Source organism: Panthera onca, chromosome Y (genome assembly GCF_046562875.1).
Source record: "Panthera onca isolate mPanOnc1 chromosome Y, mPanOnc1 haplotype 2, whole genome shotgun sequence".
Lineage (NCBI taxonomy): Eukaryota > Metazoa > Chordata > Mammalia > Carnivora > Felidae > Panthera > Panthera onca.
The window spans coordinates 8,141,895-8,212,819 of NC_138358.1; the positions used below are offsets into that span (position 1 = coordinate 8,141,895).

A 70,925-nucleotide genomic window follows, 5' to 3' on the forward strand; every position below is an offset into this window, starting at 1 on the left:
ACGCCCAGGCCGCTTCACTGCCTTCAGGACCAATCATAGGGACGGTGGCGTGCGTGGCTTCGGCGGTCCCGCCCCTAGGTCACCCGGAAACTGGGGCGCGTCTGTTGCATAGGCAGGAAGGCTCTGGGCCCCGTGCAGTGCAACTCCTCCGGGGGACTTGCAGCCGGCCCTCTGTGCGCTCTGGGTGCCCTGTTTGGCTTCTGGCCATGCGAAAGCGACCTTTGCATTCCACGCTGCGCTGGGCACGCGGCTATCTACACACACGGGTAAAGGGGGACCTCCCCGCTTTGCCCATTTACACCGCCACCTTTGTTCATTGTGCCCCTAGTCCGACAAATCCACTCAGCGGATCACCTTGGCTGTCCGGGAGACGCATGTCAGCTGTGCGCCTGCTGTCTGTGCACCCCGGTTTTCCATCTGCTCAGCCTCCTTTGCATACTCTCTACGTCCATCCTTGCTCCCAGAAGACATGTATGTCATGACAGCAGTCTAGCAGTGCACCGGCTAGGGAAGGTCGGTGACCAGAGGTGTGTGACGTGGAGAGGACGCCACACTAGGGGAGGCTGCGTATCATGCGCGCCGCTCTTGCCGTTTGTCCCCGTTGCCTGGAAAGTGACACACTGGCAAGCACACACCCCCCCTCTCATGACGGGCTGCCCATTGCTCCCGTGTGTGGCAGTGCACAGGAAAGACCCGTGACCGTGGGCCCTGGGATTCCTGGAGCTTGTGTCTGTCCCACAGACAGCGGTCCCCTTCCTCCCACAATGCTTGGCCATCTTCTCACAGGGACCCTCCCCAGGCCTTCGTTGGCCGTATGTCTGTTCATCCTGGTCCCATTTCCTTTACCACTCACTTAGGCGGCAGGCTGCCATGAGCGTGGGCGCTGGCTCAAAACACTGTCCCCCTGTGCCACAGGCAGCATGATTTCAAGGGTCTCCGAGAGGTATCGGGGGGTTGGGGGATGCAGTGTTGGGACCCAAGTGAGGGACACACCCCAGGGTCTACATGAAGCCACATGACCACTTTGGGGAAGCAATAAGCTGCAGACGGTGTGCAGTGAGGGCGATGATGTGGTCTCCCTCCCTGTCAGGGCAGTGGTGATGTGGACTCCCTGCCGGTCTATGTCAGACAGCATAAGCTACACACACACACACACCACACAGAGCCACTGCAGGATTGGAGGCTCGAGATGCATTGCCTGGCCAGGCACCACACTCATGCATTGCCTTTTCCCTTTGGTGGAATGCAGTGTTCCCCTACCTCTTTATGGGACCAGGAGGCTGCCAGGCAGGCGGGGGATTCTAGGATTTCCAAATTCGTGTGCCGGGCCCTCTGGCCAACATGTTGCTTCCGTGACACAGAAGAGGTTCCTCCAGACTCGCTGGGCTATGTCAGGATACGAACGGGGTACAGCAATGCTCCAGGGTGGCTGTGATATATGAGGCAGCACACCACCGCTTCAGGTGACAGCAATGCATAGAAACGCAGGTGGATGGGGGGAGGCTGAACAGGTGGCAGGGGGCTGAGAGGGGGTGGCCAGTGTGACCGACAGAGAGGCAAACTCTTACCCAGAAAGGGAGAGGAACAGGTCCAGTGGTGAGCCCTCAAGCTGCCCTCAGCAGAGGACGTAGCGGGTGGGCAAGACAGGAAAGCAGGCCCAGACCCTGGTGCACCTGACCTATGCAACTCACTCCCTCCAGAGAAATGGGGCCTGTCAAACTCCCACGCATCGCCGGGAGACCCCGTGGCAGGAACGTGGGAACAAATCTGGGTCCCAGGTGCAGGGACTGTCTGGGACAAGCAGGCAATGCCTTTCAGTTTGAACAACACCTACCACAGTATTGGGGTCCAGGGGCCGGGCCCCAACTTCGCAAGGGACTCTAGACCAGCCAGGCCTGTCTCTGCAGGGTCATCCAGGAGGATGTTCACCGAGACACATGCCCTGGCTGGGACCACAAGGCCTTGCGATGATCCCCTAGGCCGCTCCAGGAGCAGGGCCAGACTTACTCATGCTCTCTGCTGCCTCCCTCCACTAACGCCCACTTCCTTGCAGGGAACTTTGGTCCTCCTCCACTGCGCCATGGGTGGCCCAACCCCAACTTGCCCCTGGCCAAGGCAACACAGGACGAGCGGACCCAGGCAAAGTCCGGGCTTTCCTCCCGTCATGAAAGGTGATCAGCTAGCTCCGTGTCGATCCCAGGCGCGAAGGGATTGCACTCGCTGCACTTGGGCACTGGAGCCCCCCCTTACTCACCAAGTCAGGAAAGCCCCCAGTCTCTTTCCTTCGCTTGCCAACGGCCTACACACACTCACTCGGGCACAAAGATGCACGGCCACGCGGCACGTGGACACAGACACGTGCACGCTGCCAGCACAAACGCTAGGTCTCAGGCAAAAGTACTCACAGGCGCCATCCACAATACATTCACAGACACACTCTAGTGGACCTGTGCACTCACTCATGCCCTCTGCCACATCCCACTCACGAGGCTAGCTCCTCCTCACGACTCACACTTGCTTTCCCCCCTCACACAGCACGTGCATTTGTCCTGGGGCCCAACCTGGCTGAAAACTAGGGCAGATTCAGGACCTCCATTGGGTCACGGAAGCTTGCATTGAGATGCCAAGGAAAGAGAGCCACAACTGATACCAACCTTCCAGTACCAATGGCACCGGAACATGGCATGTGGAGAAACACCAGCTACGACTAGGTTCCCTGCCTCCTCGGCTCCTGCCCTTTCTTCAGACCCTCTCAACACTGGGCAGTCCCTTGGGTTTCAGTACCTCCCAGCTGGCTGCAACCTACAGGGCAAGGGCCAAGGGACTGACCTTTCTCAGTTCACATGTATACCCAGCTTGTGTGGGCTGCCTGGAGGCAGTCACGGCTTAGGAGGTCTGGATGTGCTCTGACCCCTGGTACTTGTGCGTTCCTTTGTGTGGTCCCCTGCAGCCCTGTGCCATCAGCAGCCTACTACGTCCCTATGGACACGCACAGCTCACGGAAACCCAGATGCACTGATACTGTGCAAGGACAGCACAGAGACAGAGAAAGAGAGATGGAGGTGCGGGAGGGAGGAAGCGTTCCCTCAAGAAAATGATCACAGGGACTCAGAGACAGACAGAGGCCAGAGGGACATGGAAGGAGGCCGAAGAAGGAGAGTAAGTCACCACTAGAGACAGCCACAGAGGGGGAGTGTGTGTGTGTGCCCGTGCCCGTGCGTGTGCGTGTGAGTGCGTATGAACGAGTGAAATTGTCTGGGACTGAGACAGGGGTGTTGCCACGATTCCTGGACTCTCGAACGCCCTCTTCCAGCAGAATGGAGGCCCGGTATTGTCAGGAATCTCAGCGTTTTCCGGAACAGGACTCCCTTGCTTTGGGGCCCTAGCCCATCCTCAGGCTAGGGCCATAGGGCAGAAGGAGTGGGAACTTGAGGCATGAGGCTCCAGACTAGGCCCAGCAGGTGGAGTGTCAAGGCCCAAGGTTTTTAAATGCCTGCCGCCTCCTTCTGGAGCCCACCAGCATTTGGGAAGCACGCCCACGGCCCCGTGGCCCTTCGGACACTGAAGTGGCTGTGGCTGTGGCTGTGGCTGTGGCTGTGGCTGCGGTGGAGGTGGGGGAGAGGCAGAGGCAGAGGCAGTGAACTTTTTGACCATGGGTCCTTGGGGTGAAGGCGCTCCAGGCCAGACCCAGACAGTTGGCTGCTGTTCAGGAACAATCAGCTGGAGGGCAGTGGGCGTGGCTCCAGCATCTGAGCCCCTGCCTCCCCTCCCAGGTCTGGAGCAGGTTCTCTGCCTCCCCCTCCAGGGTGACCTCCCTGTTTGGTACATGCCCTTTTCCGCTTTGTCACCGACCGCAACTTTCCTGTGGGATGTCTCATATCGGAGAACTGGTGCTACAGATCTCACCTCTTGGGGGAGGAGCCCGGATGGCAGACAGCATGGAAGCTTCTTAAGTGTCTCGCGTGCATGAGATACAGCCCGACCAACACTAAACCATCCTACCCACCCAGGAAACTGACTGGAGGATTAGCACAGCAATCTGCATATCCTGAACCACCGAATTCAGCAGGTACGTGGCATGCAGAAGTGAACTTGGAGAGCGAGGAGGCATGGGAAGGGAGGTGCTTTTGTGCGCGGAGAGGCGAAGGAGACTGGGCAGGTGGAAATTTTACTAACTTTCTTTAATACTCTTCTACATTATTCTTTCCTTTTGTGTCTATATTCACAGATTCTATTTTACTCCCATCTTCTCCTTTTAGTCTACTTCAGTGTATTGATTTTTCAAATTCTCACAACATTTCCCTTTTTAATATTTTTTATTAGTATTTTCTAAATTTTTCTCCACTCCCACGTTTTTTTCTCTCCTGTGTCAAAACCACTTTCAACACCCACGTGAAACATGCCTAGAATCTAGCATCATTCATTCCATTATTCACATGTGTGTTTTTAAGTTTTTACTTTTAACATTTTATAATTTGAATATTTCATTGAATTTTCTACCTCATGAGTTCCTTTTCTCCATTCAAAATGACAAAGGGAAGGAATTCACCCAGAAAGAAAGAGCCTGAAGAAACGAGAGCCAGGGATTCAACCAACACAGACACAAGCAAGATGTCTGAAGCAGCATTTAGAAGCACGATTATGAGAATACTAGCTGCAGTCCAATGTAGATTAGAGTCCCTTTGTGCAGAGACAAAATGCAGTAAAAACTGGCCAGAATGAAATTAAAAATGATATAACTGAGCTGCAATGACGGATGGATGCAGCGGTGTCAAGGATGGATGAGACAGAACAGAGAATCAGCGATTCAGAGGACCAACTTAAGGAGACTATGGAAGCAGCAAAATCGAGGGAGATTAAGGAAAAGAGCACGATTGAAGAATTGGAGAAATCAGTGACTCATGCAGAACGAAAAACAACATCAGAATCATAGGGGTCCCGAAGAGGAAGAGAGAGAAAAAGGGGTAGAAAGGTTATGTGAGCAAATCATAGTGGGAAATGTTGCTAACCTGGGGAAAGACACACCATCAAAATCCGGGAAGCACCGAGGACCCCATCAGATTCAACAAAAACTGACCCTCAGCAAGGCATATCATATTCAAACTCACAAAGTACTCAGGCAAAGAGAATCATGAAGGCAGCAAGGGAAACAAGTCCCTAAACTACAAGAGAAGACAGATCAGGTTTGCAGCAGACCTATCCAGAGAAACTTGGCAGGCCTGAAAGGAGTGGTAGGATACGTTCAAAGTGCTGAATTAGAAACATCCACAGTGAAGAATTCTTTATCCAGCAAGGCTGTCATTCAAAATAGAAACAGAGGAAAAAGGTTCCCAGATACACAAAATTTAAAGGAGTTTGTGACCGCTAAATCACACCTGCACGCAATTTTAAGGGGGGACACTCAGAGGGAAATTGATATCTATCTATCTATCTATCTATCTATCTATCTATCTTTATAATTATATTTATATATACAAATAGATATAGAATTATATATATAGATGTATATAGACATATACATATCGATATAGATATTGATATATAGATACAGTTAATACAATACATACGCATACATATACATATACATACACATACACATACACATACACATACACATACACATACAGATGGAGATGGAGACGTAGATATAGATATAAAGATATATAGATATGTTTTCCTCCAACTCTTCAAACAAGATAATGGCCATAAAATCGTGTCTTTCAGTACTACTTTAAACGTCAGTGGACTGAATGCTCCAATCAAAAAACATAGGGGAACAGAATGGATGAGAAAACAAGTTCCATCGATATGCTGTTTACCAGAGACCCACTTTAGATGTGAAAACAACTTCAGAGTGAAAAGAAGGGGATGGAGAATCATCTGTCATGCTACCCGTCAACAAAACAAAGCCAAAGTAGCCATACTTCTATCAGACAATCTAGACTTTAATTTAAGACTGTGTCAAGTGATACACAAGGGCATGATGTCATAATTCAGGGGTCTATCCACCAAGAAGACCTAGCAAATGGATACATTTATGTGGCGTATTTGAGAGCAACCAAATATACAAACCAATTAAACGCAAACATAAGGAACCTCATTCTTAGTAATGCCATCATAGGAGGAGACTTCTATGCACTCACTCACTGCAACAGACAGATCATGTAAACGAAAAATCAACAAGCAAACGGGGGCTTTGAATGACACACTGGACAAGATGGGCTTCACAGATATGTTCAGAACATTTCATAATAAAGCAGCAGAATATACATTCTTCTCCGGTGCTCATGGAATATTCTCCTCTATAGATCATATGCTGGGGAAAACAGTCATCCCTAAGGAAGTTCAAAGAGATCGAGGTCACACCGTGCATATTTTCAGACCACAACACTAAGAGACTCGAAATCAACTACAAGAAACAATTTGGAAAGGTAACAAATACTGGGAGACTGAAGAACATCCTACTAAAGATTGAATGGGCTAAGCAAGGGTTGAAAGAGAATATAAAAAGTATACGGAAGTCAATGAAAATGTATATGGAAGTCAGTGATAACACCACAACCCAAAACCTCTGGGACGCACCAGGGTCGGTTATAAGAGGACCTATCTAGCAAGTCAGGTCTTCCTAAAGAAGAAAGAAAGATCTCAGAGACACAACCTCACCTTACGCCTTAAGAGGCTGTAAAAAGAACACCATACGAAACCCAAAACATTCAGGAGACAGAAAATAACAATGATTAACGGAAATTAATGCTACTGAAACCAAAAATCAAACAAAACAAAAACAAAAACAACCTCAAACAAACAAACAAACAAAGAAACAAACCAAAATAGGAGAACAGATCAATGAGCCCAGAAGCTGCTTCTTTGAAGGAATTAACAAAATTGATAAGCCAGTCATCAGTTTGATGAAAAAGAAAAAGGAAAGGGCCCAAATAAAGAAACGCAAGAATGAAAGAGGAGACATCACAACCAACACAGCAGAAAGGCAAACAATAAGAAGAGAATATGAGGAGCAATTATTTGCCAATACAATGGGCAATCTGGAAGAAATGGACAAATTCCTAGAAACATATACACTACCAAAGCTGAAAGAGGAAGAAAAGGAAAATTTGAACAGACCCATCACCAGTAAAGAAATCAAATTAGTAATCCAAAACCTGCCGAAGGAAGAAGACTGCAGGGCCAGATGGCTTTCCAGGGGAGTGCCAGCAAACATTTAAGGAAGAGTTAACACTTATTCTCTTGAAGCTGTTCTCACAATAGAAATGGAAGGAAAACTTCCAAGCTCTTTCTATGAAGCCAGCGTTACCTTGATTCCAAAACCGGAAAGAGACCCCACTGAAAAGGAGAACTATAGGCCAATTTCCCTGATGCACATGGATGCAAAACTCCTCAACAAGATATTAGACCCTCGGATCCAACAATACATGAAAATGTTATTCACCACGACCCAGTGGGATTTGTACCTGGGACGCAGGGCTGGTTCAACATCTGCAAAACAATCAACGGGATTCCTCACATCAATAAAAGAAAGGACGAGAACCACAGGATCCTCTCAATCGATGCAGACAGAGTGATGGACAAAATACAGCATCCTTTCCTGGTAAAACCCCTCAAGAAAGTAGGGATAGAAGGAGCACACATCGAGATCATAAAGCCATGTATGAACGACCCAACGTGAATATCATCTCAAGGAGCAAAAGCTCTCAGCTCAAGTCACGAACGAGACAGGAATGTCCACCGCCTCCACTGTTATTCAACACAGTACTGGAAGTCTTAGCCTCGGGCCTCTTCATCCTTCTGCTCCCCCTCTGCAGCTACTGCTCTTCCAGCCCTGGCTCTACCTTTCCTCCTCCTCCTCTTCTTCCCTCTGCTCACGTCCTCCTCAATTTCCTCCCCAGCTACTACTGCTCTTCGACTCGTGCTCCTCCTCTTGCTCGTCCTGGACTTCCTCCTCCTCCACTTCTTCCCTCGCCTGCACCCGATCATTCACTCGTCTTCCTCCTCCTGTAACTCCTCCCAATCCTCTTCCTCCAACTCCTCCTCATCCTCCTACTCCTCCTCGTCCTCTTCCTCCTCCAATGCTTCCTCTGGACATCCTTCTATTCTCCAGGCACATCTTTGTCCCTTAAGACTACCACAATCTCCTCTAAGGACGGGAGCAATAGATCTCGCACTGCCCCCAAGTCATCCGCAATGAGCACCGGACCCTGCGGATGGGCTCTCACAAGCCTTTGTGTCCCTGCAAAAGGAGCCTGGCAACCTCCCAGGCCTCCCGGGGAGACTCGGTAGTGGGAACCTGGGAGCAGCGACGGGATGCCCGGTGCAGCGACACCCAAGGGATGGTCATATCGTGCTCTGTCTTTTCAACAACACCTACGGCAGTATCGGACCTAGAGGCCGGGACCCAACGGGCCTCACACGCGACCCCTGACCAGCCAGCCTTGTGTCGGCAGCGCCATCCAGGAGGGAGCACACCGACACATATGCCAGGCCTGGGACCCCAAGGCTCTTCGATCACCCCCTAGGCGGATAAAGTCAGGCCTAGGTTACTGCATGGGACCTGATGCATCCGTACAGTCGTCCCCAGTTCCTTGTAGGACAGGTCGGACATCCTCCACTGGGCCATGGGGTCTCCATGCTGTCAGCTGGCAGCAGCCAACACATGACCAGCGGTACTGGGACACCGTCAAGCCTTTCCTCTCATGCTGGACGGTGGCCGCGTGTTTACCGAAAGCCCTGTATGGGGGCAACGGGCTGCGGGGAAGGCAGGTAGGTGGGTGGCCAGGCACAGACGAGACCACCCGCTGTGATCCCGCAGGGTCACTGGGACTTCACTTCCATCTGGCCCACACGCAAATTCTAGGGATGGGGCTTTGGGGGCAGGGCAGAAGCCTTGCAGCTTCAGCGTCAAGGAGCTGGGCACACACACCTGGGCACAGCCGGCAGCAGACTGGGACCAGTGTTCCTCCCTAGGCCCCTTTGACCCTCCACCACCTGAGAAGAATACTGGAGGGGCTGTACGGCTTTAGACTCCCCAAAGCACACACACAGTGGGCCATGTGCTGCCCACTGTGGTTTGGGGCAGGGCGGGGGGAGCCCGGTCAGAATCCTGACCACAATGTCCACAGCATCCTCTGTCGACATGCAACCGCTGAGACACTGAGAAAGGAACCCAGTTCCCCATTTACATGAGGCCAGGAGTCGACTAAGCCTGAGGCTAATCAGGGTCACCCGCACAGGGACTGAGAGGCGCATTCTGGCACCACTTACATGCAAGGGGAACACAGTTCTGGGACACACCTTGACATGTCCCCAGCCCAGCTGCAGCGACAGTGGTGATCTTGTGCTGCGGGGAGAGGTGTTGCTGGCAAGGAACTGTCCCCTCAGAGAGCAGCTGGCAGGCTGCTCACCTGCCCATCCACACATGGATCACCAACACCACCCTGCTATGGCACCCCTGGGGGACTCAAGTCACCTGAGGTCTAGGGTCCCAGCTCCTCCCTTTCCCTGGGCCTGGTGCACAGGAAGCAGAGAGGAGAGCCCCAAGGAAGAGCTGACTGGTGACAAAACATGGCTCGTCTGCCAAGAGCAGAGATTTTTGCTAGACGGCTCCCTCCAGGGAAATACCTACGCCCTCTGCACACCACGTAGCCTGACAGGTTGGGTTCCCTAGCTACCCTGTGCACAAAGCCTGGGCACACCATGTAGCCCCTACGTATTTGCTACTGTCGGCCCACCAGAGCCACTCACACACACACACACACACACACACACACACACACACACACTCACTCCCACATAGACACACACTAACACACACGCAAGCACACTCACTCACAAGTGGTCCACTGGCCACTGGACACAGGCTTTCCTCCCCTCGGCCCCCCTCTTGACCTTGCACCAATCTCCCTTTTGCATCCTGACTTGAGCCCCCTGGCACAGCAACGATTGCACCCATCCCAGCGATTACCATCAGGACTCAGGAGGGAAGGGACTGCACTCTTGTATTCTGGCACCTGACCGTCCCACATAAGCACCTCATTCACACAGACCGCTGTGTCTCTCCTTGTCTCTCCAGTGGCCTAACCACCCACTCCTGCACAGACAGAGACACACCGCTACGCAATCGCACAAACATATGCACGCTCACACTGCCGGCACCACCACGGATCTCAGGCCCAGTTTGCCACAGACGCCCACACACACTCGCACGAACTCACGCTGGATCTCTGCCCTCGTGCGTACTCTCTCCATGAATTCCCACTCATAAGCCTCGCTGCTGCCCACAACCCACACCTGCCCCTCCCCCTGACACATCTCCCATCCTGAGCCACTGTCTGAGGACAGGGCTCGGGGTCAAAGGAGCCCCGGGTGTGGGAGGCAGCAGCAAGGTATACTGGCATCGACTATGAGAAGCCTGCCTGCTCCTGAGTTGTCCGGGGACATGTGGTCTTCGCTCTGATCCTGACTGGAGGCTTTGCTGACTGGATTCTATCTCACCAAGGACACAGCACCCCTCTGGGATCAAGGGTCCTGGCTGAAACCCCCCGAGTCCTGGCCACACTGTACCAGGACCCAATGGACCAATTTGGTCCCACTGTGCAATCCCCTTCCCTGCCTTTCGGCTCTGGCCTATACAATAAATCTCCAAATAACAGGTCTGTCTCTTCCTCCTCCTCCTTCCAGGCTCTTCCTGCCCAAGAAGGCAGGCCTCTGTGCACATGGCAACACCGGCCCCACCCCAGTACTGCACCTCTCCCGCACACACAGAATCACCCGGGCAGCGGCAGGACAGTCACACTCAGGTCCCTTCCTCATCGTCCCTCCTCAGGTCCCCATACACACACACACACACACACACACACACACACCAAAAACAGAAGGGTTTTTAGCTTCCTGTATGTGTCCACATAAACATCGTGGAAACTCTTCAAGGCTGCCACACGTTATCTCTTCCTCAATTCTCTCCGGGGCACGTAGAAGACAGGAGACTCATCCACCCATCTCTTCCAGCACTGGTGGCGTCCTCCATTGTTTCTGCATGGGCAAAGATAGAAGCTCTGCACGATTCACGCCCACACAGATGCAGAGCACCTGACGCATGTGGGCACACGCAGACACATTTGCGTACACGCGCACACACGCGCCCCCACGCAACAGACACCAAGAATGATACGGGATATTTGCAAATACATCCCAGATGGTGTCACTCTTGTGCCTCGCCCTTTTGCGATCCCCCTTGCTTTCTCACCCAGGGATTCATTTCCAGCCCCCAATGGCCTTGGACCAGTTCTAAGAATGGCTGTCGGGTTGCGGGAGGACATGGCGTGGTGGGGCACATGGAAGGAAGTGCGAGATTCTCACCACAGTGGCGCCTGGGGACACGGCAGCTCCTGACCCAAAGACTGGCAGGCAAATCCAGACTGAAGGAGCAGGGGGAAGCCCGGGACAGGGCGGACATCCACGGGGAGCATTTGTGGTGAAGCACTGCTCCTCCCGAGTTGCTCTCCAAAGCCCCAGCCCACAGCACGACTGCATCTGGTTTGCAGGCTTCGACCCTCTGTGTGTTTGCAGCTGAGTCTCTGCAGGTCCCCTGTCATCCTCCCACCCTCTCCCCATGCTACCTGTGTCCCTGTGTCGGCGGACCTTCCATTTCCAAGCCAATGTGTGGCCCACGTTCCCTTGCCCATACAACACGCAGGTCAACACACCGCATACTGGGGTTCTCACCGACACGTGAGCACGTCAGATCACTGTCTTCTGGTCCCTTCCTCCCTCAGGTAGTACTGCAGGGGATTGGGCCACAGGTCCTCGATGATGATCTGGAAGAGGACACAGGCCGGCGCCACATTGGGCATAGCCCACTCTCCTCTCTGGCCGGGGGCCACCCACATCCCCACTGCTGACGAAGGCCTCAGGGGCCCCACCTCGGCAATCCTGTTCGCCCCTGGGCAGCTGTGCTCACACAGCCAGTTGAACAAGTTAAGGCTGGTGGGGTCATGCCTGCGACTGGGAGCTCCACGTTCATCATCCCAGAACCACTGGACTGGAGTGGAACGCGATGTCCTGTAGCCTGCAGGAAGAGAGGATTTGAGGAGCAAGCTGATGGCCTCCTCCCCACCCACCTGCCCCTCCCCCTCCCCCTCCCTCCTGCCCCTGATTCATGCTCCTCATCCCCCTGTCCCGCACCATCATGGGACCCACACCCTACCAGCAAAGCTCAGCTGATACTCCTTAATGATCACTGGGTTCCGGAAGTACGGGTTGGCCCCAAAGAAAAACATCACTCTGCAGCGGTACTTGGGATGGCCCACTTCTTCCACCTGCCGTGAGCAATGGGACAGGAGGGGGCAAGTGTCCTCCCTCGGGGTCCTGAGCTACTTGCCTGGCTGTGAGGGTGAGCACCTTTGCCTCACCCTCTCCTGCCCAAATCCCACCCCCGACGGGACGGCCCCCAGCCACAGCCTCCCCGGTCTCACCTCCAAGTCGACCACATAGCTGAGCACGTCTTTGTCCTGGGCACCGATCATGGCCGACAACTGGGGGTGATTCAGAATCTGTGCTGTGTCAAGGAGCTGTGCCTTCAGATGCTGTGGAAACAGACACAGCCCCCCTCCAACCCTCCCAGGCTAAGAGCAAGGGACTAGATCACGGCATGTGCAGAAAGACCAGGAAACACTAGTCCCCACACTCCTCAGCCTCTGCAGATGCATCAGACCCCATCGACACTGGGCAGTCCGTTGGCTTCCTGTACCTCCCACGCTGTCTGCACACAGCAGGGAGAGACTCCACTGCCTGCACGCCTCACAGTTCCTTCCTATATCTGACCTGTGTGGGCTGCCAGCAGCCCATCATAGCTTGTGATGTCGGCATGTGCTCTGACCCCTCCTCACGGCTGGGTTTCTTGGCATATTCCCGTGAAGACCTATGTTGTCACCAGCCTCCTGAGTCCAGATGGAATAACATGGCTTACAGGAACCCGACTGCACACTTACGCTGCAAGCAGAGGGTGTGGGAGGGAGAAAGAGATCGAGAAGCACGGACGAGGAGGGCCGAGGAGGGAAAAGGATTAGACACAGTGACACGGCCAGTCCGGAGAGAAAGACATGGGTGGGACCGAGCCGGAGCCTGAGGACAGAGAGGGAAGCAGGGGTGGAGATACCAGGAGAGAATCCTCTGTGTGTGTGTGTGTGTGTGTGTGTGTGTGTGTGTGTGTGTGTGTGTGTCAGGGTCTGAGGAGGCAGCTTGTACCCCATTCGGAGTGGGTCTCAGTCGTCCTACTGTCTGGCAAAGGGGCGTGGCGTGGTTCCACTAAAGGTCACGAGTGTGTGTCTGAAATGCTCTCTTTTGAAGGAACTGCTAGGAAACGTGCACAGCCTGTGAATGTGAAGGTGGGTGTGCGGCCTGCGTAACTCTCCCATTTTGCAGCGAAATATTTCCTTGCCTTATCTGCTCTGAGTGAAGGCTGCTTTGTGCTACCCTAGCTCTGGTAGCATGGGGACACATGGCTCGTGTCTGCAAGTAATATTTGAGACCAGCCTGCAGGCCAACGTTGGCGGAGACCTAGAGGAAACAGACCCAGTCACCAAGTCCCCCCATCCCCAACAACCGCCCCTGTCCAAGGCCTTACACTGGATCCCAGACCACACCAACCCAGGGCCAGGGACCATTCCCCGGCTCTCCTCTCTGGGGGCCATCGCCCTGAGGCACCCTGCTCTCAGTGCCCAGCCCTCCTGCACAACAGCCCCCGCCATCACCCACCAGCACAAGGAAGGATACCGCCTGGGCCCAGAAGCCAGGGATGTGCTTGATGATGGCCCTTCTGTGATCCAGGTAAGAAATCTGCCTCCGAAGAATCCTGCGCTTCAGCCGCCATAAGGCCCTGGAATCCTGGGCATTCCCAGCGCTGATCTCCAGCTGAAGACGCTCCAGTGCTGCCAGCGGGTCCTGGGCTGAGGCAGGACGCAGCGCTGGCTCTTGCTGCTGCAGCGGCTGGGAGAGCTGGGGCCCCTCCTCCGCCTCTGCATCTGCCTCGCGCTTCTCCTCTTGCTCCTGAAACTCCTCCTGCTGCTGTCTCTCAACTTCCACCTCCTCCTCCTCGTGCATGTCCTCTGCTTCTGGCTTGGCTTCCTCAGAATTCTCCTCTCCAGCCACCTCATCCTTGGTCGCCTCGCCGTCCTCTTCCTCCTCCCCGATCACCACCTCAGCCGCCACCATTCCGTCATCCAATATCAGCACCAATTCCTCCGCTGGGCTTGCCACCTGTATCTCACACCCGGCCTGGGCTTCCTGCACAGGATGGGCGCTTGCCGCCCCTGAACCTGGGGACTGCGGCCAGCCCACGCCCTCCAGCGCCCCTGCATTCCCGCGGGGCCGGGACTCTCCACCTTTCGCATCCGGGACGATCAGGGCCCAGGGTCGGCGGGAATCTCCGCTTTGTCCGGACCGCGACACGCTGGCCATGACGCTCGGCCCCGGCCCCAGTGTAGCTAGGGCAGCCTCAGGACAAGGACAGGAAACGGCAGCAGGTGGGGGGAGCCTTGGCCGCAAGACCATGAGCTCCCTGAAGCCTCCCGCCGCAGCCCGCCAAAGTTGAGCGCAGGCGCACAGGCTCTGGGATTTGAGGACTCCGCATTGGCTGTGGCTGCTGTGGAGGAGGGGCCGAGACAGAGGCAGTGAAGAGTGTGCGCATGCGGCCTGGGGGCGAAGTGGTTCCAGGGCAGGTCAGGCCAGCTGGCCAGGTTCGGGGAGCAATCAGTTGCAAGACAGCAAGACAGGGTGCTGGCCGCCAGCAAGCGCGCGCCAATGGCCGGTCCAGGCTCTGGAGCGAGCGCCAAGGTGCCAGCGTGGCCCCCGTTTGCCGCATGTCCTCTTCAGCGCTGTCACCTTCCAGGCTTCACTTGCGAGGTCCCCGGTATCGCGCAGTGTGTGGTCGCTTGTACACCCTTTCCCCAGAGGCCTCACTACGGGCACCAGAGCGTTCAGCACAGGATCGTCCACGCCGTGAGCCACTCCCTGCTCCGTCCCTTGCCCCTTCTTCATGAAGCTGGGGCAAAGCCTGGAGAAGTCCTTAGTGTCACGCCTACCGGGGCCACATGGCCGTCCGCACGGTATCTCCTCCTTGGCCGTCAGGCTGAGGGCGGCGGTAAGGTGGGTGCCCACCCAGAACCAGTGACACCCACCCTAGACCCACCCCACCGCCATGTCCTTGCAAGAAAACAGCTCAGTAGACCTCACTGCACTGCAATTCAGAGCAAAGAACAACCCCCAGAGCACCATCTGCCACTGGTGCCCTACTGATCTCCGTACAGAGCGCCAGGGAGATGGGGTAGTAGTAGGATTTAGCAGCTTGCTCCGGTCCTGAAATCTAACCTTCCACTAAAAGGAGGACGACTCCAACCACGCAGGGCACGTAGGGGCCCTTCACCGAGAATTGCAGACTTGTCTGTGTCTGTCTCTGAGAAAGCCCTGTGCCTGCTTTCACTAGTACACGCGAAAGCAGACGAGTTCCCTTCCCATTTCCCAGGCACCAACAAGAATTCTGAAGAAGCATGCACCCAGACACAGAAGGTCCACTGAGAGAGACAGCGAAAAAGAGACACACAGAGAGACAGAGCTATAGAGGGAGAGAGAGAGACACGTGCAAGCAGAGCAGATGAAGGAAGGACGAGTGGAGGGGAAGACCGGCCTGGAGAGGGAGAGTCCGGGGAGATTGGTGGGAGAGACGGGGAGGAGGAGCAAGACAAGAAGAGACAGAGGGGCACCTATTACAAGGAAGACAGGCGGAGACAGGGGGAGGCATTAGTGATGGAGAGGAGGGAGACGAAGACAAAGAGAGCTGGAAGGAAAGTGGGAGGGAGGGACAGGAAGAAGACAAGGGAGGGGGAGGTAAGGAGAGGGTAGGAGGAAGGAGAGCAGGGGCAGCCGAGGCGGAGACAGGTGGGCTGACTCTGAAGACAGGGCAACTGCAGTGTGCACTTTCACCTGGTGAAATTCACCTGTGCAATTTGCACAGAGACGAATGCTCTACAGTGGTCAGCCCTCAGCACAAAAGGCACCGCTCCCACCTGGACCTTAAGGGCAGTCTGAAACGATCGCTGAACGAGAAGGAAGCTGCAATGAGGTCATTCGGGGTGAGGAAGAGGGCACCGCAGGGAAGAAAACAAGGACCCGTTCCCCACAGGGCTGCTGGAAGCCCTGCACTTACCAGCAGGAGACAGGAAACGGGACTGCCGGAAAGACACAGCAGAGATTTAGGCACAGCACATGCGGGAAGAAATCACGTCCCAAAGCTCGGCAAATTCAAGCAAAAGCAGAGGCTGCACATCCATGAATGTCAATGCTTTCCGAGTGGAACCAACGAAGTTCTCACAGATGCCCAGGAAATGTGCTCAACTCTGAGGCCCCCTCGCCTCTGGCAAGCTTCTCATCCAAAGCGACTCATCACAGAGAAAGGGTGGACCGTGAGCAAAAGAGCCAAGGTCTCCTTCGGATCCCCGGACGCAGACAGGTGATCCGCCCAGTAATTTCAAGCCAACGTATGGTGATAAAGGTTACCTTCCACCACAGTGATGGAGGAAACTCGCACCCGAGGGGAGGACAATGAGTGAGAACCGCATCCCAGGCTGTAAGCTAAGGACAGACCATCAAGCTGTATTGGAAGGTCACGAGACCGTGACTCAAATGTCTGTACAGACACAGAGCGTCTGCAGAAGCACGAGGGCTGGATCGTTGTAAGCAGGTAGCAGGATTTCTAAGTCTGGGCTGCCTGTATGATACGAAAGGCTAACACGTGCAAGCAGAGCTATGCCCATGTGATGCGGATCAGCCTCCTGAGGCGGTACTTTGTACCCTGTGGAGGACCTGGGAGACGCATGCAGGCGGGCTCCTTGTGCACCTCTGCCACCAGGCACACATGTGGGAAATGTAGGGCCAAAGGGTTTGCCGCCGGGCTTAGTGTGGCTCACCCTTCTGCGGGTGCATTGAGCATCAGTGCAGAAAGCACTGGGCTCACTGAAAGAAGCCAGCCCCTGACAGAAGCACAGTGGTGGTGAGCCCTGCCTGATGGATTCCTGAGGAGACTAAAGGAGTTAAAGGCATGCAGTCCACCAGAGAGTAGAGTGGTGCTAATCAGGGGAGGGTGCGATGAGGAGGTGTCGGGGCTCGGGTGTGAAGATGCAGTCATGCCATGTGCATGAGTTCTGGAGATCTAACTTGCACAGGGCAGCCGTAAGCAATGCTTCACCGCCTCGTCAGAATTCTCAGAGGCAAGTGCTCTCACCACAAACAAAGAGGGGTCGCTGAGAAATGTCCCGGCGAAGGTGGCTGGACGGAGCGCTTGCACGTGAAGGATACGGGCACATCCGTCACTGCCCGTTGTGTCCCTCAGGCACGCACTAGTCCTGGTGGACTAAGCTGAGCTCAGAACCCAGCAGTCAAAGGTGTCAGCCTCGTTCCTGCAGACATGAATCAGACTCCCAGGTAGGACGTAATGGACAAATTAGGGACCAGAACACACAGGAGGCACACGGAAACGAGACACACACTGGCAGGGGGAAGTCTCTCCCAGCCAGGAACATGCCACGTGGCAAAAGAGTAAGTGGGAAAACGTTGCCGGTCCGCTTTTCACAATTTACGCCTGCATCTGCAACGTGCAGGCCAGTGACGTTTGAGCCCCTCGGGCGCAAAGGGTTTGAAAACAGAAGGACAGAAAATAGAGGTGTGACGGAATGCTCACAGCAAGCCAGCTGCATTTGGGGACATTAACTGGCTGGCAGTGAGTGCATGGCCAATCCTCTGACGAAGGTCCTACAGGCACGGAAGGATTTCTGGCTCCTGGAACATAGAACAGAACACGCAGAAGCCCCTCCACCTGACAGCAGGACAGCAATTGGATCTGTCAGTGGAAGAAAGGGTTTGAATGCAGAGGGAAGCACACTCAAGTGCAGAAGCATACACCAAAGACAAGACAGGCCACCAGAGCCACAGCTGACCCAACACACAGGTGTGCAGAGACGAAGGCGGTTACACGGGTACAGCTGTGCCCACTTAGGCCAGGCAAGGAGGCATCACCAGAGAGGTGTCGGCACAGGCAAAGCCAGGAAAAGACACAAACACGCCAGGGCTCACTCAGGGAGACAGAGGAGCACAGGCAATGCGAGACATTTCCTGTGAACAGAGAACAACGGGACGATCCCGACAGGCCAATGAGACACGCGTGGTTCAGAGACATGGAAGTCAGAAGGCTCCTGAATTGCTGAGGGTGTCCTCTCTCGAGGGACAGCACTCTGGAGCCCACACACGCTGATGTTGGGGTGGAAGAGGCCGCTGGGCAGCAGATACAGTTGTGCAGGGGGTTTAGCAGCTCCTGGACCCTAGGGCTCCCCGGGGAGAGCTGCGGATACGGGAGGACACCCGGGGATGCCGGGTGTGCAGCATGAGGGCTGTAATCCCTCGGACACAGAGCACCGAGGCCTCTGCCCACGGACCTCAAGTGTCCACACTTGAGGGTTTGGCTCTGGGTGCCGTGAGTGTATTCCACACCCACACTTTGTCCGTACCTTGTCTTTGGGACAGGCCGGGCGCAAACGTCACCCTGGCCCCTAAGGAGGTATTGGCTGGAGATATTAACATGTGGGGGACCCGGTGTTCACCTGTCCCGTAAAGTGTTCCTGCTCGGCAAGACCTATCAAGTAATGGCCTGCTTGTGCAGAAAGATGCCCCAAAGGGCCCAGCCTCATGACCACTGAGGCCGTATTCCCACTGCACAATCACTGGCCATACTTTCTTTGGATGTTCACACCCAAAGACTCGGGTCAGCACTGGGAGCTTTTCCAGGGTACCCTGACATTTACCCATCAAGCAGCTGAGAAGACGTGCCTCTCCAGCCAGTGTGCAGACAGCAGCGAGAGAAAGGCCTGCCTTCCCTTCTAGAGAGTGCGACAGCCTCTGCCCTGGAAGAGGTAAGGCTTGGTCGCACAGATCCTCAACTCCACAGCGTGCTGACACCCCGCTGACCATGTTGTCTGCATATGATAGGGACAAGAGGCCTCCATGCATTGGGACTGCCCACGCCTTCTCTGGAATAGACCCACTGCAGAGAAGGCTCTTGTACTGCAGAGCTGTGCAGTGGGGATCCTGGAGAGCTTGGGCAGCTTGGGAGACAGGAATATTAGTGTCGGGAGGTCAGTCTCAGGCACGCTGTGCTGGGGGCCGTGTTACATGGGGATACAGAAGAGCCTGCGATGGACAAGGCTGAACTCTGTCTACTGCACTGCTCGCACGGTGGAGCTTTTGCCCCATCCCTAGCACAGACATCTCTGGCAAGCAGCCATCTGCTGTGTAAGGAGTATCCCAGCACTCACGTCTTCGCAGGTGAGGCTCGTCCCAGTCCTTTCTAAGCCCCAGGCCTGCCGGGGACCTCTGCACAGAATGCTAAGGCCTCACAAGTCCATCGTTCCCTATGTGGCCGAGGCAGCCTTTGTCCTGGCACTCAGGCAAAGGAACACAGGCTGCCTGGGACGAGGCGACCTCCCTGAGCGCCTGCTGGTGTTTGCACTTGGGAGTCTTCTCACAAGTCTCACATGGCGTGTTGGACACACGGCTTAAGCCTGTGGACACAGAGGAAGAGCATCACCCGACTCATCACGGCTGATGATGAGAGGGCAGAGGGCACACGGGAGAGGCTGGCGTGTTCGTGCCCTTGAAGAGCCCCACCTCCCCGCGACCCTCCCCTCTGTTGGCTTGCAATCTGGGCCACCCATTCGTAACCAGAGGTCTTTTCAGAAACAGCAAAGTTCACACAAGTGAAGCGGTGTTTGGGAGGCTCAGCTTCAGGAAGTGGAACCAGAAAAGTTGGCTGTGATTTTGGAGTTGCGTGAGACTGTAGTGGGCTGTTTTCTCTGCAGTGTGTATGTTGTCCCTGTCAACTCTGCCTGAAGCAGAACTTCTTCGGTCTTACCCACCCACTCTGCCTCTGGTCCCTCGGTTCCTTCCCCTGGACACCAATCTTACAACCTGCTCACAATCCCTCAAATATGTGTGGCTGGTCCTGAGATCCTGACCTTGTCCACAAGACAGTCTGCATTGGTAGACGTCTGAAAACCAGAGGGTAATCAACCCTGGGAATTCCTCCCTGTGTGGCGGTTCAGTCAACATGACTGAGGGTGTCCCCATGCGGGATTCTGGGGGCACCATCATGGACATGCCCAAACCCTGAATATTGGACATCCCTGGCCTGTGCTGGCCTCTCCGTTTCCTTGAATTTCCTCATTTTCACAGGAAAGCTATGAACCTGGGCACTGGCCTTTCTCTCAGGTTTGTGCCCTGGCCTCCCTCACCCAAGTCCCCATTGCTTCAATCTTACTGACCTCACATGCAATCCCAATGTGTGACCCATCCCTACGGACAATGTCCTACGTCCCGCCCTTCCTTGGAACTCCAATGTGCAGGCACAGAACACTTACACCTCTGGACAGCCGCATGTATACATGGACACGCCCCAGGGCGAACCTGAGAGGAAGACACACACAAACACTTCATGCTGTTTATCTCCCATTCTATATTTCTTCCAATGTATTGGACCCCCGCCCTGCGCCACGTGTCACCACCACCCTTGTCCTTATTTCATGGCCAGGAGAATCTTGTGGACCATCGGTGAGCATCGGAAGGGTTTCCACTGGGGTCGATGTAGTGCGACGCTCCTTCATACTCATCTCAAGATCGTGCATATCCCTGGGATATATGGGTACACACAGACAGACAGACACACACACACACACACACACACACACACACACACCCAGACACACACACACACACACACACACAGGACAGGTGAGAGTCTTATCTTGGCCCTGAGTAAGGTTGCTTGAATGTTTCCAAACGGAAAGTAGGATGGGAGGGTGTGATAAGCTGTGCCAAAGCTGACAAGGGGATCCAGAAGCCAGACAACATGTGGGATGGTGGTAGGAGGCCTGAGGGTGGGGTTCATGGTCCGGGAATGACAGTTGTCACCGTGCTATGTGATGAGCCAGCTTTGGTTGTCCCGCTTTGCTCATTCCTTTTGTCTAGCCCTCTTCCCACCTTCAGGCTCCCCAGAGGGGCAAAGCCTCTGGGACACGTTACTTCTTAAGACTCCCTGTCTCAGGCTGATGCCCTTTTGACCTGGGGTCACCTCCTGTGCCGCTGTGAGTCTCGGTGCCTCCATGCAGAAGAGAATTGTGCCCTGGACCCCACGACACACATTTCCGTGCCCACACCCTTGGCTGCTCACCTCTTTCCCTCTCAGTTCTCTCTCCTGGGGCCTCCTTCATCTTGAAATACGGCAGGGGGTTGGGCCAAAGATCCTCTATGATTATCTGGTAGGGGAGACAGGCCAGGCCTCAGGTAGCTATCCCACGCAGTGGGGGAACCCATGAAAATCACCTCCCTTCCTTGTTACAGGGCCCCACCTCAGCAATCCTGCTAGAGCCGGCAAAGCTGTGGTCAGAGAACCAGTTGAAGAAGTTGAGGCTGCTGTTGTCATGCCTGCGTCTGTAGGCCTCCTGTCTGTACCTTGGGTACCACTGGATGGGACTGGAATGAGACGCCCTATACCCTGCAGGAAGACGCGTATGTGAGAAGGCGCCAGAGAACTTATCACATTCAACCCTCCACCCACTGCCGCCCATGCAGTCAGTGGACACTTACCATCAAGGCCTAGGACATACTCCTTCGTAACGACTTCATTCTGGAAGTAGGAGTTCTTGCCAAAAAACAGCAGGATCTTCCGGCATTCCCTGGGAAACTTGTGTTCCTCCACCTGCCGTGGTACAGTGGGGCAGAAATGTGAAATCTTGTTCCAGGAGACCCGCCCTCCCCTGAGGAAGGAACACATCACTTCTCCCCACCACCTCCCCTCCCCACACAGCCAGCCACCCACACCACCTCCCACTCCCAGGCCGACCTTCAAATTGGTCATGTGGCGAAGCATGCTTTCATCGGGCTTACTAATCAGGGCTGACATCTGAGGGTGGTTCACAAACTGCCGCAGGTCAAAGAGCCTTCAGGTGCTGGGCGTGAGAGAGCTCGAACCAGAGAACCAGTGTGGACAGCATCCAGGCGTCCTCCCCCCGGGACTGGCGTCCTCCCCCAGGGTCTCAAGCCCTCCCCGCAGGCTGCGTCCAGGCCCACGGGGTCTCAGGATCGCGCAGGGCTCTGCTAGACACGCACAGGAGGCTGTGCATGCCCAGACGCCCGCAACCACGCCTAGCTTTGTGTGCTCGTGAGGACACTGAGGACGCTTACTTCCACACAGCCAGACAGCACACATCCGGTCTCGCGCCGACCAGTGGGCATTCACATCGCCTTCCCCGCAGCAAGATGCTTAGCGGGACCCAGAAACGTGCCCCCACGCGGCTTTGTGTGGGAAGAAGCCCTCGGTCATTTCCCCGACCTGGCCTGGACCTCCACCGCCACTCCCCACTCTCCCAGCGCTGTTTCCGTGCCAGGTGCGACGTAAAGCACACATGCCTCCCCCACCCCGGCACTGCCCTCCTCCCACACTCATTGCAGAGCCAGGACCACCGGATGGGATCACGTTTGCACGTTCCCGGCCACTGGAGCGTGGCGTAGCTCCAGTCCCTGTCCTGGGTTCCTCTAAATGTCACCTCCCTTTCCTTCCTCTTGCGCAAGCCCAGCCCCCTCTGGACCCTCCACCAGCAGCAGGAAGGATACAGCCTTGGCCCAGAAACCTCGGATGCCCTGGATAAGGGCACCTCTCTGCTGCAGATGTCGCTGCCGCCTCTGCCACATCCTGAGTTTGAGTCGAGCGTGCTCCCGGCTGGCTTGTTTATTCACCGGCTGTAGCTCTATCTGAAGGGCCTCCAGAGCCTCCAGAGCCTCCAGTGGGGAAGGGCAAGGACGGAGGCCTGACTCTACCTGCTCCTTCTTATCCTGCTTCACCTGCAGCTCCTGGGCTTCTTCCACCCATTGGCCTTCCTGCTCACTCGGCTTCTGTTCCTCCTCCTCCCGCTCCTCCTTGTCCTCCTTGCCCTCCACCTCCTCCTCGCCCTGCTGCTGCTCCTCCAGCGCTTCCTTCTCCTGCTCCTCTTCCTCCTCCGTTTGCAATTCTGCTCTCCCTTTAATGGCTCGCACGCCTTCCCTTCCTCCTCCTGCTCCTCCTCCTGGTCCCCTTCCCCTGCCACTGCCGCCGCCAATGCCTCCACCGCGGCCACCGCCACCGCCGCGGCCGGCGCCGTGGCCGTGGCCGCCGCCGCCGCCGCCGCCGCCGCCGCCGCCGCCGCCGCCGCCTCCGCGCCCGCTTGTATACCCTGCTGCTCCTGCTCCTCCCCTTTCATTTCCGCCAACTTCTCCTCCTTCCGCTCTTCCTCCTTCTGCTTGGGCTTCTGCTGCTCCTCCTCCTTCTAATCTTTTACTCCTGCTGCCTCTCCCCCTCTTCCTCCTCCTCCTCCTCCTGCTCTTCTGGTCCTGCTGCTCCCCCTCGCCCTTCAGGTCCTCCTCCTCGTGAACTTGGACCTTCTCCTTCCCCGGCTCCTGCTCCTCGTCCTCCTCCCCCTTCTTCCTCTGCTCATGCCCCTCTTCCCCAGGCGCGTCCTCTTCCGCGGCCGCCACCTCAACCTCCTCCTCCGCCAGGCCCCACAGCGCCTCCACCGCCACTATGTCATGCACCAGCGGCACCGATATCTCGCTGGGGCCGCCCACCTGCCTCTCGGGTCGGGCCTGGCCTTCCTGCACAGGCTGTTCGCTTGTGGCCTGCAAGCCTTCGGCCTGCGGCACCCCCGGCCCTGCCGGAGACCCAGTGTCCCCACGGGCCCTCGTCTCTCGACCGCCCCGTTCCCGGTCGAAGGCGGCATGGGGCCTCCGGGCATCCCCAGTGTTTCGGAAACACGAGTCGCGCAACATGCGGCCCCGGCCCGAGACACCAACTGTGGCTCCTACCGACGACGAAGCGGGAGGTGAAAGCACGGCCCCCCTCCCCAGACCCAGTGAGCGGAGCCCTGAGGGCAATGGCTGGCAACTCGCTCCCCCTTCCTCCCAGAGCCCAAAGGTCGAGGGGGCGCATGCGCATGCGCATGCGCATGCGCATGGTGCTGTACCCAGGATGCCTCGGCGGTGGCTATCGCTATGCCGATGCTGCCTCGGAGGCCTTTGTGGGGAGAGGTGTGCGCCTGCGGCTTTGAGGCTGAGGGAGCTCCAAGCCACGCCCAGGCCGCTTCACTGCCTTCAGGACCAATCATAGGGACGGTGGCGTGCGTGGCTTCGGCGGTCCCGCCCCTAGGTCACCCGGAAACTGGGGCGCGTCTGTTGCATAGGCAGGAAGGCTCTGGGCCCCGTGCAGTGCAACTCCTCCGGGGGGCTTGCAGCCGGCCCTCTGTGCGCTCTGGGTGCCCTGTTTGGCTTCTGGCCATGCGAAAGCGACCTTTGCATTCCACGCTGCGCTGGGCACGCGGCTATCTACACACACGGGTAAAGGGGGACCTCCCCGCTTTGCCCATTTACACCGCCACCTTTGTTCATTGTGCCCCTAGTCCGACAAATCCACTCAGCGGATCACCTTGGCTGTCCGGGAGACGCATGTCAGCTGTGCGCCTGCTGTCTGTGCACCCCGGTTTTCCATCTGCTCAGCCTCCTTTGCATACTCTCTACGTCCATCCTTGCTCCCAGAAGACATGTATGTCATGACAGCAGTCTAGCAGTGCACCGGCTAGGGAAGGTCGGTGACCAGAGGTGTGTGACGTGGAGAGGACGCCACACTAGGGGAGGCTGCGTATCATGCGCGCCGCTCTTGCCGTTTGTCCCCGTTGCCTGGAAAGTGACACACTGGCAAGCACACACCCCCCCTCTCATGACGGGCTGCCCATTGCTCCCGTGTGTGGCAGTGCACAGGAAAGACCCGTGACCGTGGGCCCTGGGATTCCTGGAGCTTGTGTCTGTCCCACAGACAGCGGTCCCCTTCCTCCCACAATGCTTGGCCATCTTCTCACAGGGACCCTCCCCAGGCCTTCGTTGGCCGTATGTCTGTTCATCCTGGTCCCATTTCCTTTACCACTCACTTAGGCGGCAGGCTGCCATGAGCGTGGGCGCTGGCTCAAAACACTGTCCCCCTGTGCCACAGGCAGCATGATTTCAAGGGTCTCCGAGAGGTATCGGGGGGTTGGGGGATGCAGTGTTGGGACCCAAGTGAGGGACACGCCCCAGGGTCTACATGAAGCCACATGACCACTTTGGGGAAGCAATAAGCTGCAGACGGTGTGCAGTGAGGGCGATGATGTGGTCTCCCTCCCTGTCAGGGCAGTGGTGATGTGGACTCCCTGCCGGTCTATGTCAGACAGCATAAGCTACACACACACACACACCACACAGAGCCACTGCAGGATTGGAGGCTCGAGATGCATTGCCTGGCCAGGCACCACACTCATGCATTGCCTTTTCCCTTTGGTGGAATGCAGTGTTCCCCTACCTCTTTATGGGACCAGGAGGCTGCCAGGCAGGCGGGGGATTCTAGGATTTCCAAATTCGTGTGCCGGGCCCTCTGGCCAACATGTTGCTTCCGTGACACAGAAGAGGTTCCTCCAGACTCGCTGGGCTATGTCAGGATACGAACGGGGTACAGCAATGCTCCAGGGTGGCTGTGATATATGAGGCAGCACACCACCGCTTCAGGTGACAGCAATGCATAGAAACGCAGGTGGATGGGGGGAGGCTGAACAGGTGGCAGGGGGCTGAGAGGGGGTGGCCAGTGTGACCGACAGAGAGGCAAACTCTTACCCAGAAAGGGAGAGGAACAGGTCCAGTGGTGAGCCCTCAAGCTGCCCTCAGCAGAGGACGTAGCGGGTGGGCAAGACAGGAAAGCAGGCCCAGACCCTGGTGCACCTGACCTATGCAACTCACTCCCTCCAGAGAAATGGGGCCTGTCAAACTCCCACGCATCGCCGGGAGACCCCGTGGCAGGAACGTGGGAACAAATCTGGGTCCCAGGTGCAGGGACTGTCTGGGACAAGCAGGCAATGCCTTTCAGTTTGAACAACACCTACCACAGTATTGGGGTCCAGGGGCCGGGCCCCAACTTCGCAAGGGACTCTAGACCAGCCAGGCCTGTCTCTGCAGGGTCATCCAGGAGGATGTTCACCCAGACACATACCCTGGCTGGGACCACAAGGCCTTGCGATGATCCCCTAGGCCGCTCCAGGAGCAGGGCCAGACTTACTCATGCTCTCTGCTGCCTCCCTCCACTAACGCCCACTTCCTTGCAGGGAACTTTGGTCCTCCTCCACTGCGCCATGGGTGGCCCAACCCCAACTTGCCCCTGGCCAAGGCAACACAGGACGAGCGGACCCAGGCAAAGTCCGGGCTTTCCTCCCGTCATGAAAGGTGATCAGCTAGCTCCGTGTCGATCCCAGGCGCGAAGGGATTGCACTCGCTGCACTTGGGCACTGGAGCCCCCCCTTACTCACCAAGTCAGGAAAGCCCCCAGTCTCTTTCCTTCGCTTGCCAACGGCCTACACACACTCACTCGGGCACAAAGATGCACGGCCACGCGGCACGTGGACACAGACACGTGCACGCTGCCAGCACAAACGCTAGGTCTCAGGCAAAAGTACTCACAGGCGCCAGCCACAATACATTCACAGACACACTCTAGTGGACCTGTGCACTCACTCATGCCCTCTGCCACATCCCACTCACGAGGCTAGCTCCTCCTCACGACTCACACTTGCTTTCCCCCCTCACACAGCACGTGCATTTGTCCTGGGGCCCAACCTGGCTGAAAACTAGGGCAGATTCAGGACCTCCATTGGGTCACGGAAGCTTGCATTGAGATGCCAAGGAAAGAGAGCCACAACTGATACCAACCTTCCAGTACCAATGGCACCGGAACATGGCATGTGGAGAAACACCAGCTACGACTAGGTTCCCTGCCTCCTCGGCTCCTGCCCTTTCTTCAGACCCTCTCAACACTGGGCAGTCCCTTGGGTTTCAGTACCTCCCAGCTGGCTGCAACCTACAGGGCAAGGGCCAAGGGACTGACCTTTCTCAGTTCACATGTATACCCAGCTTGTGTGGGCTGCCTGGAGGCAGTCACGGCTTAGGAGGTCTGGATGTGCTCTGACCCCTGGTACTTGTGCGTTCCTTTGTGTGGTCCCCTGCAGCCCTGTGCCATCAGCAGCCTACTACGTCCCTATGGACACGCACAGCTCACGGAAACCCAGATGCACTGATACTGTGCAAGGACAGCACAGAGACAGAGAAAGAGAGATGGAGGTGCGGGAGGGAGGAAGCGTTCCCTCAAGAAAATGATCACAGGGACTCAGAGACAGACAGAGGCCAGAGGGACATGGAAGGAGGCCGAAGAAGGAGAGTAAGTCACCACTAGAGACAGCCACAGAGGGGGAGTGTGTGTGTGTGCCCGTGCCCGTGCGTGTGCGTGTGAGTGCGTATGAACGAGTGAAATTGTCTGGGACTGAGACAGGGGTGTTGCCACGATTCCTGGACTCTCGAACGCCCTCTTCCAGCAGAATGGAGGCCCGGTATTGTCAGGAATCTCAGCGTTTTCCGGAACAGGACTCCCTTGCTTTGGGGCCCTAGCCCATCCTCAGGCTAGGGCCATAGGGCAGAAGGAGTGGGAACTTGAGGCATGAGGCTCCAGACTAGGCCCAGCAGGTGGAGTGTCAAGGCCCAAGGTTTTTAAATGCCTGCCGCCTCCTTCTGGAGCCCACCAGCATTTGGGAAGCACGCCCACGGCCCCGTGGCCCTTCGGACACTGAAGTGGCTGTGGCTGTGGCTGTGGCTGTGGCTGCGGTGGAGGTGGGGGAGAGGCAGAGGCAGAGGCAGTGAACTTTTTGACCATGGGTCCTTGGGGTGAAGGCGCTCCAGGCCAGACCCAGACAGTTGGCTGCTGTTCAGGAACAATCAGCTGGAGGGCAGTGGGCGTGGCTCCAGCATTTGAGCCCCTGCCTCCCCTCCCAGGTCTGGAGCAGGTTCTCTGCCTCCCCCTCCAGGGTGACCTCCCTGTTTGGTACATGCCCTTTTCCGCTTTGTCACCGACCGCAACTTTCCTGTGGGATGTCTCATATCGGAGAACTGGTGCTACAGATCTCACCTCTTGGGGGAGGAGCCCGGATGGCAGACAGCATGGAAGCTTCTTAAGTGTCTCGCGTGCATGAGATACAGCCCGACCAACACTAAACCATCCTACCCACCCAGGAAACTGACTGGAGGATTAGCACAGCAATCTGCATATCCTGAACCACCGAATTCAGCAGGTACGTGGCATGCAGAAGTGAACTTGGAGAGCGAGGAGGCATGGGAAGGGAGGTGCTTTTGTGCGCGGAGAGGCGAAGGAGACTGGGCAGGTGGAAATTTTACTAACTTTCTTTAATACTCTTCTACATTATTCTTTCCTTTTGTGTCTATATTCACAGATTCTATTTTACTCCCATCTTCTCCTTTTAGTCTACTTCAGTGTATTGATTTTTCAAATTCTCACAACATTTCCCTTTTTAATATTTTTTATTAGTATTTTCTAAATTTTTCTCCACTCCCACGTTTTTTTCTCTCCTGTGTCAAAACCACTTTCAACACCCACGTGAAACATGCCTAGAATCTAGCATCATTCATTCCATTATTCACATGTGTGTTTTTAAGTTTTTACTTTTAACATTTTATAATTTGAATATTTCATTGAATTTTCTACCTCATGAGTTCCTTTTCTCCATTCAAAATGACAAAGGGAAGGAATTCACCCAGAAAGAAAGAGCCTGAAGAAACGAGAGCCAGGGATTCAACCAACACAGACACAAGCAAGATGTCTGAAGCAGCATTTAGAAGCACGATTATGAGAATACTAGCTGCAGTCCAATGTAGATTAGAGTCCCTTTGTGCAGAGACAAAATGCAGTAAAAACTGGCCAGAATGAAATTAAAAATGATATAACTGAGCTGCAATGACGGATGGATGCAGCGGTGTCAAGGATGGATGAGACAGAACAGAGAATCAGCGATTCAGAGGACCAACTTAAGGAGACTATGGAAGCAGCAAAATCGAGGGAGATTAAGGAAAAGAGCACGATTGAAGAATTGGAGAAATCAGTGACTCATGCAGAACGAAAAACAACATCAGAATCATAGGGGTCCCGAAGAGGAAGAGAGAGAAAAAGGGGTAGAAAGGTTATGTGAGCAAATCATAGTGGGAAATGTTGCTAACCTGGGGAAAGACACACCATCAAAATCCGGGAAGCACCGAGGACCCCATCAGATTCAACAAAAACTGACCCTCAGCAAGGCATATCATATTCAAACTCACAAAGTACTCAGGCAAAGAGAATCATGAAGGCAGCAAGGGAAACAAGTCCCTAAACTACAAGAGAAGACAGATCAGGTTTGCAGCAGACCTATCCAGAGAAACTTGGCAGGCCTGAAAGGAGTGGTAGGATACGTTCAAAGTGCTGAATTAGAAACATCCACAGTGAAGAATTCTTTATCCAGCAAGGCTGTCATTCAAAATAGAAACAGAGGAAAAAGGTTCCCAGATACACAAAATTTAAAGGAGTTTGTGACCGCTAAATCACACCTGCACGCAATTTTAAGGGGGGACACTCAGAGGGAAATTGATATCTATCTATCTATCTATCTATCTATCTTTATAATTATATTTATATATACAAATAGATATAGAATTATATATATAGATGTATATAGACATATACATATCGATATAGATATTGATATATAGATACAGTTAATACAATACATACGCATACATATACATATACATACACATACACATACACATACACATACACATACACATACACATACAGATGGAGATGGAGACGTAGATATAGATATAAAGATATATAGATATGTTTTCCTCCAACTCTTCAAACAAGATAATGGCCATAAAATCGTGTCTTTCAGTACTACTTTAAACGTCAGTGGACTGAATGCTCCAATCAAAAAACATAGGGGAACAGAATGGATGAGAAAACAAGTTCCATCGATATGCTGTTTACCAGAGACCCACTTTAGATGTGAAAACAACTTCAGAGTGAAAAGAAGGGGATGGAGAATCATCTGTCATGCTACCCGTCAACAAAACAAAGCCAAAGTAGCCATACTTCTATCAGACAATCTAGACTTTAATTTAAGACTGTGTCAAGTGATACACAAGGGCATGATGTCATAATTCAGGGGTCTATCCACCAAGAAGACCTAGCAAATGGATACATTTATGTGGCGTATTTGAGAGCAACCAAATATACAAACCAATTAAACGCAAACATAAGGAACCTCATTCTTAGTAATGCCATCATAGGAGGAGACTTCTATGCACTCACTCACTGCAATAGACAGATCATGTAAAGGAAAAATCAACAAGCAAACGGGGGCTTTGAATGACACACTGGACAAGATGGGCTTCACAGATATGTTCAGAACATTTCATAATAAAGCAGCAGAATATACATTCTTCTCCGGTGCTCATGGAATATTCTCCTCTATAGATCATATGCTGGGGAAAACAGTCATCCCTAAGGAAGTTCAAAGAGATCGAGGTCACACCGTGCATATTTTCAGACCACAACACTAAGAGACTCGAAATCAACTACAAGAAACAATTTGGAAAGGTAACAAATACTGGGAGACTGAAGAACATCCTACTAAAGATTGAATGGGCTAAGCAAGGGTTGAAAGAGAATATAAAAAGTATACGGAAGTCAATGAAAATGTATATGGAAGTCAGTGATAACACCACAACCCAAAACCTCTGGGACGCACCAGGGTCGGTTATAAGAGGACCTATCTAGCAAGTCAGGTCTTCCTAAAGAAGAAAGAAAGATCTCAGAGACACAACCTCACCTTACGCCTTAAGAGGCTGTAAAAAGAACACCATACGAAACCCAAAACATTCAGGAGACAGAAAATAACAATGATTAACGGAAATTAATGCTATTGAAACCAAAAATCAAACAAAACAAAAACAAAAACAACCTCAAACACACAAACAAACAAAGAAACAAACCAAAATAGGAGAACAGATCAATGAGCCCAGAAGCTGCTTCTTTGAAGGAATTAACAAAATTGATAAGCCAGTCATCAGTTTGATGAAAAAGAAAAAGGAAAGGGCCCAAATAAAGAAACGCAAGAATGAAAGAGGAGACATCACAACCAACACAGCAGAAAGGCAAACAATAAGAAGAGAATATGAGGAGCAATTATTTGCCAATACAATGGGCAATCTGGAAGAAATGGACAAATTCCTAGAAACATATACACTACCAAAGCTGAAAGAGGAAGAAAAGGAAAATTTGAACAGACCCATCACCAGTAAAGAAATCAAATTAGTAATCCAAAACCTGCCGAAGGAAGAAGACTGCAGGGCCAGATGGCTTTCCAGGGGAGTGCCAGCAAACATTTAAGGAAGAGTTAACACTTATTCTCTTGAAGCTGTTCTCACAATAGAAATGGAAGGAAAACTTCCAAGCTCTTTCTATGAAGCCAGCGTTACCTTGATTCCAAAACCGGAAAGAGACCCCACTGAAAAGGAGAACTATAGGCCAATTTCCCTGATGCACATGGATGCAAAACTCCTCAACAAGATATTAGACCCTCGGATCCAACAATACATGAAAATGTTATTCACCACGACCCAGTGGGATTTGTACCTGGGACGCAGGGCTGGTTCAACATCTGCAAAACAATCAACGGGATTCCTCACATCAATAAAAGAAAGGACGAGAACCACAGGATCCTCTCAATCGATGCAGACAGAGTGATGGACAAAATACAGCATCCTTTCCTGGTAAAACCCCTCAAGAAAGTAGGGATAGAAGGAGCACACATCGAGATCATAAAGCCATGTATGAACGACCCAACGTGAATATCATCTCAAGGAGCAAAAGCTCTCAGCTCAAGTCACGAACGAGACAGGAATGTCCACCGCCTCCACTGTTATTCAACACAGTACTGGAAGTCTTAGCCTCGGGCCTCTTCATCCTTCTGCTCCCCCTCTGCAGCTACTGCTCTTCCAGCCCTGGCTCTACCTTTCCTCCTCCTCCTCTTCTTCCCTCTGCTCACGTCCTCCTCAATTTCCTCCCCAGCTACTACTGCTCTTCGACTCGTGCTCCTCCTCTTGCTCGTCCTGGACTTCCTCCTCCTCCACTTCTTCCCTCGCCTGCACCCGATCATTCACTCGTCTTCCTCCTCCTGTAACTCCTCCCAGTCCTCTTCCTCCATCTGATCCTCCTCGTCCTTCACCTCTTCCTCCTCCTCCAACTCTTCCTCCTAGGACTCTTCCTCCTTCTCCAGGTCCTCTCCTGCTACCGCCCTTCCTGCCCTACCTCTGACCTTTCACCTCTTCTTCCCTCTGCTCTCGTCCTAGTCGACTCCGTCCTCCAGCTGCTCCTGCTCCTCTGGCCCGTAATCCGCCTCTTCCTGGTGCTGGACATCATCCTCTTCCATTTGTCCTTCTCCTGCACCCAGTCATTCACTGCTCCTTCTCCTCCTCCTCTTCTTCTAACCCCACCCAATCCTCTTCCTCCAACTCCTCCTGCTCCTCCTCTCCCTCCACCTCTTCCTCCTCGGGCTCTTCCTCCTTCTGCTCCTACACTTCTACTCATGCTCTGGAGCCCTGGCTCTATCTTTTCTCCCCACCCTCTTCCCTCTGCTCTCGTCCTCCTCAACATCCTCCCCCAGCTGCTCCTGCTCCTTTGGCTCGTGCTCCTCCTCATCCTGGACATCCTCCTCCTCCACTTGTTCCCTCTCCTGCACCCAATCATTCACCCTTCTCTTCCAGCTCTAACTCCTCCCAATCCTCTTCCTCCAACTCCTCCTCATCCTCCTACTCCTCCTCGTCCTCTTCCTCCTCCAATGCTTCCTCTGGACATCCTTCTATTCTCCAGGCACATCTTTGTCCCTTAAGACTACCACAATCTCCTCTAAGGACGGGAGCAATAGATCTCGCACTGCCCCCAAGTCATCCGCAATGAGCACCGGACCCTGCGGATGGGCTCTCACAAGCCTTTGTGTCCCTGCAAAAGGAGCCTGGCAACCTCCCAGGCCTCCCGGGGAGACTCGGTAGTGGGAACCTGGGAGCAGCGACGGGATGCCCGGTGCAGCGACACCCAAGGGATGGTCATATCGTGCTCTGTCTTTTCAACAACACCTACGGCAGTATCGGACCTAGAGGCCGGGACCCAACGGGCCTCACACGCGACCCCTGACCAGCCAGCCTTGTGTCGGCAGCGCCATCCAGGAGGGAGCACACCGACACATATGCCAGGCCTGGGACCCCAAGGCTCTTCGATCACCCCCTAGGCGGATAAAGTCAGGCCTAGGTTACTGCATGGGACCTGATGCATCCGTACAGTCGTCCCCAGTTCCTTGTAGGACAGGTCGGACATCCTCCACTGGGCCATGGGGTCTCCATGCTGTCAGCTGGCAGCAGCCAACACATGACCAGCGGTACTGGGACACCGTCAAGCCTTTCCTCTCATGCTGGACGGTGGCCGCGTGTTTACCGAAAGCCCTGTATGGGGGCAACGGGCTGCGGGGAAGGCAGGTAGGTGGGTGGCCAGGCACAGACGAGACCACCCGCTGTGATCCCGCAGGGTCACTGGGACTTCACTTCCATCTGGCCCACACGCAAATTCTAGGGATGGGGCTTTGGGGGCAGGGCAGAAGCCTTGCAGCTTCAGCGTCAAGGAGCTGGGCACACACACCTGTGGGCACAGCCGGCAGCAGACTGGGACCAGTGTTCCTCCCTAGGCCCCTTTGACCCTCCACCACCTGAGAAGAATACTGGAGGGGCTGTACGGCTTTAGACTCCCCAAAGCGCACACACAGTGGGCCATGTGCTGCCCACTGTGGTTTGGGGCAGGGCGGGGGGAGCCCGGTCAGAATCCTGACCACAATGTCCACAGCATCCTCTGTCGACATGCAACCGCTGAGACACTGAGAAAGGAACCCAGTTCCCCATTTACATGAGGCCAGGAGTCGACTAAGCCTGAGGCTAATCAGGGTCACCCGCACAGGGACTGAGAGGCGCATTCTGGCACCACTTACATGCAAGGGGAACACAGTTCTGGGACACACCTTGACATGTCCCCAGCCCAGCTGCAGCGACAGTGGTGATCTTGTGCTGCGGGGAGAGGTGTTGCTGGCAAGGAACTGTCCCCTCAGAGAGCAGCTGGCAGGCTGCTCACCTGCCCATCCACACATGGATCACCAACACCACCCTGCTATGGCACCCCTGGGGGACTCAAGTCACCTGAGGTCTAGGGTCCCAGCTCCTCCCTTTCCCTGGGCCTGGTGCACAGGAAGCAGAGAGGAGAGCCCCAAGGAAGAGCTGACTGGTGACAAAACATGGCTCGTCTGCCAAGAGCAGAGATTTTTGCTAGACGGCTCCCTCCAGGGAAATACCTACGCCCTCTGCACACCACGTAGCCTGACAGGTTGGGTTCCCTAGCTACCCTGTGCACAAAGCCTGGGCACACCATGTAGCCCCTACGTATTTGCTACTGTCGGCCCACCAGAGCCACTCAACACACACACACACACACACACACACACACACACACACACACTCACTCCCACATAGACACACACTAACACACACACAAGCACACTTACTCACAAGTGGTCCACTGGCCACTGGACACAGGCTTTCCTCCCCTCGGCCCCCCTCTTGACCTTGCACCAATCTCCCTTTTGCATCCTGACTTGAGCCCCCTGGCACAGCAACGATTGCACCCATCCCAGCGATTACCATCAGGACTCAGGAGGGAAGGGACTGCACTCTTGTATTCTGGCACCTGACCGTCCCACATAAGCACCTCATTCACACAGACCGCTGTGTCTCTCCTTGTCTCTCCAGTGGCCTAACCACCCACTCCTGCACAGACAGAGACACACGGCTACGCAATCGCACAAACATATGCACGCTCACACTGCCGGCACCACCACGGATCTCAGGCCCAGTTTGCCACAGACGCCCACACACACTCGCACGAACTCACGCTGGATCTCTGCCCTCGTGCGTACTCTCTCCATGAATTCCCACTCATAAGCCTCGCTGCTGCCCACAACCCACACCTGCCCCTCCCCCTGACACATCTCCCATCCTGAGCCACTGTCTGAGGACAGGGCTCGGGGTCAAAGGAGCCCCGGGTGTGGGAGGCAGCAGCAAGGTATACTGGCATCGACTATGAGAAGCCTGCCTGCTCCTGAGTTGTCCGGGGACATGTGGTCTTCGCTCTGATCCTGACTGGAGGCTTTGCTGACTGGATTCTATCTCACCAAGGACACAGCACCCCTCTGGGATCAAGGGTCCTGGCTGAAACCCCCCGAGTCCTGGCCACACTGTACCAGGACCCAATGGACCAATTTGGTCCCACTGTGCAATCCCCTTCCCTGCCTTTCGGCTCTGGCCTATACAATAAATCTCCAAATAACAGGTCTGTCTCTTCCTCCTCCTCCTTCCAGGCTCTTCCTGCCCAAGAAGGCAGGCCTCTGTGCACATGGCAACACCGGCCCCACCCCAGTACTGCACCTCTCCCGCACACACAGAATCACCCGGGCAGCGGCAGGACAGTCACACTCAGGTCCCTTCCTCATCGTCCCTCCTCAGGTCCCCATACACACACACACACACACACACACACACACCAAAAACAGAAGGGTTTTTAGCTTCCTGTATGTGTCCACATAAACATCGTGGAAACTCTTCAAGGCTGCCACACGTTATCTCTTCCTCAATTCTCTCCGGGGCACGTAGAAGACAGGAGACTCATCCACCCATCTCTTCCAGCACTGGTGGCGTCCTCCATTGTTTCTGCATGGGCAAAGATAGAAGCTCTGCACGATTCACGCCCACACAGATGCAGAGCACCTGACGCATGTGGGCACACGCAGACACATTTGCGTACACGCGCACACACGCGCCCCCACGCAACAGACACCAAGAATGATACGGGATATTTGCAAATACATCCCAGATGGTGTCACTCTTGTGCCTCGCCCTTTTGCGATCCCCCTTGCTTTCTCACCCAGGGATTCATTTCCAGCCCCCAATGGCCTTGGACCAGTTCTAAGAATGGCTGTCGGGTTGCGGGAGGACATGGCGTGGTGGGGCACATGGAAGGAAGTGCGAGATTCTCACCACAGTGGCGCCTGGGGACACGGCAGCTCCTGACCCAAAGACTGGCAGGCAAATCCAGACTGAAGGAGCAGGGGGAAGCCCGGGACAGGGCGGACATCCACGGGGAGCATTTGTGGTGAAGCACTGCTCCTCCCGAGTTGCTCTCCAAAGCCCCAGCCCACAGCACGACTGCATCTGGTTTGCAGGCTTCGACCCTCTGTGTGTTTGCAGCTGAGTCTCTGCAGGTCCCCTGTCATCCTCCCACCCTCTCCCCATGCTACCTGTGTCCCTGTGTCGGCGGACCTTCCATTTCCAAGCCAATGTGTGGCCCACGTTCCCTTGCCCATACAACACGCAGGTCAACACACCGCATACTGGGGTTCTCACCGACACGTGAGCACGTCAGATCACTGTCTTCTGGTCCCTTCCTCCCTCAGGTAGTACTGCAGGGGATTGGGCCACAGGTCCTCGATGATGATCTGGAAGAGGACACAGGCCGGCGCCACATTGGGCATAGCCCACTCTCCTCTCTGGCCGGGGGCCACCCACATCCCCACTGCTGACGAAGGCCTCAGGGGCCCCACCTCGGCAATCCTGTTCGCCCCTGGGCAGCTGTGCTCACACAGCCAGTTGAACAAGTTAAGGCTGGTGGGGTCATGCCTGCGACTGGGAGCTCCACGTTCATCATCCCAGAACCACTGGACTGGAGTGGAACGCGATGTCCTGTAGCCTGCAGGAAGAGAGGATTTGAGGAGCAAGCTGATGGCCTCCTCCCCACCCACCTGCCCCTCCCCCTCCCCCTCCCTCCTGCCCCTGATTCATGCTCCTCATCCCCCTGCCCCGCACCATCATGGGACCCACACCCTACCAGCAAAGCTCAGCTGATACTCCTTAATGATCACTGGGTTCCGGAAGTACGGGTTGGCCCCAAAGAAAAACATCACTCTGCAGCGGTACTTGGGATGGCCCACTTCTTCCACCTGCCGTGAGCAATGGGACAGGAGGGGGCAAGTGTCCTCCCTCGGGGTCCTGAGCTACTTGCCTGGCTGTGAGGGTGAGCACCTTTGCCTCACCCTCTCCTGCCCAAATCCCACCCCCGACGGGACGGCCCCCAGCCACAGCCTCCCCGGTCTCACCTCCAAGTCGACCACGTAGCTGAGCACGTCTTTGTCCTGGGCACCGATCATGGCCGACAACTGGGGGTGATTCAGAATCTGTGCTGTGTCAAGGAGCTGTGCCTTCAGATGCTGTGGAAACAGACACAGCCCCCCTCCAACCCTCCCAGGCTAAGAGCAAGGGACTAGATCACGGCATGTGCAGAAAGACCAGGAAACACTAGTCCCCACACTCCTCAGCCTCTGCAGATGCATCAGACCCCATCGACACTGGGCAGTCCGTTGGCTTCCTGTACCTCCCACGCTGTCTGCACACAGCAGGGAGAGACTCCACTGCCTGCACGCCTCACAGTTCCTTCCTATATCTGACCTGTGTGGGCTGCCAGCAGCCCATCATAGCTTGTGATGTCGGCATGTGCTCTGACCCCTCCTCACGGCTGGGTTTCTTGGCATATTCCCGTGAAGACCTATGTTGTCACCAGCCTCCTGAGTCCAGATGGAATAACATGGCTTACAGGAACCCGACTGCACACTTACGCTGCAAGCAGAGGGTGTGGGAGGGAGAAAGAGATCGAGAAGCACGGACGAGGAGGGCCGAGGAGGGAAAAGGATTAGACACAGTGACACGGCCAGTCCGGAGAGAAAGACATGGGTGGGACCGAGCCGGAGCCTGAGGACAGAGAGGGAAGCAGGGGTGGAGATACCAGGAGAGAATCCTCTGTGTGTGTGTGTGTGTGTGTGTGTGTGTGTGTGTGTGTGTGTGTGTCAGGGTCTGAGGAGGCAGCTTGTACCCCATTCGGAGTGGGTCTCAGTCGTCCTACTGTCTGGCAAAGGGGCGTGGCGTGGTTCCACTAAAGGTCACGAGTGTGTGTCTGAAATGCTCTCTTTTGAAGGAACTGCTAGGAAACGTGCACAGCCTGTGAATGTGAAGGTGGGTGTGCGGCCTGCGTAACTCTCCCATTTTGCAGCGAAATATTTCCTTGCCTTATCTGCTCTGAGTGAAGGCTGCTTTGTGCTACCCTAGCTCTGGTAGCATGGGGACACATGGCTCGTGTCTGCAAGTAATATTTGAGACCAGCCTGCAGGCCAACGTTGGCGGAGACCTAGAGGAAACAGACCCAGTCACCAAGTCCCCCCATCCCCAACAACCGCCCCTGTCCAAGGCCTTACACTGGATCCCAGACCACACCAACCCAGGGCCAGGGACCATTCCCCAGCTCTCCTCTCTGGGGGCCATCGCCCTGAGGCACCCTGCTCTCAGTGCCCAGCCCTCCTGCACAACAGCCCCCGCCATCACCCACCAGCACAAGGAAGGATACCGCCTGGGCCCAGAAGCCAGGGATGTGCTTGATGATGGCCCTTCTGTGATCCAGGTAAGAAATCTGCCTCCGAAGAATCCTGCGCTTCAGCCGCCATAAGGCCCTGGAATCCTGGGCATTCCCAGCGCTGATCTCCAGCTGAAGACGCTCCAGTGCTGCCAGCGGGTCCTGGGCTGAGGCAGGACGCAGCGCTGGCTCTTGCTGCTGCAGCGGCTGGGAGAGCTGGGGCCCCTCCTCCGCCTCTGCATCTGCCTCGCGCTTCTCCTCTTGCTCCTGAAACTCCTCCTGCTGCTGTCTCTCAACTTCCACCTCCTCCTCCTCGTGCATGTCCTCTGCTTCTGGCTTGGCTTCCTCAGAATTCTCCTCTCCAGCCACCTCATCCTTGGTCGCCTCGCCGTCCTCTTCCTCCTCCCCGATCACCACCTCAGCCGCCACCATTCCGTCATCCAATATCAGCACCAATTCCTCCGCTGGGCTTGCCACCTGTATCTCACACCCGGCCTGGGCTTCCTGCACAGGATGGGCGCTTGCCGCCCCTGAACCTGGGGACTGCGGCCAGCCCACGCCCTCCAGCGCCCCTGCATTCCCGCGGGGCCGGGACTCTCCACCTTTCGCATCCGGGACGATCAGGGCCCAGGGTCGGCGGGAATCTCCGCTTTGTCCGGACCGCGACACGCTGGCCATGACGCTCGGCCCCGGCCCCAGTGTAGCTAGGGCAGCCTCAGGACAAGGACAGGAAACGGCAGCAGGTGGGGGGAGCCTTGGCCGCAAGACCATGAGCTCCCTGAAGCCTCCCGCCGCAGCCCGCCAAAGTTGAGCGCAGGCGCACAGGCTCTGGGATTTGAGGACTCCGCATTGGCTGTGGCTGCTGTGGAGGAGGGGCCGAGACAGAGGCAGTGAAGAGTGTGCGCATGCGGCCTGGGGGCGAAGTGGTTCCAGGGCAGGTCAGGCCAGCTGGCCAGGTTCGGGGAGCAATCAGTTGCAAGACAGCAAGACAGGGTGCTGGCCGCCAGCAAGCGCGCGCCAATGGCCGGTCCAGGCTCTGGAGCGAGTGCCAAGGTGCCAGCGTGGCCCCCGTTTGCCGCATGTCCTCTTCAGCGCTGTCACCTTCCAGGCTTCACTTGCGAGGTCCCCGGTATCGCGCAGTGTGTGGTCGCTTGTACACCCTTTCCCCAGAGGCCTCACTACGGGCACCAGAGCGTTCAGCACAGGATCGTCCACGCCGTGAGCCACTCCCTGCTCCGTCCCTTGCCCCTTCTTCATGAAGCTGGGGCAAAGCCTGGAGAAGTCCTTAGTGTCACGCCTACCGGGGCCACATGGCCGTCCGCACGGTATCTCCTCCTTGGCCGTCAGGCTGAGGGCGGCGGTAAGGTGGGTGCCCACCCAGAACCAGTGACACCCACCCTAGACCCACCCCACCGCCATGTCCTTGCAAGAAAACAGCTCAGTAGACCTCACTGCACTGCAATTCAGAGCAAAGAACAACCCCCAGAGCACCATCTGCCACTGGTGCCCTACTGATCTCCGTACAGAGCGCCAGGGAGATGGGGTAGTAGTAGGATTTAGCAGCTTGCTCCGGTCCTGAAATCTAACCTTCCACTAAAAGGAGGACGACTCCAACCACGCAGGGCACGTAGGGGCCCTTCACCGAGAATTGCAGACTTGTCTGTGTCTGTCTCTGAGAAAGCCCTGTGCCTGCTTTCACTAGTACACGCGAAAGCAGACGAGTTCCCTTCCCATTTCCCAGGCACCAACAAGAATTCTGAAGAAGCATGCACCCAGACACAGAAGGTCCACTGAGAGAGACAGCGAAAAAGAGACACACAGAGAGACAGAGCTATAGAGGGAGAGAGAGAGACACGTGCAAGCAGAGCAGATGAAGGAAGGACGAGTGGAGGGGAAGACCGGCCTGGAGAGGGAGAGTCCGGGGAGATTGGTGGGAGAGACGGGGAGGAGGAGCAAGACAAGAAGAGACAGAGGGGCACCTATTACAAGGAAGACAGGCGGAGACAGGGGGAGGCATTAGTGATGGAGAGGAGGGAGACGAAGACAAAGAGAGCTGGAAGGAAAGTGGGAGGGAGGGACAGGAAGAAGACAAGGGAGGGGGAGGTAAGGAGAGGGTAGGAGGAAGGAGAGCAGGGGCAGCCGAGGCGGAGACAGGTGGGCTGACTCTGAAGACAGGGCAACTGCAGTGTGCACTTTCACCTGGTGAAATTCACCTGTGCAATTTGCACAGAGACGAATGCTCTACAGTGGTCAGCCCTCAGCACAAAAGGCACCGCTCCCACCTGGACCTTAAGGGCAGTCTGAAACGATCGCTGAACGAGAAGGAAGCTGCAATGAGGTCATTCGGGGTGAGGAAGAGGGCACCGCAGGGAAGAAAACAAGGACCCGTTCCCCACAGGGCTGCTGGAAGCCCTGCACTTACCAGCAGGAGACAGGAAACGGGACTGCCGGAAAGACACAGCAGAGATTTAGGCACAGCACATGCGGGAAGAAATCACGTCCCAAAGCTCGGCAAATTCAAGCAAAAGCAGAGGCTGCACATCCATGAATGTCAATGCTTTCCGAGTGGAACCAACGAAGTTCTCACAGATGCCCAGGAAATGTGCTCAACTCTGAGGCCCCCTCGCCTCTGGCAAGCTTCTCATCCAAAGCGACTCATCACAGAGAAAGGGTGGACCGTGAGCAAAAGAGCCAAGGTCTCCTTCGGATCCCCGGACGCAGACAGGTGATCCGCCCAGTAATTTCAAGCCAACGTATGGTGATAAAGGTTACCTTCCACCACAGTGATGGAGGAAACTCGCACCCGAGGGGAGGACAATGAGTGAGAACCGCATCCCAGGCTGTAAGCTAAGGACAGACCATCAAGCTGTATTGGAAGGTCACGAGACCGTGACTCAAATGTCTGTACAGACACAGAGCGTCTGCAGAAGCACGAGGGCTGGATAGTTGTAAGCAGGTAGCAGGATTTCTAAGTCTGGGCTGCCTGTATGATACGAAAGGCTAACACGTGCAAGCAGAGCTATGCCCATGTGATGCGGATCAGCCTCCTGAGGCGGTACTTTGTACCCTGTGGAGGACCTGGGAGACGCATGCAGGCGGGCTCCTTGTGCACCTCTGCCACCAGGCACACATGTGGGAAATGTAGGGCCAAAGGGTTTGCCGCCGGGCTTAGTGTGGCTCACCCTTCTGCGGGTGCATTGAGCATCAGTGCAGAAAGCACTGGGCTCACTGAAAGAAGCCAGCCCCTGACAGAAGCACAGTGGTGGTGAGCCCTGCCTGATGGATTCCTGAGGAGACTAAAGGAGTTAAAGGCATGCAGTCCACCAGAGAGGAGAGTGGTGCTAATCAGGGGAGGGTGCGATGAGGAGGTGTCGGGGCTCGGGTGTGAAGATGCAGTCATGCCATGTGCATGAGTTCTGGAGATCTAACTTGCACAGGGCAGCCGTAAGCAATGCTTCACCGCCTCGTCAGATTTCTCAGAGGCAAGTGCTCTCACCACAAACAAAGAGGGGTCGCTGAGAAATGTCCCGGCGAAGGTGGCTGGACGGAGCGCTTGCACGTGAAGGATACGGGCACATCCGTCACTGCCCGTTGTGTCCCTCAGGCACGCACTAGTCCTGGTGGACTAAGCTGAGCTCAGAACCCAGCAGTCAAAGGTGTCAGCCTCGTTCCTGCAGACATGAATCAGACTCCCAGGTAGGACGTAATGGACAAATTAGGGACCAGAACACACAGGAGGCACACGGAAACGAGACACACACTGGCAGGGGGAAGTCTCTCCCAGCCAGGAACATGCCACGTGGCAAAAGAGTAAGTGGGAAAACGTTGCCGGTCCGCTTTTCACAATTTACGCCTGCATCTGCAACGTGCAGGCCAGTGACGTTTGAGCCCCTCGGGCGCAAAGGGTTTGAAAACAGAAGGACAGAAAATAGAGGTGTGACGGAATGCTCACAGCAAGCCAGCTGCATTTGGGGACATTAACTGGCTGGCAGTGAGTGCATGGCCAATCCTCTGACGAAGGTCCTACAGGCACGGAAGGATTTCTGGCTCCTGGAACATAGAACAGAACACGCAGAAGCCCCTCCACCTGACAGCAGGACAGCAATTGGATCTGTCAGTGGAAGAAAGGGTTTGAATGCAGAGGGAAGCACACTCAAGCGCAGAAGCATACACCAAAGACAAGACAGGCCACCAGAGCCACAGCTGACCCAACACACAGGTGTGCAGAGACGAAGGCGGTTACACGGGTACAGCTGTGCCCACTTAGGCCAGGCAAGGAGGCATCACCAGAGAGGTGTCGGCACAGGCAAAGCCAGGAAAAGACACAAACACGCCAGGGCTCACTCAGGGAGACAGAGGAGCACAGGCAATGCGAGACATTTCCTGTGAACAGAGAACAACGGGACGATCCCGACAGGCCAATGAGACACGTGTGGTTCAGAGACATGGAAGTCAGAAGGCTCCTGAATTGCTGAGGGTGTCCTCTCTCGAGGGACAGCACTCTGGAGCCCACACACGCTGATGTTGGGGTGGAAGAGGCCGCTGGGCAGCAGATACAGTTGTGCAGGGGGTTTAGCAGCTCCTGGACCCTAGGGCTCCCCGGGGAGAGCTTCGGATACGGGAGGACACCCGGGGATGCCGGGTGTGCAGCATGAGGGCTGTAATCCCTCGGACACAGAGCACCGAGGCCTCTGCCCACGGACCTCAAGTGTCCACACTTGAGGGTTTGGCTCTGGGTGCCGTGAGTGTATTCCACACCCACACTTTGTCCGTACCTTGTCTTTGGGACAGGCCGGGCGCAAACGTCACCCTGGCCCCTAAGGAGGTATTGGCTGGAGATATTAACATGTGGGGGACCCTGTGTTCACCTGTCCCGTAAAGTGTTCCTGCTCGGCAAGACCTATCAAGTAACGGCCTGCTTGTGCAGAAAGATGCCCCAAAGGGCCCAGCCTCATGACCACTGAGGCCGTATTCCCACTGCACAATCACTGGCCATACTTTCTTTGGATGTTCACACCCAAAGACTCGGGTCAGCACTGGGAGCTTTTCCAGGGTACCCTGACATTTACCCATCAAGCAGCTGAGAAGACGTGCCTCTCCAGCCAGCGTGCAGACAGCAGCGAGAGAAAGGCCTGCCTTCCCTTCTAGAGAGTGCGACAGCCTCTGCCCTGGAAGAGGTAAGGCTTGGTCGCACAGATCCTCAACTCCACAGCGTGCTGACACCCCGCTGACCATGTTGTCTGCATATGATAGGGGCAAGAGGCCTCCATGCATTGGGACTGCCCACGCCTTCTCTGGAATAGACCCACTGCAGAGAAGGCTCTTGTACTGCAGAGCTGTGCAGTGGGGATCCTGGGGAGCTTGGGCAGCTTGGGAGACAGGAATATTAGTGTCGGGAGGTCAGTCTCAGGCACGCTGTGCTGGGGGCCGTGGTACATGGGGATACAGAAGAGCCTGCGATGGACAAGGCTGAACTCTGTCTACTGCACTGCTCGCACGGTGGAGCTTTTGCCCCATCCCTAGCACAGACATCTCTGGCAAGCAGCCATCTGCTGTGTAAGGAGTATCCCAGCACTCACGTCTTCGCAGGTGAGGCTCGTCCCAGTCCTTTCTAAGCCCCAGGCCTGCCGGGGACCTCTGCACAGAATGCTAAGGCCTCACAAGTCCATCGTTCCCTATGTGGCTGAGGCAGCCTTTGTCCTGGCACTCAGGCAAAGGAACACAGGCTGCCTGGGACGAGGCGACCTCCCTGAGCGCCTGCTGGTGTTTGCACTTGGGAGTCTTCTCACAAGTCTCACATGGCGTGTTGGACACACGGCTTAAGCCTGTGGACACAGAGGAAGAGCATCACCCGACTCATCACGGCTGATGATGAGAGGGCAGAGGGCACACGGGAGAGGCTGGCGTGTTCGTGCCCTTGAAGAGCCCCACCTCCCCGCGACCCTCCCCTCTGTTGGCTTGCAATCTGGGCCACCCATTCGTAACCAGAGGTCTTTTCAGAAACAGCAAAGTTCACACAAGTGAAGCGGTGTTTGGGAGGCTCAGCTTCAGGAAGTGGAACCAGAAAAGTTGGCTGTGATTTTGGAGTTGCGTGAGACTGTAGTGGGCTGTTTTCTCTGCAGTGTGTATGTTGTCCCTGTCAACTCTGCCTGAAGCAGAACTTCTTCGGTCTTACCCACCCACTCTGCCTCTGGTCCCTCGGTTCCTTCCCCTGGACACCAATCTTACAACCTGCTCACAATCCCTCAAATATGTGTGGCTGGTCCTGAGATCCTGACCTTGTCCACAAGACAGTCTGCATTGGTAGACGTCTGAAAACCAGAGGGTAATCAACCCTGGGAATTCCTCCCTGTGTGGCGGTTCAGTCAACATGACTGAGGGTGTCCCCATGCGGGATTCTGGGGGCACCATCATGGACATGCCCAAACCCTGAATATTGGACATCCCTGGCCTGTGCTGGCCTCTCCGTTTCCTTGAATTTCCTCATTTTCACAGGAAAGCTATGAACCTGGGCACTGGCCTTTCTCTCAGGTTTGTGCCCTGGCCTCCCTCACCCAAGTCCCCATTGCTTCAATCTTACTGACCTCACATGCAATCCCAATGTGTGACCCATCCCTACGGACAATGTCCTACGTCCCGCCCTTCCTTGGAACTCCAATGTGCAGGCACAGAACACTTACACCTCTGGACAGCCGCATGTATACATGGACACGCCCCAGGGCGAACCTGAGAGGAAGACACACACAAACACTTCATGCTGTTTATCTCCCATTCTATATTTCTTCCAATGTATTGGACCCCCGCCCTGCGCCACGTGTCACCACCACCCTTGTCCTTATTTCATGGCCAGGAGAATCTTGTGGACCATCGGTGAGCATCGGAAGGGTTTCCACTGGGGTCGATGAAGTGCGACGCTCCTTCATACTCTTCTCAAGATCGTGCATATCCCTGGGATATATGGGTACACACAGACAGACAGACACACACACACACACACACACACACACACACACACACACACACACACACACACAGGACAGGTGAGAGTCTTATCTTGGCCCTGAGTAAGGTTGCTTGAATGTTTCCAAACGGAAAGTAGGATGGGAGGGTGTGATAAGCTGTGCCAAAGCTGACAAGGGGATCCAGAAGCCAGACAACATGTGGGATGGTGGTAGGAGGCCTGAGGGTGGGGTTCATGGTCCGGGAATGACAGTTGTCACCGTGCTATCTGATGAGCCAGCTTTGGTTGTCCCGCTTTGCTCATTCTTTTTGTCTAGCCCCCTTCCCACCTTCAGGCTCCCCAAAGGGGCAAAGCCTCTGGGACACGTTACTTCTTAAGACTCCCTGTCTCAGGCTGATGCCCTTTTGACCTGGGGTCACCTCCTGTGCCGCTGTGAGTCTCGGTGCCTCCATGCAGAAGAGAATTGTGCCCTGGACCCCACGACACACATTTCCGTGCCCACACCCTTGGCTGCTCACCTCTTTCCCTCTCAGTTCTCTCTCCTGGGGCCTCCTTCATCTTGAAATACGGCAGGGGGTTGGGCCAAAGATCCTCTATGATTATCTGGTAGGGGAGACAGGCCAGGCCTCAGGTAGCTATCCCACGCAGTGGGGGAACCCATGAAAATCACCTCCCTTCCTTGTTACAGGGCCCCACCTCAGCAATCCTGCTAGAGCCGGCAAAGCTGTGGTCAGAGAACCAGTTGAAGAAGTTGAGGCTGCTGTTGTCATGCCTGCGTCTGTAGGCCTCCTGTCTGTACCTTGGGTACCACTGGATGGGACTGGAATGAGACGCCCTATACCCTGCAGGAAGACGCGTATGTGAGAAGGCGCCAGAGAACTTATCACATTCAACCCTCCACCCACTGCCGCCCATGCAGTCAGTGGACACTTACCATCAAGGCCTAGGACATACTCCTTCGTAACGACTTCATTCTGGAAGTAGGAGTTCTTGCCAAAAAACAGCAGGATCTTCCGGCATTCCCTGGGAAACTTGTGTTCCTCCACCTGCCGTGGTACAGTGGGGCAGAAATGTGAAATCTTGTTCCAGGAGACCCGCCCTCCCCTGAGGAAGGAACACATCACTTCTCCCCACCACCTCCCCTCCCCACACAGCCAGCCACCCACACCACCTCCCACTCCCAGGCCGACCTTCAAATTGGTCATGTGGCGAAGCATGCTTTCATCGGGCTTACTAATCAGGGCTGACATCTGAGGGTGGTTCACAAACTGCCGCAGGTCAAAGAGCCTTCAGGTGCTGGGCGTGAGAGAGCTCGAACCAGAGAACCAGTGTGGACAGCATCCAGGCGTCCTCCCCCCGGGACTGGCGTCCTCCCCCAGGGTCTCAAGCCCTCCCCGCAGGCTGCGTCCAGGCCCACGGGGTCTCAGGATCGCGCAGGGCTCTGCTAGACACGCACAGGAGGCTGTGCATGCCCAGACGCCCGCAACCACGCCTAGCTTTGTGTGCTCGTGAGGACACTGAGGACGCTTACTTCCACACAGCCAGACAGCACACATCCGGTCTCGCGCCGACCAGTGGGCATTCACATCGCCTTCCCCGCAGCAAGATGCTTAGCGGGACCCAGAAACGTGCCCCCACGCGGCTTTGTGTGGGAAGAAGCCCTCGGTCATTTCCCCGACCTGGCCTGGACCTCCACCGCCACTCCCCACTCTCCCAGCGCTGTTTCCGTGCCAGGTGCGACGTAAAGCACACATGCCTCCCCCACCCCGGCACTGCCCTCCTCCCACACTCATTGCAGAGCCAGGACCACCGGATGGGATCACGTTTGCACGTTCCCGGCCACTGGAGCGTGGCGTAGCTCCAGTCCCTGTCCTGGGTTCCTCTAAATGTCACCTCCCTTTCCTTCCTCTTGCGCAAGCCCAGCCCCCTCTGGACCCTCCACCAGCAGCAGGAAGGATACAGCCTTGGCCCAGAAACCACGGATGCCCTGGATAAGGGCACCTCTCTGCTGCAGATGTCGCTGCCGCCTCTGCCACATCCTGAGTTTGAGTCGAGCGTGCTCCCGGCTGGCTTGTTTATTCACCGGCTGTAGCTCTATCTGAAGGGCCTCCAGAGCCTCCAGAGCCTCCAGTGGGGAAGGGCAAGGACGGAGGCCTGACTCTACCTGCTCCTTCTTATCCTGCTTCACCTGCAGCTCCTGGGCTTCTTCCACCCATCGGCCTTCCTGCTCACTCGGCTTCTGTTCCTCCTCCTCCCGCTCCTCCTTGTCCTCCTTGCCCTCCACCTCCTCCTCGCCCTGCTGCTGCTCCTCCAGCGCTTCCTTCTCCTGCTCCTCTTCCTCCTCCGTTTGCAATTCTGCTCTCCCTTTAATGGCTCGCACGCCTTCCCTTCCTCCTCCTGCTCCTCCTCCTGGTCCCCTTCCCCTGCCACTGCCGCCGCCAATGCCTCCACCGCCACCGCCGCGGCCGGCGCCGTGGCCGCCGCCGCCGCCGCCGCCGCCGCGCCCGCTTGTATACCCTGCTGCTCCTGCTCCTCCCCTTTCATTTCCGCCAACTCCTCCTCCTTCCGCTCTTCCTCCTTCTGCTTGGGCTTCTGCTGCTCCTCCTCCTTCTAATCTTTTACTCCTGCTGCCTCTCCCCCTCTTCCTCCTCCTCCTCCTCCTTCTGCTCTTCTGGTCCTGCTGCTCCCCCTCGCCCTTCAGGTCCTCCTCCTCGTGAACTTGGACCTTCTCCTTCCCCGGCTCCTGCTCCTCGTCCTCCTCCCCCTTCTTCCTCTGCTCATGCCCCTCTTCCCCAGGCGCGTCCTCTTCCGCGGCCGCCACCTCAACCTCCTCCTCCGCCAGGCCCCACAGCGCCTCCACCGCCACTATGTCATGCACCAGCGGCACCGATATCTCGCTGGGGCCGCCCACCTGCCTCTCGGGTCGGGCCTGGCCTTCCTGCACAGGCTGTTCGCTTGTGGCCTGCAAGCCTTCGGCCTGCGGCACCTCCGGCCCTGCCGGAGACCCAGTGTCCCCACGGGCCCTCGTCTCTCGACCGCCCCGTTCCCGGTCGAAGGCGGCATGGGGCCTCCGGGCATCCCCAGTGTTTCGGAAACACGAGTCGCGCAACATGCGGCCCCGGCCCGAGACACCAACTGTGGCTCCTACCGACGACGAAGCGGGAGGTGAAAGCACGGCCCCCCTCCCCAGACCCAGTGAGCGGAGCCCTGAGGGCAATGGCTGGCAACTCGCTCCCCCTTCCTCCCAGAGCCCAAAGGTCGAGGGGGCGCATGCGCATGCGCATGGTGCTGTACCCAGGATGCCTCGGCGGTGGCTATCGCTATGCCGATGCTGCCTCGGAGGCCTTTGTGGGGAGAGGTGTGCGCCTGCGGCTTTGAGGCTGAGGGAGCTCCAAGCCACGCCCAGGCCGCTTCACTGCCTTCAGGACCAATCATAGGGACGGTGGCGTGCGTGGCTTCGGCGGTCCCGCCCCTAGGTCACCCGGAAACTGGGGCGCGTCTGTTGCATAGGCAGGAAGGCTCTGGGCCCCGTGCAGTGCAACTCCTCCCGGGGGCTTGCAGCCGGCCCTCTGTGCGCTCTGGGTGCCCTGTTTGGCTTCTGGCCATGCGAAAGCGACCTTTGCATTCCACGCTGCGCTGGGCACGCGGCTATCTACACACACGGGTAAAGGGGGACCTCCCCGCTTTGCCCATTTACACCGCCACCTTTGTTCATTGTGCCCCTAGTCCGACAAATCCACTCAGCGGATCACCTTGGCTGTCCGGGAGACGCATGTCAGCTGTGCGCCTGCTGTCTGTGCACCCCGGTTTTCCATCTGCTCAGCCTCCTTTGCATACTCTCTACGTCCATCCTTGCTCCCAGAAGACATGTATGTCATGACAGCAGTCTAGCAGTGCACCGGCTAGGGAAGGTCGGTGACCAGAGGTGTGTGACGTGGAGAGGACGCCACACTAGGGGAGGCTGCGTATCATGCGCGCCGCTCTTGCCGTTTGTCCCCGTTGCCTGGAAAGTGACACACTGGCAAGCACACACCCCCCCTCTCATGACGGGCTGCCCATTGCTCCCGTGTGTGGCAGTGCACAGGAAAGACCCGTGACCGTGGGCCCTGGGATTCCTGGAGCTTGTGTCTGTCCCACAGACAGCGGTCCCCTTCCTCCCACAATGCTTGGCCATCTTCTCACAGGGACCCTCCCCAGGCCTTCGTTGGCCGTATGTCTGTTCATCCTGGTCCCATTTCCTTTACCACTCACTTAGGCGGCAGGCTGCCATGAGCGTGGGCGCTGGCTCAAAACACTGTCCCCCTGTGCCACAGGCAGCATGATTTCAAGGGTCTCCGAGAGGTATCGGGGGGTTGGGGGATGCAGTGTTGGGACCCAAGTGAGGGACACGCCCCAGGGTCTACATGAAGCCACATGACCACTTTGGGGAAGCAATAAGCTGCAGACGGTGTGCAGTGAGGGCGATGATGTGGTCTCCCTCCCTGTCAGGGCAGTGGTGATGTGGACTCCCTGCCGGTCTATGTCAGACAGCATAAGCTACACACACACACACCACACAGAGCCACTGCAGGATTGGAGGCTCGAGATGCATTGCCTGGCCAGGCACCACACTCATGCATTGCCTTTTCCCTTTGGTGGAATGCAGTGTTCCCCTACCTCTTTATGGGACCAGGAGGCTGCCAGGCAGGCGGGGGATTCTAGGATTTCCAAATTCGTGTGCCGGGCCCTCTGGCCAACATGTTGCTTCCGTGACACAGAAGAGGTTCCTCCAGACTCGCTGGGCTATGTCAGGATACGAACGGGGTACAGCAATGCTCCAGGGTGGCTGTGATATATGAGGCAGCACACCACCGCTTCAGGTGACAGCAATGCATAGAAACGCAGGTGGATGGGGGGAGGCTGAACAGGTGGCAGGGGGCTGAGAGGGGGTGGCCAGTGTGACCGACAGAGAGGCAAACTCTTACCCAGAAAGGGAGAGGAACAGGTCCAGTGGTGAGCCCTCAAGCTGCCCTCAGCAGAGGACGTAGCGGGTGGGCAAGACAGGAAAGCAGGCCCAGACCCTGGTGCACCTGACCTATGCAACTCACTCCCTCCAGAGAAATGGGGCCTGTCAAACTCCCACGCATCGCCGGGAGACCCCGTGGCAGGAACGTGGGAACAAATCTGGGTCCCAGGTGCAGGGACTGTCTGGGACAAGCAGGCAATGCCTTTCAGTTTGAACAACACCTACCACAGTATTGGGGTCCAGGGGCCGGGCCCCAACTTCGCAAGGGACTCTAGACCAGCCAGGCCTGTCTCTGCAGGGTCATCCAGGAGGATGTTCACCCAGACACATACCCTGGCTGGGACCACAAGGCCTTGCGATGATCCCCTAGGCCGCTCCAGGAGCAGGGCCAGACTTACTCATGCTCTCTGCTGCCTCCCTCCACTAACGCCCACTTCCTTGCAGGGAACTTTGGTCCTCCTCCACTGCGCCATGGGTGGCCCAACCCCAACTTGCCCCTGGCCAAGGCAACACAGGACGAGCGGACCCAGGCAAAGTCCGGGCTTTCCTCCCGTCATGAAAGGTGATCAGCTAGCTCCGTGTCGATCCCAGGCGCGAAGGGATTGCACTCGCTGCACTTGGGCACTGGAGCCCCCCCTTACTCACCAAGTCAGGAAAGCCCCCAGTCTCTTTCCTTCGCTTGCCAACGGCCTACACACACTCACTCGGGCACAAAGATGCACGGCCACGCGGCACGTGGACACAGACACGTGCACGCTGCCAGCACAAACGCTAGGTCTCAGGCAAAAGTACTCACAGGCGCCAGCCACAATACATTCACAGACACACTCTAGTGGACCTGTGCACTCACTCATGCCCTCTGCCACATCCCACTCACGAGGCTAGCTCCTCCTCACGACTCACACTTGCTTTCCCCCCTCACACAGCACGTGCATTTGTCCTGGGGCCCAACCTGGCTGAAAACTAGGGCAGATTCAGGACCTCCATTGGGTCACGGAAGCTTGCATTGAGATGCCAAGGAAAGAGAGCCACAACTGATACCAACCTTCCAGTACCAATGGCACCGGAACATGGCATGTGGAGAAACACCAGCTACGACTAGGTTCCCTGCCTCCTCGGCTCCTGCCCTTTCTTCAGACCCTCTCAACACTGGGCAGTCCCTTGGGTTTCAGTACCTCCCAGCTGGCTGCAACCTACAGGGCAAGGGCCAAGGGACTGACCTTTCTCAGTTCACATGTATACCCAGCTTGTGTGGGCTGCCTGGAGGCAGTCACGGCTTAGGAGGTCTGGATGTGCTCTGACCCCTGGTACTTGTGCGTTCCTTTGTGTGTTCCCCTGCAGCCCTGTGCCATCAGCAGCCTACTACGTCCCTATGGACACGCACAGCTCACGGAAACCCAGATGCACTGATACTGTGCAAGGACAGCACAGAGACAGAGAAAGAGAGATGGAGGTGCGGGAGGGAGGAAGCGTTCCCTCAAGAAAATGATCACAGGGACTCAGAGACAGACAGAGGCCAGAGGGACATGGAAGGAGGCCGAAGAAGGAGAGTAAGTCACCACTAGAGACAGCCACAGAGGGGGAGTGTGTGTGTGTGCCCGTGCCCGTGCGTGTGCGTGTGCGTGCGTATGAACGAGTGAAATTGTCTGGGACTGAGACAGGGGTGTTGCCACGATTCCTGGACTCTCGAACGCCCTCTTCCAGCAGAATGGAGGCCCGGTATTGTCAGGAATCTCAGCGTTTTCCGGAACAGGACTCCCTTCTTTGGGGCCCTAGCCCATCCTCAGGCTAGGGCCATAGGGCAGAAGGAGTGGGAACTTGAGGCATGAGGCTCCAGACTAGGCCCAGCAGGTGGAGTGTCAAGGCCCAAGGTTTTTAAATGCCTGCCGCCTCCTTCTGGAGCCCACCAGCATTTGGGAAGCACGCCCACGGCCCCGTGGCCCTTTGGACACTGAAGTGGCTGTGGCTGTGGCTGTGGCTGTGGCTGTGGCTGCGGTGGAGGTGGGGGAGAGGCAGAGGCAGAGGCAGTGAACTTTTTGACCATGGGTCCTTGGGGTGAAGGCGCTCCAGGCCAGACCCAGACAGTTGGCTGCTGTTCAGGAACAATCAGCTGGAGGGCAGTGGGCGTGGCTCCAGCATTTGAGCCCCTGCCTCCCCTCCCAGGTCTGGAGCAGGTTCTCTGCCTCCCCCTCCAGGGTGACCTCCCTGTTTGGTACATGCCCTTTTCCGCTTTGTCACCGACCGCAACTTTCCTGTGGGATGTCTCATATCGGAGAACTGGTGCTACAGATCTCACCTCTTGGGGGAGGAGCCCGGATGGCAGACAGCATGGAAGCTTCTTAAGTGTCTCGCGTGCATGAGATACAGCCCGACCAACACTAAACCATCCTACCCACCCAGGAAACTGACTGGAGGATTAGCACAGCAATCTGCATATCCTGAACCACCGAATTCAGCAGGTACGTGGCATGCAGAAGTGAACTTGGAGAGCGAGGAGGCATGGGAAGGGAGGTGCTTTTGTGCGCGGAGAGGCGAAGGAGACTGGGCAGGTGGAAATTTTACTAACTTTCTTTAATACTCTTCTACATTATTCTTTCCTTTTGTGTCTATATTCACAGATTCTATTTTACTCCCATCTTCTCCTTTTAGTCTACTTCAGTGTATTGATTTTTCAAATTCTCACAACATTTCCCTTTTTAATATTTTTTATTAGTATTTTCTAAATTTTTCTCCACTCCCACGTTTTTTTCTCTCCTGTGTCAAAACCACTTTCAACACCCACGTGAAACATGCCTAGAATCTAGCATCATTCATTCCATTATTCACATGTGTGTTTTTAAGTTTTTACTTTTAACATTTTATAATTTGAATATTTCATTGAATTTTCTACCTCATGAGTTCCTTTTCTCCATTCAAAATGACAAAGGGAAGGAATTCACCCAGAAAGAAAGAGCCTGAAGAAACGAGAGCCAGGGATTCAACCAACACAGACACAAGCAAGATGTCTGAAGCAGCATTTAGAAGCACGATTATGAGAATACTAGCTGCAGTCCAATGTAGATTAGAGTCCCTTTGTGCAGAGACAAAATGCAGTAAAAACTGGCCAGAATGAAATTAAAAATGATATAACTGAGCTGCAATGACGGATGGATGCAGCGGTGTCAAGGATGGATGAGACAGAACAGAGAATCAGCGATTCAGAGGACCAACTTAAGGAGACTATGGAAGCAGCAAAATCGAGGGAGATTAAGGAAAAGAGCACGATTGAAGAATTGGAGAAATCAGTGACTCATGCAGAACGAAAAACAACATCAGAATCATAGGGGTCCCGAAGAGGAAGAGAGAGAAAAAGGGGTAGAAAGGTTATGTGAGCAAATCATAGTGGGAAATTTTGCTAACCTGGGGAAAGACACACCATCAAAATCCGGGAAGCACCGAGGACCCCATCAGATTCAACAAAAACTGACCCTCAGCAAGGCCTATCATATTCAAACTCACAAAGTACTCAGGCAAAGAGAATCATGAAGGCAGCAAGGGAAACAAGTCCCTAAACTACAAGAGAAGACAGATCAGGTTTGCAGCAGACCTATCCAGAGAAACTTGGCAGGCCTGAAAGGAGTGGTAGGATACGTTCAAAGTGCTGAATTAGAAACATCCACAGTGAAGAATTCTTTATCCAGCAAGGCTGTCATTCAAAATAGAAACAGAGGAAAAAGGTTCCCAGATACACAAAATTTAAAGGAGTTTGTGACCGCTAAATCACACCTGCACGCAATTTTAAGGGGGGACACTCAGAGGGAAATTGATATCTATCTATCTATCTATCTATCTATCTATCTATCTATCTTTATAATTATATTTATATATACAAATAGATATAGAATTATATATATAGATGTATATAGACATATACATATCGATATAGATATAGATATATAGATACAGTTAATACAATACATATACATATACATATACATATACATATACATATACATATACATATACATACACATACACATACACATATAGATGGAGATGGAGACGTAGATATAGATATAAAGATATATAGATATGTTTTCCTCCAACTCTTCAAACAAGATAATGGCCATAAAATCGTGTCTTTCAGTACTACTTTAAACGTCAGTGGACTGAATGCTCCAATCAAAAAACATAGGGGAACAGAATGGATGAGAAAACAAGTTCCATCGATATGCTGTTTACCAGAGACCCACTTTAGATGTGAAAACAACTTCAGAGTGAAAAGAAGGGGATGGAGAATCATCTGTCATGCTACCCGTCAACAAAACAAAGCCAAAGTAGCCATACTTCTATCAGACAATCTAGACTTTAATTTAAGACTGTGTCAAGTGATACACAAGGGCATGATGTCATAATTCAGGGGTCTATCCACCAAGAAGACCTAGCAAATGGATACATTTATGTGGCGTATTTGAGAGCAACCAAATATACAAACCAATTAAACGCAAACATAAGGAACCTCATTCTTAGTAATGCCATCATAGGAGGAGACTTCTATGCACTCACTCACTGCAACAGACAGATCATGTAAACGAAAAATCAACAAGCAAACGGGGGCTTTGAATGACACACTGGACAAGATGGGCTTCAAAGATATGTTCAGAACATTTCATAATAAAGCAGCAGAATATACATTCTTCTCCGGTGCTCATGGAATATTCTCCTCTATAGATCATATGCTGGGGAAAACAGTCATCCCTAAGGAAGTTCAAAGAGATCGAGGTCACACCGTGCATATTTTCAGACCACAACACTAAGAGACTCGAAATCAACTACAAGAAACAATTTGGAAAGGTAACAAATACTGGGAGACTGAAGAACATCCTACTAAAGATTGAATGGGCTAAGCAAGGGTTGAAAGAGAATATAAAAAGTATACAGAAGTCAATGAAAATGTATATGGAAGTCAGTGATAACACCACAACCCAAAACCTCTGGGACGCACCAGGGTCGGTTATAAGAGGACCTATCTAGCAAGTCAGGTCTTCCTAAAGAAGAAAGAAAGATCTCAGAGACACAACCTCACCTTACGCCTTAAGAGGCTGTAAAAAGAACACCATACGAAACCCAAAACATTCAGGAGACAGAAAATAACAATGATTAACGGAAATTAATGCTATTGAAACCAAAAATCAAACAAAACAAAAACAAAAACAACCTCAAACAAACAAACAAACAAAGAAACAAACCAAAATAGGAGAACAGATCAATGAGCCCAGAAGCTGCTTCTTTGAAGGAATTAACAAAATTGATAAGCCAGTCATCAGTTTGATGAAAAAGAAAAAGGAAAGGGCCCAAATAAAGAAACGCAAGAATGAAAGAGGAGACATCACAACCAACACAGCAGAAAGGCAAACAATAAGAAGAGAATATTAGGAGCAATTATTTGCCAATACAATGGGCAATCTGGAAGAAATGGACAAATTCCTAGAAACATATACACTACCAAAGCTGAAAGAGGAAGAAAAGGAAAATTTGAACAGACCCATCACCAGTAAAGAAATCAAATTAGTAATCCAAAACCTGCCGAAGGAAGAAGACTGCAGGGCCAGATGGCTTTCCAGGGGAGTGCCAGCAAACATTTAAGGAAGAGTTAACACTTATTCTCTTGAAGCTGTTCTCACAATAGAAATGGAAGGAAAACTTCCAAGCTCTTTCTATGAAGCCAGCGTTACCTTGATTCCAAAACCGGAAAGAGACCCCACTGAAAAGGAGAACTATAGGCCAATTTCCCTGATGCACATGGATGCAAAACTCCTCAACAAGATATTAGACCCTCGGATCCAACAATACATGAAAATGTTATTCACCACGACCCAGTGGGATTTGTACCTGGGACGCAGGGCTGGTTCAACATCTGCAAAACAATCAACGGGATTCCTCACATCAATAAAAGAAAGGACGAGAACCACAGGATCCTCTCAATCGATGCAGACAGAGTGATGGACAAAATACAGCATCCTTTCCTGGTAAAACCCCTCAAGAAAGTAGGGATAGAAGGAGCACACATCGAGATCATAAAGCCATGTATGAACGACCCAACGTGAATATCATCTCAAGGAGCAAAAGCTCTCAGCTCAAGTCACGAACGAGACAGGAATGTCCACCGCCTCCACTGTTATTCAACACAGTACTGGAAGTCTTAGCCTCGGGCCTCTTCATCCTTCTGCTCCCCCTCTGCAGCTACTGCTCTTCCAGCCCTGGCTCTACCTTTCCTCCTCCTCCTCTTCTTCCCTCTGCTCACGTCCTCCTCAATTTCCTCCCCAGCTACTACTGCTCTTCGACTCGTGCTCCTCCTCTTGCTCGTCCTGGACTTCCTCCTCCTCCACTTCTTCCCTCGCCTGCACCCGATCATTCACTCGTCTTCCTCCTCCTGTAACTCCTCCCAGTCCTCTTCCTCCATCTGATCCTCCTCGTCCTTCACCTCTTCCTCCTCCTCCAACTCTTCCTCCTAGAACTCTTCCTCCTTCTCCAGGTCCTCTCCTGCTACCGCCCTTCCTGCCCTACCTCTGACCTTTCACCTCTTCTTCCCTCTGCTCTCGTCCTAGTCGACTCCGTCCTCCAGCTGCTCCTGCTCCTCTGGCCCGTAATCCGCCTCTTCCTGGTGCTGGACATCATCCTCTTCCATTTGTCCTTCTCCTGCACCCAGTCATTCACTGCTCCTTCTCCTCCTCCTCTTCTTCTAACCCCACCCAATCCTCTTCCTCCAACTCCTCCTGCTCCTCCTCTCCCTCCACCTCTTCCTCCTCGGGCTCTTCCTCCTTCTGCTCCTACACTTCTACTCATGCTCTGGAGCCCTGGCTCTATCTTTTCTCCCCACCCTCTTCCCTCTGCTCTCGTCCTCCTCAACATCCTCCCCCAGCTGCTCCTGCTCCTTTGGCTCGTGCTCCTCCTCATCCTGGACATCCTCCTCCTCCACTTGTTCCCTCTCCTGCACCCAATCATTCACCCTTCTCTTCCAGCTCTAACTCCTCCCAATCCTCTTCCTCCAACTCCTCCTCATCCTCCTACTCCTCCTCGTCCTCTTCCTCCTCCAATGCTTCCTCTGGACATCCTTCTATTCTCCAGGCACATCTTTGTCCCTTAAGACTACCACAATCTCCTCTAAGGACGGGAGCAATAGATCTCGCACTGCCCCCAAGTCATCCGCAATGAGCACCGGACCCTGCGGATGGGCTCTCACAAGCCTTTGTGTCCCTGCAAAAGGAGCCTGGCAACCTCCCAGGCCTCCCGGGGAGACTCGGTAGTGGGAACCTGGGAGCAGCGACGGGATGCCCGGTGCAGCGACACCCAAGGGATGGTCATATCGTGCTCTGTCTTTTCAACAACACCTACGGCAGTATCGGACCTAGAGGCCGGGACCCAACGGGCCTCACACGCGACCCCTGACCAGCCAGCCTTGTGTCGGCAGCGCCATCCAGGAGGGAGCACACCGACACATATGCCAGGCCTGGGACCCCAAGGCTCTTCGATCACCCCCTAGGCGGATAAAGTCAGGCCTAGGTTACTGCATGGGACCTGATGCATCCGTACAGTCGTCCCCAGTTCCTTGTAGGACAGGTCGGACATCCTCCACTGGGCCATGGGGTCTCCATGCTGTCAGCTGGCAGCAGCCAACACATGACCAGCGGTACTGGGACACCGTCAAGCCTTTCCTCTCATGCTGGACGGTGGCCGCGTGTTTACCGAAAGCCCTGTATGGGGGCAACGGGCTGCGGGGAAGGCAGGTAGGTGGGTGGCCAGGCACAGACGAGACCACCCGCTGTGATCCCGCAGGGTCACTGGGACTTCACTTCCATCTGGCCCACACGCAAATTCTAGGGATGGGGCTTTGGGGGCAGGGCAGAAGCCTTGCAGCTTCAGCATCAAGGAGCTGGGCACACACACCTGTGGGCACAGCCGGCAGCAGACTGGGACCAGTGTTCCTCCCTAGGCCCCTTTGACCCTCCACCACCTGAGAAGAATACTGGAGGGGCTGTACGGCTTTAGACTCCCCAAAGCGCACACACAGTGGGCCATGTGCTGCCCACTGTGGTTTGGGGCAGGGCGGGGGGAGCCCGGTCAGAATCCTGACCACAATGTCCACAGCATCCTCTGTCGACATGCAACCGCTGAGACACTGAGAAAGGAACCCAGTTCCCCATTTACATGAGGCCAGGAGTCGACTAAGCCTGAGGCTAATCAGGGTCACCCGCACAGGGACTGAGAGGCGCATTCTGGCACCACTTACATGCAAGGGGAACACAGTTCTGGGACACACCTTGACATGTCCCCAGCCCAGCTGCAGCGACAGTGGTGATCTTGTGCTGCGGGGAGAGGTGTTGCTGGCAAGGAACTGTCCCCTCAGAGAGCAGCTGGCAGGCTGCTCACCTGCCCATCCACACATGGATCACCAACACCACCCTGCTATGGCACCCCTGGGGGACTCAAGTCACCTGAGGTCTAGGGTCCCAGCTCCTCCCTTTCCCTGGGCCTGGTGCACAGGAAGCAGAGAGGAGAGCCCCAAGGAAGAGCTGACTGGTGACAAAACATGGCTCGTCTGCCAAGAGCAGAGATTTTTGCTAGACGGCTCCCTCCAGGGAAATACCTACGCCCTCTGCACACCACGTAGCCTGACAGGTTGGGTTCCCTAGCTACCCTGTGCACAAAGCCTGGGCACACCATGTAGCCCCTACGTATTTGCTACTGTCGGCCCACCAGAGCCACTCAACACACACACACACACACACACACACACACACACACACACACACACTCACTCCCACATAGACACACACTAACACACACACAAGCACACTTACTCACAAGTGGTCCACTGGCCACTGGACACAGGCTTTCCTCCCCTCGGCCCCCCTCTTGACCTTGCACCAATCTCCCTTTTGCATCCTGACTTGAGCCCCCTGGCACAGCAACGATTGCACCCATCCCAGCGATTACCATCAGGACTCAGGAGGGAAGGGACTGCACTCTTGTATTCTGGCACCTGACCGTCCCACATAAGCACCTCATTCACACAGACCGCTGTGTCTCTCCTTGTCTCTCCAGTGGCCTAACCACCCACTCCTGCACAGACAGAGACACACCGCTACGCAATCGCACAAACATATGCACGCTCACACTGCCGGCACCACCACGGATCTCAGGCCCAGTTTGCCACAGACGCCCACACACACTCGCACGAACTCACGCTGGATCTCTGCCCTCGTGCGTACTCTCTCCATGAATTCCCACTCATAAGCCTCGCTGCTGCCCACAACCCACACCTGCCCCTCCCCCTGACACATCTCCCATCCTGAGCCACTGTCTGAGGACAGGGCTCGGGGTCAAAGGAGCCCCGGGTGTGGGAGGCAGCAGCAAGGTATACTGGCATCGACTATGAGAAGCCTGCCTGCTCCTGAGTTGTCCGGGGACATGTGGTCTTCGCTCTGATCCTGACTGGAGGCTTTGCTGACTGGATTCTATCTCACCAAGGACACAGCACCCCTCTGGGATCAAGGGTCCTGGCTGAAACCCCCCGAGTCCTGGCCACACTGTACCAGGACCCAATGGACCAATTTGGTCCCACTGTGCAATCCCCTTCCCTGCCTTTCGGCTCTGGCCTATACAATAAATCTCCAAATAACAGGTCTGTCTCTTCCTCCTCCTCCTTCCAGGCTCTTCCTGCCCAAGAAGGCAGGCCTCTGTGCACATGGCAACACCGGCCCCACCCCAGTACTGCACCTCTCCCGCACACACAGAATCACCCGGGCAGCGGCAGGACAGTCACACTCAGGTCCCTTCCTCATCGTCCCTCCTCAGGTCCCCATACACACACACACACACACACACACACACACACCAAAAACAGAAGGGTTTTTAGCTTCCTGTATGTGTCCACATAAACATCGTGGAAACTCTTCAAGGCTGCCACACGTTATCTCTTCCTCAATTCTCTCCGGGGCACGTAGAAGACAGGAGACTCATCCACCCATCTCTTCCAGCACTGGTGGCGTCCTCCATTGTTTCTGCATGGGCAAAGATAGAAGCTCTGCACGATTCACGCCCACACAGATGCAGAGCACCTGACGCATGTGGGCACACGCAGACACATTTGCGTACACGCGCACACACGCGCCCCCACGCAACAGACACCAAGAATGATACGGGATATTTGCAAATACATCCCAGATGGTGTCACTCTTGTGCCTCGCCCTTTTGCGATCCCCCTTGCTTTCTCACCCAGGGATTCATTTCCAGCCCCCAATGGCCTTGGACCAGTTCTAAGAATGGCTGTCGGGGTGCGGGAGGACATGGCGTGGTGGGGCACATGGAAGGAAGTGCGAGATTCTCACCACAGTGGCGCCTGGGGACACGGCAGCTCCTGACCCAAAGACTGGCAGGCAAATCCAGACTGAAGGAGCAGGGGGAAGCCCGGGACAGGGCGGACATCCACGGGGAGCATTTGTGGTGAAGCACTGCTCCTCCCGAGTTGCTCTCCAAAGCCCCAGCCCACAGCACGACTGCATCTGGTTTGCAGGCTTCGACCCTCTGTGTGTTTGCAGCTGAGTCTCTGCAGGTCCCCTGTCATCCTCCCACCCTCTCCCCATGCTACCTGTGTCCCTGTGTCGGCGGACCTTCCATTTCCAAGCCAATGTGTGGCCCACGTTCCCTTGCCCATACAACACGCAGGTCAACACACCGCATACTGGGGTTCTCACCGACACGTGAGCACGTCAGATCACTGTCTTCTGGTCCCTTCCTCCCTCAGGTAGTACTGCAGGGGATTGGGCCACAGGTCCTCGATGATGATCTGGAAGAGGACACAGGCCGGCGCCACATTGGGCATAGCCCACTCTCCTCTCTGGCCGGGGGCCACCCACATCCCCACTGCTGACGAAGGCCTCAGGGGCCCCACCTCGGCAATCCTGTTCGCCCCTGGGCAGCTGTGCTCACACAGCCAGTTGAACAAGTTAAGGCTGGTGGGGTCATGCCTGCGACTGGGAGCTCCACGTTCATCATCCCAGAACCACTGGACTGGAGTGGAACGCGATGTCCTGTAGCCTGCAGGAAGAGAGGATTTGAGGAGCAAGCTGATGGCCTCCTCCCCACCCACCTGCCCCTCCCCCTCCCCCTCCCTCCTGCCCCTGATTCATGCTCCTCATCCCCCTGCCCCGCACCATCATGGGACCCACACCCTACCAGCAAAGCTCAGCTGATACTCCTTAATGATCACTGGGTTCCGGAAGTACGGGTTGGCCCCAAAGAAAAACATCACTCTGCAGCGGTACTTGGGATGGCCCACTTCTTCCACCTGCCGTGAGCAATGGGACAGGAGGGGGCAAGTGTCCTCCCTCGGGGTCCTGAGCTACTTGCCTGGCTGTGAGGGTGAGCACCTTTGCCTCACCCTCTCCTGCCCAAATCCCACCCCCGACGGGACGGCCCCCAGCCACAGCCTCCCCGGTCTCACCTCCAAGTCGACCACGTAGCTGAGCACGTCTTTGTCCTGGGCACCGATCATGGCCGACAACTGGGGGTGATTCAGAATCTGTGCTGTGTCAAGGAGCTGTGCCTTCAGATGCTGTGGAAACAGACACAGCCCCCCTCCAACCCTCCCAGGCTAAGAGCAAGGGACTAGATCACGGCATGTGCAGAAAGACCAGGAAACACTAGTCCCCACACTCCTCAGCCTCTGCAGATGCATCAGACCCCATCGACACTGGGCAGTCCGTTGGCTTCCTGTACCTCCCACGCTGTCTGCACACAGCAGGGAGAGACTCCACTGCCTGCACGCCTCACAGTTCCTTCCTATATCTGACCTGTGTGGGCTGCCAGCAGCCCATCATAGCTTGTGATGTCGGCATGTGCTCTGACCCCTCCTCACGGCTGGGTTTCTTGGCATATTCCCGTGAAGACCTATGTTGTCACCAGCCTCCTGAGTCCAGATGGAATAACATGGCTTACAGGAACCCGACTGCACACTTACGCTGCAAGCAGAGGGTGTGGGAGGGAGAAAGAGATCGAGAAGCACGGACGAGGAGGGCCGAGGAGGGAAAAGGATTAGACACAGTGACACGGCCAGTCCGGAGAGAAAGACATGGGTGGGACCGAGCCGGAGCCTGAGGACAGAGAGGGAAGCAGGGGTGGAGATACCAGGAGAGAATCCTCTGTGTGTGTGTGTGTGTGTGTGTGTGTGTGTGTGTGTGTGTCAGGGTCTGAGGAGGCAGCTTGTACCCCATTCGGAGTGGGTCTCAGTCGTCCTACTGTCTGGCAAAGGGGCGTGGCGTGGTTCCACTAAAGGTCACGAGTGTGTGTCTGAAATGCTCTCTTTTGAAGGAACTGCTAGGAAACGTGCACAGCCTGTGAATGTGAAGGTGGGTGTGCGGCCTGCGTAACTCTCCCATTTTGCAGCGAAATATTTCCTTGCCTTATCTGCTCTGAGTGAAGGCTGCTTTGTGCTACCCTAGCTCTGGTAGCATGGGGACACATGGCTCGTGTCTGCAAGTAATATTTGAGACCAGCCTGCAGGCCAACGTTGGCGGAGACCTAGAGGAAACAGACCCAGTCACCAAGTCCCCCCATCCCCAACAACCGCCCCTGTCCAAGGCCTTACACTGGATCCCAGACCACACCAACCCAGGGCCAGGGACCATTCCCCAGCTCTCCTCTCTGGGGGCCATCGCCCTGAGGCACCCTGCTCTCAGTGCCCAGCCCTCCTGCACAACAGCCCCCGCCATCACCCACCAGCACAAGGAAGGATACCGCCTGGGCCCAGAAGCCAGGGATGTGCTTGATGATGGCCCTTCTGTGATCCAGGTAAGAAATCTGCCTCCGAAGAATCCTGCGCTTCAGCCGCCATAAGGCCCTGGAATCCTGGGCATTCCCAGCGCTGATCTCCAGCTGAAGACGCTCCAGTGCTGCCAGCGGGTCCTGGGCTGAGGCAGGACGCAGCGCTGGCTCTTGCTGCTGCAGCGGCTGGGAGAGCTGGGGCCCCTCCTCCGCCTCTGCATCTGCCTCGCGCTTCTCCTCTTGCTCCTGAAACTCCTCCTGCTGCTGTCTCTCAACTTCCACCTCCTCCTCCTCGTGCATGTCCTCTGCTTCTGGCTTGGCTTCCTCAGAATTCTCCTCTCCAGCCACCTCATCCTTGGTCGCCTCGCCGTCCTCTTCCTCCTCCCCGATCACCACCTCAGCCGCCACCATTCCGTCATCCAATATCAGCACCAATTCCTCCGCTGGGCTTGCCACCTGTATCTCACACCCGGCCTGGGCTTCCTGCACAGGATGGGCGCTTGCCGCCCCTGAACCTGGGGACTGCGGCCAGCCCACGCCCTCCAGCGCCCCTGCATTCCCGCGGGGCCGGGACTCTCCACCTTTCGCATCCGGGACGATCAGGGCCCAGGGTCGGCGGGAATCTCCGCTTTGTCCGGACCGCGACACGCTGGCCATGACGCTCGGCCCCGGCCCCAGTGTAGCTAGGGCAGCCTCAGGACAAGGACAGGAAACGGCAGCAGGTGGGGGGAGCCTTGGCCGCAAGACCATGAGCTCCCTGAAGCCTCCCGCCGCAGCCCGCCAAAGTTGAGCGCAGGCGCACAGGCTCTGGGATTTGAGGACTCCGCATTGGCTGTGGCTGCTGTGGAGGAGGGGCCGAGACAGAGGCAGTGAAGAGTGTGCGCATGCGGCCTGGGGGCGAAGTGGTTCCAGGGCAGGTCAGGCCAGCTGGCCAGGTTCGGGGAGCAATCAGTTGCAAGACAGCAAGACAGGGTGCTGGCCGCCAGCAAGCGCGCGCCAATGGCCGGTCCAGGCTCTGGAGCGAGTGCCAAGGTGCCAGCGTGGCCCCCGTTTGCCGCATGTCCTCTTCAGCGCTGTCACCTTCCAGGCTTCACTTGCGAGGTCCCCGGTATCGCGCAGTGTGTGGTCGCTTGTACACCCTTTCCCCAGAGGCCTCACTACGGGCACCAGAGCGTTCAGCACAGGATCGTCCACGCCGTGAGCCACTCCCTGCTCCGTCCCTTGCCCCTTCTTCATGAAGCTGGGGCAAAGCCTGGAGAAGTCCTTAGTGTCACGCCTACCGGGGCCACATGGCCGTCCGCACGGTATCTCCTCCTTGGCCGTCAGGCTGAGGGCGGCGGTAAGGTGGGTGCCCACCCAGAACCAGTGACACCCACCCTAGACCCACCCCACCGCCATGTCCTTGCAAGAAAACAGCTCAGTAGACCTCACTGCACTGCAATTCAGAGCAAAGAACAACCCCCAGAGCACCATCTGCCACTGGTGCCCTACTGATCTCCGTACAGAGCGCCAGGGAGATGGGGTAGTAGTAGGATTTAGCAGCTTGCTCCGGTCCTGAAATCTAACCTTCCACTAAAAGGAGGACGACTCCAACCACGCAGGGCACGTAGGGGCCCTTCACCGAGAATTGCAGACTTGTCTGTGTCTGTCTCTGAGAAAGCCCTGTGCCTGCTTTCACTAGTACACGCGAAAGCAGACGAGTTCCCTTCCCATTTCCCAGGCACCAACAAGAATTCTGAAGAAGCATGCACCCAGACACAGAAGGTCCACTGAGAGAGACAGCGAAAAAGAGACACACAGAGAGACAGAGCTATAGAGGGAGAGAGAGAGACACGTGCAAGCAGAGCAGATGAAGGAAGGACGAGTGGAGGGGAAGACCGGCCTGGAGAGGGAGAGTCCGGGGAGATTGGTGGGAGAGACGGGGAGGAGGAGCAAGACAAGAAGAGACAGAGGGGCACCTATTACAAGGAAGACAGGCGGAGACAGGGGGAGGCATTAGTGATGGAGAGGAGGGAGACGAAGACAAAGAGAGCTGGAAGGAAAGTGGGAGGGAGGGACAGGAAGAAGACAAGGGAGGGGGAGGTAAGGAGAGGGTAGGAGGAAGGAGAGCAGGGGCAGCCGAGGCGGAGACAGGTGGGCTGACTCTGAAGACAGGGCAACTGCAGTGTGCACTTTCACCTGGTGAAATTCACCTGTGCAATTTGCACAGAGACGAATGCTCTACAGTGGTCAGCCCTCAGCACAAAAGGCACCGCTCCCACCTGGACCTTAAGGGCAGTCTGAAACGATCGCTGAACGAGAAGGAAGCTGCAATGAGGTCATTCGGGGTGAGGAAGAGGGCACCGCAGGGAAGAAAACAAGGACCCGTTCCCCACAGGGCTGCTGGAAGCCCTGCACTTACCAGCAGGAGACAGGAAACGGGACTGCCGGAAAGACACAGCAGAGATTTAGGCACAGCACATGCGGGAAGAAATCACGTCCCAAAGCTCGGCAAATTCAAGCAAAAGCAGAGGCTGCACATCCATGAATGTCAATGCTTTCCGAGTGGAACCAACGAAGTTCTCACAGATGCCCAGGAAATGTGCTCAACTCTGAGGCCCCCTCGCCTCTGGCAAGCTTCTCATCCAAAGCGACTCATCACAGAGAAAGGGTGGACCGTGAGCAAAAGAGCCAAGGTCTCCTTCGGATCCCCGGACGCAGACAGGTGATCCGCCCAGTAATTTCAAGCCAACGTATGGTGATAAAGGTTACCTTCCACCACAGTGATGGAGGAAACTCGCACCCGAGGGGAGGACAATGAGTGAGAACCGCATCCCAGGCTGTAAGCTAAGGACAGACCATCAAGCTGTATTGGAAGGTCACGAGACCGTGACTCAAATGTCTGTACAGACACAGAGCGTCTGCAGAAGCACGAGGGCTGGATCGTTGTAAGCAGGTAGCAGGATTTCTAAGTCTGGGCTGCCTGTATGATACGAAAGGCTAACACGTGCAAGCAGAGCTATGCCCATGTGATGCGGATCAGCCTCCTGAGGCGGTACTTTGTACCCTGTGGAGGACCTGGGAGACGCATGCAGGCGGGCTCCTTGTGCACCTCTGCCACCAGGCACACATGTGGGAAATGTAGGGCCAAAGGGTTTGCCGCCGGGCTTAGTGTGGCTCACCCTTCTGCGGGTGCATTGAGCATCAGTGCAGAAAGCACTGGGCTCACTGAAAGAAGCCAGCCCCTGACAGAAGCACAGTGGTGGTGAGCCCTGCCTGATGGATTCCTGAGGAGACTAAAGGAGTTAAAGGCATGCAGTCCACCAGAGAGTAGAGTGGTGCTAATCAGGGGAGGGTGCGATGAGGAGGTGTCGGGGCTCGGGTGTGAAGATGCAGTCATGCCATGTGCATGAGTTCTGGAGATCTAACTTGCACAGGGCAGCCGTAAGCAATGCTTCACCGCCTCGTCAGAATTCTCAGAGGCAAGTGCTCTCACCACAAACAAAGAGGGGTCGCTGAGAAATGTCCCGGCGAAGGTGGCTGGACGGAGCGCTTGCACGTGAAGGATACGGGCACATCCGTCACTGCCCGTTGTGTCCCTCAGGCACGCACTAGTCCTGGTGGACTAAGCTGAGCTCAGAACCCAGCAGTCAAAGGTGTCAGCCTCGTTCCTGCAGACATGAATCAGACTCCCAGGTAGGACGTAATGGACAAATTAGGGACCAGAACACACAGGAGGCACACGGAAACGAGACACACACTGGCAGGGGGAAGTCTCTCCCAGCCAGGAACATGCCACGTGGCAAAAGAGTAAGTGGGAAAACGTTGCCGGTCCGCTTTTCACAATTTACGCCTGCATCTGCAACGTGCAGGCCAGTGACGTTTGAGCCCCTCGGGCGCAAAGGGTTTGAAAACAGAAGGACAGAAAATAGAGGTGTGACGGAATGCTCACAGCAAGCCAGCTGCATTTGGGGACATTAACTGGCTGGCAGTGAGTGCATGGCCAATCCTCTGACGAAGGTCCTACAGGCACGGAAGGATTTCTGGCTCCTGGAACATAGAACAGAACACGCAGAAGCCCCTCCACCTGACAGCAGGACAGCAATTGGATCTGTCAGTGGAAGAAAGGGTTTGAATGCAGAGGGAAGCACACTCAAGCGCAGAAGCATACACCAAAGACAAGACAGGCCACCAGAGCCACAGCTGACCCAACACACAGGTGTGCAGAGACGAAGGCGGTTACACGGGTACAGCTGTGCCCACTTAGGCCAGGCAAGGAGGCATCACCAGAGAGGTGTCGGCACAGGCAAAGCCAGGAAAAGACACAAACACGCCAGGGCTCACTCAGGGAGACAGAGGAGCACAGGCAATGCGAGACATTTCCTGTGAACAGAGAACAACGGGACGATCCCGACAGGCCAATGAGACACGCGTGGTTCAGAGACATGGAAGTCAGAAGGCTCCTGAATTGCTGAGGGTGTCCTCTCTCGAGGGACAGCACTCTGGAGCCCACACACGCTGATGTTGGGGTGGAAGAGGCCGCTGGGCAGCAGATACAGTTGTGCAGGGGGTTTAGCAGCTCCTGGACCCTAGGGCTCCCCGGGGAGAGCTGCGGATACGGGAGGACACCCGGGGATGCCGGGTGTGCAGCATGAGGGCTGTAATCCCTCGGACACAGAGCACCGAGGCCTCTGCCCACGGACCTCAAGTGTCCACACTTGAGGGTTTGGCTCTGGGTGCCGTGAGTGTATTCCACACCCACACTTTGTCCGTACCTTGTCTTTGGGACAGGCCGGGCGCAAACGTCACCCTGGCCCCTAAGGAGGTATTGGCTGGAGATATTAACATGTGGGGGACCCTGTGTTCACCTGTCCCGTAAAGTGTTCCTGCTCGGCAAGACCTATCAAGTAACGGCCTGCTTGTGCAGAAAGATGCCCCAAAGGGCCCAGCCTCATGACCACTGAGGCCGTATTCCCACTGCACAATCACTGGCCATACTTTCTTTGGATGTTCACACCCAAAGACTCGGGTCAGCACTGGGAGCTTTTCCAGGGTACCCTGACATTTACCCATCAAGCAGCTGAGAAGACGTGCCTCTCCAGCCAGCGTGCAGACAGCAGCGAGAGAAAGGCCTGCCTTCCCTTCTAGAGAGTGCGACAGCCTCTGCCCTGGAAGAGGTAAGGCTTGGTCGCACAGATCCTCAACTCCACAGCGTGCTGACACCCCGCTGACCATGTTGTCTGCATATGATAGGGGCAAGAGGCCTCCATGCATTGGGACTGCCCACGCCTTCTCTGGAATAGACCCACTGCAGAGAAGGCTCTTGTACTGCAGAGCTGTGCAGTGGGGATCCTGGGGAGCTTGGGCAGCTTGGGAGACAGGAATATTAGTGTCGGGAGGTCAGTCTCAGGCACGCTGTGCTGGGGGCCGTGGTACATGGGGATACAGAAGAGCCTGCGATGGACAAGGCTGAACTCTGTCTACTGCACTGCTCGCACGGTGGAGCTTTTGCCCCATCCCTAGCACAGACATCTCTGGCAAGCAGCCATCTGCTGTGTAAGGAGTATCCCAGCACTCACGTCTTCGCAGGTGAGGCTCGTCCCAGTCCTTTCTAAGCCCCAGGCCTGCCGGGGACCTCTGCACAGAATGCTAAGGCCTCACAAGTCCATCGTTCCCTATGTGGCCGAGGCAGCCTTTGTCCTGGCACTCAGGCAAAGGAACACAGGCTGCCTGGGACGAGGCGACCTCCCTGAGCGCCTGCTGGTGTTTGCACTTGGGAGTCTTCTCACAAGTCTCACATGGCGTGTTGGACACACGGCTTAAGCCTGTGGACACAGAGGAAGAGCATCACCCGACTCATCACGGCTGATGATGAGAGGGCAGAGGGCACACGGGAGAGGCTGGCGTGTTCGTGCCCTTGAAGAGCCCCACCTCCCCGCGACCCTCCCCTCTGTTGGCTTGCAATCTGGGCCACCCATTCGTAACCAGAGGTCTTTTCAGAAACAGCAAAGTTCACACAAGTGAAGCGGTGTTTGGGAGGCTCAGCTTCAGGAAGTGGAACCAGAAAAGTTGGCTGTGATTTTGGAGTTGCGTGAGACTGTAGTGGGCTGTTTTCTCTGCAGTGTGTATGTTGTCCCTGTCAACTCTGCCTGAAGCAGAACTTCTTCGGTCTTACCCACCCACTCTGCCTCTGGTCCCTCGGTTCCTTCCCCTGGACACCAATCTTACAACCTGCTCACAATCCCTCAAATATGTGTGGCTGGTCCTGAGATCCTGACCTTGTCCACAAGACAGTCTGCATTGGTAGACGTCTGAAAACCAGAGGGTAATCAACCCTGGGAATTCCTCCCTGTGTGGCGGTTCAGTCAACATGACTGAGGGTGTCCCCATGCGGGATTCTGGGGGCACCATCATGGACATGCCCAAACCCTGAATATTGGACATCCCTGGCCTGTGCTGGCCTCTCCGTTTCCTTGAATTTCCTCATTTTCACAGGAAAGCTATGAACCTGGGCACTGGCCTTTCTCTCAGGTTTGTGCCCTGGCCTCCCTCACCCAAGTCCCCATTGCTTCAATCTTACTGACCTCACATGCAATCCCAATGTGTGACCCATCCCTACGGACAATGTCCTACGTCCCGCCCTTCCTTGGAACTCCAATGTGCAGGCACAGAACACTTACACCTCTGGACAGCCGCATGTATACATGGACACGCCCCAGAGCGAACCTGAGAGGAAGACACACACAAACACTTCATGCTGTTTATCTCCCATTCTATATTTCTTCCAATGTATTGGACCCCCGCCCTGCGCCACGTGTCACCACCACCCTTGTCCTTATTTCATGGCCAGGAGAATCTTGTGGACCATCGGTGAGCATCGGAAGGGTTTCCACTGGGGTCGATGAAGTGCGACGCTCCTTCATACTCTTCTCAAGATCGTGCATATCCCTGGGATATATGGGTACACACAGACAGAGAGACAGACACACACACACACACACACACACACACACTCACACACAGGACAGGTGAGAGTCTTATCTTGGCCCTGAGTAAGGTTGCTTGAATGTTTCCAAACGGAAAGTAGGATGGGAGGGTGTGATAAGCTGTGCCAAAGCTGACAAGGGGATCCAGAAGCCAGACAACATGTGGGATGGTGGTAGGAGGCCTGAGGGTGGGGTTCATGGTCCGGGAATGACAGTTGTCACCGTGCTATGTGATGAGCCAGCTTTGGTTGTCCCGCTTTGCTCATTCTTTTTGTCTAGCCCCCTTCCCACCTTCAGGCTCCCCAAAGGGGCAAAGCCTCTGGGACACGTTACTTCTTAAGACTCCCTGTCTCAGGCTGATGCCCTTTTGACCTGGGGTCACCTCCTGTGCCGCTGTGAGTCTCGGTGCCTCCATGCAGAAGAGAATTGTGCCCTGGACCCCACGACACACATTTCCGTGCCCACACCCTTGGCTGCTCACCTCTTTCCCTCTCAGTTCTCTCTCCTGGGGCCTCCTTCATCTTGAAATACGGCAGGGGGTTGGGCCAAAGATCCTCTATGATTATCTGGTAGGGGAGACAGGCCAGGCCTCAGGTAGCTATCCCACGC

The 70,925-nt window shown here is 55.4% G+C and overlaps 3 protein-coding genes across 3 annotated transcripts; all 3 read right to left on the reverse strand.

Moving 5' to 3' along the window:
- Positions 1-8,552: 8,552 nt before the first annotated feature.
- On the reverse strand, positions 8,553-14,469 carry LOC145715022 (uncharacterized). The gene is made up of 2 exons (XM_081794609.1): positions 13,768-14,469; positions 8,553-8,711 (listed from the first exon to the last, which is right to left on the reverse strand). Exons 1-2 carry the CDS (start codon positions 14,467-14,469, stop codon positions 8,553-8,555), a joined length of 861 nt encoding a protein of 286 aa, XP_081650735.1.
- A 24,044-nt stretch (positions 14,470-38,513) lies between these two features.
- LOC145715023 (testis-specific Y-encoded protein 2-like) lies at positions 38,514-39,259 on the reverse strand. The gene is made up of 2 exons (XM_081794610.1): positions 38,562-39,259; positions 38,514-38,529 (listed from the first exon to the last, which is right to left on the reverse strand). Exons 1-2 carry the CDS (start codon positions 39,257-39,259, stop codon positions 38,514-38,516), a joined length of 714 nt encoding a protein of 237 aa, XP_081650736.1.
- A 433-nt stretch (positions 39,260-39,692) lies between these two features.
- On the reverse strand, positions 39,693-48,748 carry LOC145715024 (uncharacterized). The gene is made up of 3 exons (XM_081794611.1): positions 47,503-48,748; positions 46,680-46,810; positions 39,693-39,759 (listed from the first exon to the last, which is right to left on the reverse strand). Exons 1-3 carry the CDS (start codon positions 48,652-48,654, stop codon positions 39,693-39,695), a joined length of 1,350 nt encoding a protein of 449 aa, XP_081650737.1. The 5' UTR covers positions 48,655-48,748.
- Between the last annotated feature and the right edge of the window lie 22,177 nt (positions 48,749-70,925).

Excerpts from the sequence above, each read along its gene's own strand:
- LOC145715022 (XM_081794609.1), bottom strand. The coding sequence starts at position 14,469 with ATGGCCAGCGTGTCGCGGTCCGGACAAAGCGGAGATTCCCGCCGACCC. Across the intron at positions 8,712-13,767 it reads CGGTATCCTTCCTTGTGCTG|CATGAGAGGAAAGGCTTGAC; the intron begins GTGGGTGATGGC and ends GCCACCGTCCAG.
- LOC145715023 (XM_081794610.1), bottom strand. The coding sequence starts at position 39,259 with ATGGCCAGCGTGTCGCGGTCCGGACAAAGCGGAGATTCCCGCCGACCC.
- LOC145715024 (XM_081794611.1), bottom strand. The coding sequence starts at position 48,654 with ATGTTGCGCGACTCGTGTTTCCGAAACACTGGGGATGCCCGGAGGCCC. Across the intron at positions 46,811-47,502 it reads GTGGTTTCTGGGCCAAGGCT|TTTGTGAACCACCCTCAGAT; the intron begins GTATCCTTCCTG and ends GACCTGCGGCAG. Across the intron at positions 39,760-46,679 it reads TGGCTGTGTGGGGAGGGGAG|TGAGGCCTCTGGGGAAAGGG; the intron begins GTGGTGGGGAGA and ends TGGTGCCCGTAG.